Source organism: Hippopotamus amphibius, chromosome 15, assembly GCF_030028045.1.
Source record: "Hippopotamus amphibius kiboko isolate mHipAmp2 chromosome 15, mHipAmp2.hap2, whole genome shotgun sequence".
In the NCBI taxonomy this organism is placed as follows: domain Eukaryota; kingdom Metazoa; phylum Chordata; class Mammalia; order Artiodactyla; family Hippopotamidae; genus Hippopotamus; species Hippopotamus amphibius.
Genome location: NC_080200.1, coordinates 17,623,898 through 17,695,986, shown reverse-complemented (window position 1 = coordinate 17,695,986; position 72,089 = coordinate 17,623,898). Strand labels below are relative to the sequence as shown.

The 72,089-nt window shown below is 40.8% G+C and overlaps 3 protein-coding genes across 3 annotated transcripts; 2 read left to right on the top strand and 1 right to left on the bottom strand.

The window, feature by feature from the left end:
- Window positions 1-3,783: 3,783 nt before the first annotated feature.
- On the top strand, window positions 3,784-4,728 carry LOC130837042 (olfactory receptor 10H4-like). Its single transcript, XM_057709800.1, has one exon. It carries the CDS (start codon window positions 3,880-3,882, stop codon window positions 4,726-4,728), a length of 849 nt encoding a protein of 282 aa, XP_057565783.1. The 5' UTR covers window positions 3,784-3,879.
- A 14,773-nt stretch (window positions 4,729-19,501) lies between these two features.
- On the bottom strand, window positions 19,502-20,443 carry LOC130837075 (olfactory receptor 10H1). The gene has a single exon (XM_057709853.1). It carries the CDS (start codon window positions 20,372-20,374, stop codon window positions 19,502-19,504), a length of 873 nt encoding a protein of 290 aa, XP_057565836.1. The 5' UTR covers window positions 20,375-20,443.
- A 19,392-nt stretch (window positions 20,444-39,835) lies between these two features.
- LOC130837061 (olfactory receptor 10H4-like) lies at window positions 39,836-40,780 on the top strand. Its single transcript, XM_057709833.1, has one exon. It carries the CDS (start codon window positions 39,932-39,934, stop codon window positions 40,778-40,780), a length of 849 nt encoding a protein of 282 aa, XP_057565816.1. The 5' UTR covers window positions 39,836-39,931.
- The last annotated feature ends 31,309 nt before the right edge of the window (window positions 40,781-72,089 follow it).

The window sequence follows — 72,089 nt, the reverse complement described above, 5'->3', positions numbered from 1 at the left end:
CCTTATGCATCTTCTTTCTTTTTTTGCCTTGTAGCACCACTCATGACTTTCAGTTCCATGGTAAAGATCAGCAGAGACAGTGAGTACCCTTGACTTGTTCCTGATCCTGAAATAATGCATCTAGTTTCCGCATTAGTATACTACTTGCTGGTTTTGTGGTATATATTCTTTATCTAGCTAAGAAAGTCGTCTTCCCCACATGTTGCAAAGAGGCTTTTTTAAAAATCAGGAGTAAAATTTGACTATTAGAAAATTATTCCTGCCTTGATTGAAATAAATATATGATTCTTCTTTTTTAGTTTATTCATGTGATGAGTCACGTTAGGCTTTCTGATGCTGAACCATCCTTATCATAAATGGGATAAAGCAAAACTATGTGATCATAATATATTATTTTTAACAGCCATGGGATTTTACTAAGTTATACCTTACTATGAATTTTAAAATCTGCATGGGTAAAGAAAATGAGCTCATAACTATCTTGTTTTACAAATATTCTTACCTGGTTTTAGAATCAAGATTGCATTAACCTGATGAAATGAGCTGGGCAATTTCATATCTTTTTCTGTTTGTGGAAGAACATGTATATGATATGCACCCACTCTTCCTTAGAAGTTTAGGAGAGCTCACTTGCAAACCCACTGAAGCCAATGATTTTAGGAAGGGAAGGTCTTTAACTAAAACTTTCAATTTTTAAAAAACATATTTATGTATCTAGATTCCTATTTTTTCTTTTTTAAATTAATTAATTTAAATTAATTTGGGTGTTGGGTCTTCATTGCTGTGTTGGATCTTCATTGCTGTGCACAGGCTTTTATTTTTTTTTTACTTCCAAATTTTAATTTCATGTTTTGTTACTGGTATCTTCTCCTTCCCTATCTTATTAACTTATTCCAATAACCTAATTTTGACTTTATTTAAGCACAACTTTTTCCGGATAAATTCTTGATAAATATATTTAAACTTGTATATTTCAGTCCAATATTATTTTAGCCTAAAATTCTGACATTCAATGTTTAAATTATTTAAATGGAAATAGTTCTTAATTTATTTTATGATTTACTTTTGAAAGAAAATATTATTTACTAAATTTTTTGCTTCCAAATATATGGAGTTTGAAAAGTTATTCCTTCTTTACTGAATTATAATTTTAGAGTGTTATGATCTATCTAATATTTATACTTTGGAATTGATATATTTTAAAATTTAGAAATTTTTAAAAGGTAGAAATTTTTATAACCCCTATGGAAAACAGTGTGGAAGTAACTCAAAAAATTAAAAATAGAACTGTTTGATGGTCCAGCAATTCAACTTCTGGGTATATATTCAAAGGAAACTAAATCACTTTGTGGAAGAAGTATCTGCACCCCCTTGCTGTTGTAGCATTTTAGACAATAGCCAGGATATTGAAACAACCTCAATGCCTATTGACAGAAGAAAGGAAAAAGAATATGTAACATACATATTTGAATATATGTAATGGAATATATATAATAGAATACTCCTTGGTCGTAAATAAGAAGGAAATCTTGCATTTGCAATAACTTGGATTGGCCGTGATGGCATTATGATAAATGAAATTATTCAGGCAAATACTGTATGATCTCACATATATGTAGGATGTAAAAAAAAAATAAAATAAAATAAAACCTAATTCATAGGAAAAGAGATCCGATTTGTGATTACCAGAGGTGGAGGGAAGGTTTGGAGGTTGGTAGGGGGACAGGATGAAGGTGGTGGAAAGGTACAAACTTCCAGTTATAAGATAAATAGGTATTGGACATGTAATGTACACCATAATGATCATAGTTAACACTGCTTGGTGCTTTGTGATGAACTAGGGGGGTAAGATGCAGAGGTTGGGAGGGGGCTCAAGAGGGCAAGAATATGGGGATATATGTATAAATCCAGCTGATTCACTTTGTTGTACAACAGAAACTAACACAACATTGTAAAGCAATTATACTCCAATAAAGGTGTATTTTTTAAAAAGTGAACTAATCATAGACTTTAGGGGCCCATATATTCAAGTCGTTAAGGGGTTTTCAGTGAAAACTTATCCAGCCTCATCTGCTCCCAGTTTCATTGTAGCAAAATAAATTCCAATAGTTAGGGAAAAAATTAAAAATAAAATAAAATCTATGTCTCTATTATTGATTAACTATTTTTACTTTACATCTCTTTCCCTAGATTGTGCTGATTACTTATTACTTGGTATTTCAGAGTATATTGTTACATCAATTAGTAGTATTTATGCTTGAAACTATCATGTTCTTCTAACCTTTATAAAATCAACTTCTTTGTCCCTTGGTATGTGTACATGTGTAATGTGTACCTTCTAGTATGCATTTAAACTCAGAATATTTTCTGTCACAACCAAAATACAAGATCACATATAAAATTAATAACAAAATTAATAAGAACCCTTGAATATGATTCATACCTCATCATTCATTCATACCATAATCAAAGTTTTCTCTGTTGCCTTAAAAATACTTTACAGCTGGTTTATCTAAACCAAGATAAAATCTAGTACCCTGCATCTGGTGGTTATGTCCCTTGAATTTTTGGTCATTCTTTTCATGATGCTGGCTTATTGATGAGACTAAACCAGTTGTTCTGTGGAATGTTCCACCTTTGGATTTGTCTGATTTCTTCCTCATGGTGGCATTTAGTTCCCTCCTCCATCTTCAGTACAATGGTCACTCATTTTGATGATCAGCTTAAGCCAATGGGCACATTTTCAATCTGGTTCCTGCATCCTTTTAACATTAACCCACTACAGTGAAAGTTTCTTTTCATGCTGGCACAAGATGTAGGAGGCTTTCTCCTTGCCCAGACCATTTCTCCAGGAACACTGGTTCCTTTAGTGGAACATCATAATAGAGACATTATTATTGTTTCCTTAAATCCCCCCCCCTTTTTTTTAGAACTTTTATTGAGATACAGTTAACATACAATAAACTGCATACATTTAGAGCATACAATTTGGTATCCCAATCTCCCAGTTCATTCCCCCCCAACCCTCCCTGCTTTCCCCACTTGGTGTCCATATGTTTGTTCTCTACATCTGTGTCTCTATTTCCAGCTTGCAAGCCGGTTGATTTGTACCATTTTTCTATAGTCCGCATATAGGTGTTAATATACAGTATTTGTTTTTCTCTTTCTGACTCACTTCACTCCCCCCCCCCACCTTTTTTTTTTTTTCTGTTTTGAAGATTGCTGCCTCAGCTCTCCTTTGGTACATATTTGCCTAGTATATATTTATTGATCCTTTTACTTTCAAACTTTCTGTTCAATTCCTTCACAATAGTAAATGCAAATATGGCACAAATGACTACCAATAAAATACACATCAATGGGCTCAATGATCACTTAAAAGACAGGACACTCAGAGAATTGTTTTATCCCCAAGATCCAAATACATGTTTTCTAGGACAGGAACACTATTCAATGAAATATGACCTGGTGGCGGATGACTGCCTTTAATGGTTACAAAAATGGTAGCATTTCTATATTTTAGTCACTGTTAATAAGAATCCAGTGGCCAAACTGTCTTAAGCACATAATATACTGATCTAACTTTATCACAGTGATGAATGGTAAGAAGTATTATGATTTACTCCATCTTACTCATGAAGATGGTGAGACCCAGACAAATTAAGGAATTTTTTTTTAATACTTAGAGCTCTTAAATTTCCACTTAGTCTATGTTAGAGCCTATGCTTTAACCACTGTACCTTCATCCTGCTTCTGACCTCACCAGATGCAGCATCCTTGTCGTGTCAGAACTACAGCACAGTGTCTGAACTCATCCTCATCGGCTTCTCCAACTTCCCTCAGCATCTCCTGCCCACCTTCTTCCTGCTGTACCTGCTGATGTACCTGTTCACGCTGCTGGGGAACCTGCTCATCATGACCACCATCTGGAGGGAGCACAGCCTCCACACCCCCATGTACCTCTTCCTGTGTGCCCTCTCCACCTCTGAGATTCTGTTCACTGTTGCCGTCACCCCTCGCATGCTGGTGGACATGCTCTCCACCCACCACTCCATCACCTTTGTGGCCTGTGCCAGCCAGATGTTCTTCTCCTTCACCTTTGGCTTCACCCACTCCTTCCTGCTCATGATCATGGGCTATGACCGCTACGTGGCCATCTGCCACCCCCTGCGCTACAACGTGCTCATGAGCACACGTGACTGTGCCCGTCTTGTGTCCTGGTGCTGGGCTGGTGGCTCAGTCATGGGGATGATGGTGACACTGATAGTTTTCCACCTCACCTTCTGTGGGTCTAATGAGATCCACCATTTTGGCTGCCACGTGTTCGCCCTCTTGAAGTTGGCCTGTGGGAAGGAGACAGCCTCTGTCACCATGGGTGTGATCCTGGTTTGCATCACAGCCCTTATGGGATGCTTATTCCTCATCGTCCTCTCCTATGTCTTCATCGTGGCCGCCATCTTGAGGATCCCCTCCGCTGAGGGCCGGCACAAGACCTTCTCCACCTGTGTATCCCACCTCACCATAGTGGTCGTGCACTACGGTTTTGCCTCCATCATCTACCTCAAGCCCAAGGGCCCCCATTCTATGGACAGTAACACTCTGATGGCCACCACCTATACAGTCTTCACCCCTTTTCTTAGCCCGATCATTTTCAGCCTCAGGAATAAGGAACTGAAGAACGCCATAAAGAGAAGCTTCCGCAGAACATTCTCTCCCCTAAGCCCCTGATGGCCAGTTTGGTGATGAAGGAATATGAGAGAAGGGCTGGGATAATAATGTCTGTTTCCTTAGAACTGCCATAAGGATTTAGGTGTGGAAATGTACCCATACTCCAGAGGAGTTCAATACATACTAGCCCACAGTATTTGTTTTTCCTCAATTTTTTGTCTCCTTCTTGCATAGGCTTGAGCCATCATGATCTCATACTTATACCTGGTGTGATGAACTCCATCTCATTATCTATGCCTTGGAATTGTTACCTGTCTATAGGCAGGTCGAGAGCATCAGATGGGTGTATCTGGGCACTGATGCAGGTGCTTCTTCATGAATGGACAAGCAAGAGAAGATTTTATTTCCCTCCTCCCCACATAAGAATAAAAAGAATAATGTAAAGATGATAAAAAAAAAAATACCACCCAAGCACTGAGCAGTTTTACGTATGATGCGCTGTGTCCAGTGTCTTTTAATTATTATCATCTTAGTTATAATCAATGTAAAATAAGAAAACTATTTGTTTCCAAGATAATGGTTTATTATTTACATTTCCTTACTGCCTCTGGAAGGGATAGACCCAAAGGGAGGTTTTCTGTGTTGAGCTGAGCTGAGTGAAGGATGTCAGAATGTGAGTGGAGAGTGAGTGAGCTGGTAGATAGGAATCCTTTAAATTCATCTGTAAAATAAATTGGATAAAATAGGAAATGGGGCCAAATCTGGGAAAGAGCAGCAGAAGCAGACTGTTGGTAACAGGTCTATTTGCATATGAGGAAGAGGAAAGAGAGGAAATGTAAGAGAGTTAGAAAGGGAGCTGGAGAGGGAGTGGAAGTGAAGTAGAGGGAGAGGAACAGAGGGAGTGAGAGGAGGGAGGGATAGTGAGAAAGAGAGAGAGGAGAGAGAGAGAAAATAACAGAAGGATCACTGCTTAAATAAGAACATAAAGAGTGTTAAAAGGATGTTTCTAGCTGACACCTTGTGGAAATCCATTTTCCCCTTTCCTACACATAACATCACATCAATTTCTCATGACTGTGTTTAAGTCGTGTCTCTTTGGGGTGTATATTAAAAAGCAAAGTACTATCTCAAGATGGCACAGAGGTCAGAGGCTAATGTTGAATACTCCCATTACACAGATGAGAAATGTTGGTGAAGGTCACGCAACTGGTAAATAAGGGACTCACGGGAACTTTAGGTCTGATTGAATCCCGTGTTGATGTTTGGGAACATATATGACTGAGGGTCCGGGAAGGGAGCCCTCTGTGGGATGTAAATTTTTAACTCAAAGGTGAGACCACATATTTGAGTTGCAAGCAGAAGAGATTTTAAAATAATAATCCTAAGAATATCTATCACATATGAGTGCCTGCATTTCATCACACATTGTGGTAAGGATTTCATATGCATTAGCTCCTCTAACTCTCAAAATAAATCCTTATTTATCCACATTTATATGTTACCCACATCTATTACTGCCCATTTTTTTTCACATTTTAAAGCTCTTTTTTGGAATATAATTGCTTTACACTGTTGTGCCAGTTTTTGCTGTACAACAAAGTGAATCACCTGTACTTATACATATATCCCCATAGCCCCTCCCTCCCATGACTCCCTCCCACCTTCCCTATCTCATTCCTCTACACCATCGCCCATCGTCAAGTTGATCTCCCCGTTTTATGCAGCAGTTTCCCACTAGCTATCTGTTTTATATTTATTGCCCATATTTTTGAGTGGAGGAAAATGAGAATGTGATAGATTGAGGTATTTGTCCAAGCCACACAGCTCTGAAGTGGATCTCAGGTGCTTGAAGAGAGAAGTTTGGTCTTACCCACAAGGAGAAGGCTGTAATTAGCGAGAACTGACACATTTTAGGAATAGAGGGCAGCCTTATGTACTCCCTGCTTTCATGTAGCCAGAAAGAAACAGTGATTCCGGAAAAGTAAGTGAAACACTTTGTAAGTCTGGCAAAACTGGTTGCAGTGATTTTGGGGTTCACTACGCTTATTTTACTCATTAATTGTGTAGGCTACATACCCCACTACCACCACCACCAATGATGTTAGAACTTGTAAATATCTTTCCTTACTTGGCAGAAGGACTCTACAGATAAGATCCAGTTAAGGATATTGAGATGGGAGACTTACACTAGATTATTTAGGTAAGCCCAATGCAAGGGTCCTTAAAAAAGGGACGCAGCAGGTGTCAAAGACAGAGAGAAGCAGGAGATGTAACAATGGAAAGAAGAAAGTAGAGAAATTCAAGGGAGGGACCATGAGCCAAAAAATGCAAGCTGGGGCTTCCCTGGTGGTGCAGTGGTTAAGAATCCGCCTGCCAATGCAGGGGACACGGGTTCAAGCCCTGGTCCAGGAAGATCCCACATGCCGCAGAGTAACTAAGCCCATGTGCCACAACTACTGAGCCTGCACTCTAGAGCCCATGAGCCACAACTACTGAGCCCTTGCACCACAACTACTGAAGCCCACGCACCTAGAGCCTGTGCTCCACAAGAGAAGCCACCGCAATAGGAAGCCTGTGCACCACAACAGAGTAGCCCCCGCTCACTTCAACTAGAGAAAGCCCACACGCAGCAATGAAGACCCAATGCAGCCACAAATAAAAAATAAATAAATTTATTTAAAAAAAGGAAAAGAACACAGGCTGCCTCTAGAAGCTGAAAAATGCAGGAAAGTGTTTCTTTCCTAGATCCTCCAGAAGGAAGCAGCCCTGCTGGCACCTTGACTTGAACCTAGTCAGACTGATTTCAGACTTGTGGCCTTCAGAAATAAAATAAACTTATGTTGTTTTAAGCCGCTAAGCTAATATTTTTTGTTATAGCAGCCCTCAGAAACTAATACATCAATCAACATGTGAAATGGATACTGCTGTTAATTATTATGTTGGCTCTATTAACAGAATTAGTTTCAAGCCAGATTCTTTAGGCCATTCCTTTTATTGAGAAGACTTAAGGAAGTTGAGATTTCATGGGGAATGCTGAGTATCCTTTTAACTCCATCAACAAAGCCTTTGGAGTGCCAATAGCATGGCTGCTATATGTGTTCATTGGTAGCAGTTCTTTATGGATTTGTTGTGAGGGTAAATACGATTTATAGCTCTTGTGGTGCTTATGCGAGTGCCTGGGATTTTGTCAGCACTCAACAAACAGTAGTGGAATAGGAATTGGAGGATACCCAAGAAGACTCTTCTTGCTTGGTGTGGAGTGTGCAAGCTCAAAAGAGATGCTAAATGACATAGATGAACTTATTTGCAAAGCAGAAATAGAGACAGAGATGTAGAGAACAGATGTATCTATACCAGGGGGGCGGGGGGGAAGGGGAAGTGGGATGAATTGGGAGATTGGGATTGACAATTATACACTACTATGCACAAACTAGATAACTAATGAGAACCTGCTGTATAGCACAGGGAACTCTACTCGATGATCTGTGGTGACCTAAATGGGAAGGAAATCCAAAAAAGAGGGGATACATGTATATGTACAGCTGATTCACTTTGCTGTACAGCAGAAACTAACACAACATTGCAAAGAAACTATATTCCAATAAAAATTAATTTTTAAAAAAAGTGGTTGGCTACAGTATATAAAATAGATAACCAGCAAGGACCTACTGTATAGCACAGGGAACTCTACTCAGTATTCTGTATTAACCTATATGGGAAAAGAATCTGAAAAAGAATGAATATATGTATGTGTATAACTGAATCACTTTGCTGTACACCTGAAACTAACAGAGCGTTCTAAATCAACTACACTCCAATAAAATTTTTTTAAAGGCAAAAAAAAAAGATCCTAAAATTCCTGTCTGATAGTGACCTCTTTGTTATAACAAAGATAAAAAAATTACATTATTACATATATAGTATAATATGTATTGCATCATATATGTAATATTTAGTATAATATATAATACAATCATAGTCTGTAATGATGACATACAATCATTAAAGATTTCTTTGTTCCTTGTCTAAACTGAGTTTCAGCCTTTTGGTTTTGTTTAAATACCACGTCAAGTGCAAGCTTAAATTCTCCCCATTTAGCTTTGTTTATTAAACTGAAGTTCTCTTAAAAACTTCTTGTCAAAAGGTACTCATGTGCATTCAAATATGTATTTTGAAATGGGTATAACTTGCTTTACCTAATAGATGTGTAAATAGAACTTTTGTAAGTCAAAAAAATCTTACTTTAATATCTTACTTTAATAAGTAAGATTGTATTAAAGATATTATAAATATATATTAATGTAGTTATATAATTATTATAGTAAAATAGTTTATAGCAATATACTATTATACATCATAACATATAATGTAATATAATAAAACATAACACATTGCAATGTAAATTTACATTTATAATACACATAGATATAAAGATATTTATTATAGGGAATTCAGTCAGATGCTTATGAGGGCTGATGAGACCTAAGATCTGTAGTCAGCAAGCTGCAGACCTACGAGAGCTAAGACTAAGTTCCAGTCTGAAAGACAACAAGTTCGAGACCCAAGAAGGGCTAATACTTCAGTCTGAGTCTGAAGGTAGGGGTAAAAAGGATGTCCCAGCTAGAAGGCTGTGATAAGAAAATAGCTATTTTGAGTTGTCACATAGGCCTTTTACAGTATGACAGCTCTGCTGGTACCCAGAGTCTGGACATTTAGATCAGGACTCAAGCTTAGGATTCCTGCCACAAGTTCGCACTTTGCTTTTCCTAGCGCACCTTTAAAAATAAGTAGAGTAGAGCCTGCAAAAAGTGAGTGACCTCTGTCTAACCACCTTATAAGCAATGGGTGCTTCCTAGTCTGCTCTCTATCACCTGGTTGGCTCATGACCAGGCATCCAATATGCCCTTCTCCAGATTCATTGCACCCCTCCTGCTTCTGGTATCTATAAGTAATAAATGTTGCGACTTTGCCCTCTTTGTGTGAGTATACTGAAACTGCACCTTCAGTCAAAACAACTCTGGGGTTTTCACCTCCCCAGAGTGAGAGTTTGGATGCTGATGGAGCTACCTGCTGACCCAGTGCAGGTGGTTTGTGTTTCCTAATTCAGCAAGTCATAATTTGCATATTCTTAATTTAATCCACCATCCAGAACCCCCTCACCCCCCAACCCTCCCCCCACACACACAAAGCAAGCCAGGCAGGACAAATTTCCTCTTACTCAATAGAGGGTTAGCTTTTTTGTTCTCTTCTTTGTTTTTTGATTATTTAAGGGAGGTCCACTCACACTAGGAAGGGAAATCTGCTTTACTCAGTCTATTCACCTAAATGTTCAAATCATCCAAAAGTACACTCACGGAAACACCCAGAATAATGTCTGGCCAAATATCTGTGACACTCGTGGGCCTGCAGAATTAACCATCACAAGATTCAACCATATTGTAGTCTGTATTTATTCCATGAAAAGTGGAATATACCGCAGTTTGATTATCCTTTCCTCTACTGGTGGACATGTGGACGAAGCCACATATTTGAGTTGGACACAGAAGTAATTTTTCTGTCTCACCCTTTCTCTCTCTCTCCCCTCCCTCCCTCTTTCCTTCCTTTCTTTTTAATAGTTATGAGGATTAACAGCTTCCCATTTTTGAGCATTTATCATCAGCTACTGTGGTCTTTTTAAAAACTAGTTTCATTGAAATATCCTTCATATACCACATAACACATCCACATAAAGATATGTGTAATCATCACCACAGTCAATTTAGAGCACTTTCATCACCTCCAAAGAAACCTGTACCCTTTAGCTATCACATCTCTTTCCTCCCTTCCTTGCAGTCCTAAGCAACCCCTAATCTAACATCTCTATAGATTTACCTTATCTAAGTATTTCATAGACATGGAATCATATGATGTTTACCCCTTTGTTTCTGGTTTCTTTCGTGTTAACCTGCTTTCGGGGTTTATCCATGTTGTAGTATGTATTACTAATTTCATTCCTTTTACAGATGAATAATGTTACATTGTTTGGATATACTACATTTTGTTTATCCATTCATCTATTGATACATTTTCTGGTTGTTTCCACATTTTAGCTATCGTGAATATTTTGCTATAAACATTTTGCATGGACCTATAGTTTCATTTTAGGAGGTATATCCCTGGCAGTGGAATGGATGGGTCATACAGTAACTCTATGTTTAACCATTTGAGGAACGGTTAGACTTTTCCAAAGAGGCTACACCATTTTACATCCCAACCAGCAGGGTGTATGAAGGTTCCAAATTCTCCACATCCTCCATCTCCACATCCTCACCAACCCTTGTTGTTATCTAACTTTTTGATTGTAGTCATCCTAGGGGTATCTTATTGTGGTTTTGACTTGCATTTCCCTTATGGATAAAGATAGGGATAGTCTTAAATGCTTAACGCACATCAGTTCTTTTACTTCACAGGGAGATCCAATTATTAGTTCCATTTTGAAGATGAGGAAACTGAGATATAAAAAGATTATGTCTGTTAGCTAAAGGTCTTGCTTCTGAAGTGGAAAAACTAGAATCCGTTAAGTTGGAGCCGGGACTTAGAAGCATATATTTCTCAGGGGTTATAAGGAGGGGAGGCCAGTCTGTTCCAGGAAGGGATGAAAACCTGGATTGGAAAGAAGAGACCAATTTTAGCTGGCATGAATGAAATGAGCCCAGAACTTGAAAAATATGCTGCTCTCAGGGGATTAGGAAGAAACAACCCAATGTGAGAGGACTGGGGAGACATGTCTTAAGTTTGAGAAAATAGGCTATATGCTGTGTCTTGTTTCATTAGCAAATGTATTAATATAAAAAGTGTCATGTTTAAATATGAGGTTGCTTGAGCTAAAAATAATTCTGACTCCTTTTAAAAGCCAGGTTCCTGGGTTTTGTTGAAAGATACAAGTTAGTTAATTAGTAATATTGGAGACATCCTTTGTCTCTACTATAAATTGTGAAGTCCCAGATGGTAAGAACTGACCCCCCACCTCCTTGGAAATGTCATGTACAATGAATGATTAAGTGGCCAGCCCAAGTCTTGGGGGATAGCCAGTGCTCTTAACTGATCACAGTTCTGGAGACATCTCAGAATATACTGGTTGTCCAGGGAAACAGGTAAGAATCAGACTACATAAATATGAAGAAGCTGACAGCATAGGTGTCTTCTGAATTATATCCAGGAAGTGCCAGTGTGGTTCCCAGCGGTCACTGGAGAAAAACATCAACTCATTCTAGTTTGATTGATTAATGTCAATGCATTCTGAAGTTTAATAAACTGTATTTTTACTCCTTTACCTTATTTAGTATTATTTTGTTTTGTAAATTTAAAATGACCAAAGAAGTTGAACTTAGTGAATATATATAGAATTGAGTCATATTCTAGACTGCAGGGCTGGGTCAGAGGGAGAAGAGTGAGGCAGGGTCATGAAAGTGCAGAGTTGTATCCAATCTTTATGTAAAATGTTGATATGCTATTCATTGTGAATATTTTTTGCATGAATTTTGATGTTTAAAAATATTGCATGAAGAGAGGCGAAGCGAGAGAGTAACACAGACATATATATACTACCAACTGTAAAATAGTCAGTGGGAAGTTGTTGTATAACAAAGGGAGTCCAACTCGAGGATGGAAGATGCCTTTGAGGACTGGGGCGGGGAGGGTGGGGGGGGCTTGGGGGGGGGAGTCAAGGAAGGGAGGGAAGATGGGGATATGTGTATAAAAAAAAAAAATAAAAAAATAAAAAAAATAAAAATATTGCATGAAATATGACTTATCTTGATCACTGAATTCTGTGGTGGCCCCTTAAATTTAGTTGTCAAGGTGACTGCCTCATTTGCCTGACCCTAGTCCTGACCCTGCTAGGGTTCCCCTCCACCACCCACCCACCCCCTGAAAAAAATATACCTTGCATTTCTTTTCCCTGTGAAAGACCAAAAAACAGAAGCCATCATTAATTTATGTAATGATAGAAATTAGGAATAAATGCCAAAAGGTCAGTGTAAACTCAGCCAGAGTCTTGGGGTGATGACCCTCCATATCACGGGGGTGGAGACAGCCCACCCCTTTGCCTACTAGTTTTCCAGGACTCCCCGACTCTCAGGGCCCTGTTCTCCCCTCCCCTCCATTATTCACCTTCCACTCTCTCATGTTCCCCCACCCCCTGCATTCTTAGCTGTTTGCCATGCCTTGCTGATGGTCCCTGCTGTGCCACATGCTTTGATATCCCCAAGGTGGGGCCAGAGCCCAGAGAGGTGATTAAAGGGCCTGGAGCACAGAGAAAGGCTGTTAATGGAGTGATCTCCAGACTTAAGGGGGCCCCCCGCCTCCGCGTCCTGTGCCAATTGGAGCCACCAAGGATGGTTAACTGCTCAAGACAACGGCCAGCCTGAGTGATTCAACTTACCTTCTCTTCTCTTGTTCTGCTCTTCCCCAGTGTCCACTCTGACAGCCTTGCTCATGGAAGCAAGTCCAGTCCCCTCCTCAAGGATGGTTTTCTTCTCCTCCACCCTCAACTTTCCAAGTTGTCTCTGTCCATCAGCCAGAGGGATCTTTCTAAAAGGAAAACATGAAAAATCATCTGTCTGCTTATACCTTTGGGATACAGTACAAACTCTCCTGTGGTCAGGTCCATGCTTCATCTTCAACATTTCGTCTCAGCCCTCCCTAGCGCTCCAGCCTCTCTAACATCCCGGCTATTCCTGCAGTAAACCAAGCATGCTCAGACCACAGGGGCTTTGCACATGCTGCTGCTTCTACCTATACCTATACCTTTCCCCAGGCATATCTTACACATCTTTGGTTCTCACCTTAAATGTCCCCTACTTAGGAAAATGTCCCCTGCCTCTGATTTTTCCCATACTGAATCCCACTCCCACTATAAGCCCTTGTAGTGACTTCTTTCTTTTCCTCATAGATTTCACCAGATTTATCATACATATTAATTCATGTGACTATCTGTTTAATAGCCCCATCTGCCCCCCACAGCTAGAAACACTGAGATCAGGAGTCACATCTAATCAGTTCAAAATTATATCCCCAGTGGCATCTCAAAAAGTGCCTGCCAAACAGTAGGTGCTCAATAAATGTTTGTTAAGTGAATACAGCAGGGTTTGTCATCCTTGGTACTGTTGACATTCGAGGCTGGCTCATTTTTTGCAGTGGGTGTGTTCTATGCATTGTATGCTGCTGAGCAACAGCCCTGGCCTTGACTCACTAGATATTATAGCACATCTACCCCTCCTCCAGTTGTAGCAACCAAAAATGTCTCCAGAAACTTCCAAGTTCCCTTGAAGTGGGGGCACTGGTGAGAGCCACTGAAGTACAGGGAAGACCTGGCTGACACTCCCAAGGTGCAGAATCACACCCCTTTTGGTGGCCCTTAGCATCTGGCCCATATCTTGGTGAGAGCCCTGACATTTCTCTGTGTATCTTTCTACCAAATGCCATGGAAACTCTTCAAAGAGAAGGAATAGCAACAGACCCATCTCTGTACTCCCAAAACTAGCACAGGATTTGACACACGGAAGACCATAGATAATTATTAAATGAGTCTTTAAAAGTTGGCATTTACTAGGTCCTTACTGTATGCCAATCACTGTCCATTGCCCTACATAGATGATATTATATAACTCTCAGAACCATCCTAAGAGGTAGATACGTTATTACTAAACTCATTTTAACAATGAAAACTGAGGCTAAGAGGTGGGGTGTGATTTAACCAGGCCACTTTGCTTCATCACCTAACCACAACACAGACCTATCTGCAATTCAAACATTTCTCTTTACCTCTTGAGAGTGCAATGTGTCACCTAACTCCACTCCCATCATCTGTTGCCATAGAGATAAGTCACAGGGACCATTTCTGGAGGCTAGGAGCCATAGAAAGGAAGCTGTTTCTGGAAAGGGGGATTCTGGGAGAAGAGGAGCAGGTCAGGAATCTCAGTTGAAGTAGAATTTCTCCCAATGGCACCCCCTTCAGGACTGAAACACTCTCTACTGAGATCCTACTCCTTTGGCCACGTTGATTACCCAGATGGATACGTCAAAATTGGTGGCTCCAACTGACCATTTCCCCGACTAATACCTCTCCCTCTGATCCCAAGCTCATCAAGCAAAACTTGAAATTGTGATACCATTCTAACTACTGTTTATTGAGGATGTGCCTGTGTGTCTTTCACAGGCATTATCTTCCTCCTGTCTCATGACTGTCTTAGAAGGTAGATGCTTTTACATCCTTACAGGATAGGCTCAGAAAGGTGAAGTGACCTGCTTAAGGACACATAGCAACACATGACAGCCAATCTCCCCAGACCCACTCAACAGTGTTAATAAACTTGAAAAATTTTGCTCAGCCAATTGGATGGGCAAAAATTGTACCACACAACCTTCATTTACCCTCATCTTCTAAATTAATGTGTGCAGAAATTATTTGAGAGCCTGCCACGTGCTGTTTAGGCATATAACAGTGGGTCCCTGACTGCCTCAAAGCAACATTTTAGTAGGCAGAGACAGACAATATCCAATAATCAGATGTATGCCAGGTGGTTATAAGCATGTGGGAGACAGACAAAACAGATGAAGAGAGATAGGACTTGGCCAGGGGTGTCGTACTTTGTGCAGTATGATTAGGGAAGGGCTCTGTGATAGTTGAGCAGAAATGTATGTAAGGAATTGAAATTGAGTTGCTGACAAGAAAGACTGTGGGAGAATGAGGGGTGTGTGTGTGAGAGAGAGAGAGGTAGAGGTGAGAGGAGAAGAGAAAGGGAGGGAGAGAGAGGAGAAGGAGAGGAAGAATGAGGGTGAGAGAGGGAGTGGGAGAGGGAAAGAGAGAAAGGGAGACTAAGAGAAAGAGACAGAAAGGGAAGTAAGGAATGAGAGAGAGAGAGAGAGAGAGAAAGTGAAAGGATGATAATGTAAACTAGAATATCCCTAGAATATCCAGGATTTGGGTCATGTTAAATTTGAGATATGTATTAGATATCCCCTTGAGATAGTGAGTAAGCAATTTGATAGGGATAAAGATAAGAATTTTAGGATCATCTCTGTGCACAAGGTACATAAAGCCATGATACTAGATGAGATCCCAGGGAGAGAGGGACACTGATGAAGTCCAAGGACTGAATGCTTTAATGGCTGCCTTGTGTTCCATCTATGAATGAATCAAGATTTGTTCAACTGTTCATTATTAATGGATATACCTAATGTTTTCCAATCTTAAATGTCACCGGTCTGAACATTCTATTATTTACAGAAATATGGAATATATCTATAAGATATCCATCTAATTAGGTGGGAAAATGTGAGGCAAGTTTTAAACCCAGGTCATTCTGACCTCAAACACACCTTCTCAAACACTGTTTCCCTCTGATTTTAGACAGCAATGAGGTTTCTAACAATAAATGTTATAAGCCAACATTCTGGTCTCTTCAGTATCGTGGGGATAACATTTGTGCAGCCAAGAAATATTTGCTAATCAATTATATCTTGCAAGTACCATGCTGGTGCTGGGTGTGAAGTGAAGCAAGATGGACAGACTTCCCGACCTCAGGAAGCTAGTGCCCTAAGGAATCATAATAAGTTACCACAAGACATTGGGTGCCTAATTCATTGTGGACTCCCAATCACATTCCAGGTTCTCTTTCCACTTGGATACCGGTAGGATCAGAGGCCACGTTGGCCTTTAATGAAGAAAATGAAAGAGCCCAGCTTGTGTTCTTGTCCGGATTGCTTTTGCCGCTGGAGGATGGGAAAAAGCTCAGGAATTCCTGCAAGACCAAAACTTATTTTAAAATCACAAAGTAGTCCTGCATCTACAGAAATATTCCGTCATTGTCCCAAGGATACATTCTCCAGTGCATGGTGGGCTGCAATTGCCCACTTGTGGTTTTAAAGGCTCTTAGGATCCTGGAGTGTTTGATTTGAAACTGAGCTAGTCCTCCTTGGATGGGGGACTCACAAAACCCATTGTAGGAAAACGGTGTTTGAAGCCTGGGAATCAGAAAAAAAGCCTACGTTGGAAACCTGACCCGACTAAGTTGTGTGATCTTGGATGAGTCATGCAACCATTCCGAACCTCAGTTTCCCCTCTGTCAAATGGAGTGTGTGTGAGTTTATCTTCCCTGATCCCCCATTGTGAGTCTGTAGTGAGGGAATTTATGTGAGGGATAGCAGGAAGCCTACAGTATAGTCTGCAAAGAAGGATCCTCTGGGTTCCTCAGTTTTTACTGGACTTGTTTCCACATTCTCACACTTCATGTTAACATGAGGTGTTTTTGGAAGCAACCTAAATGTCCGCCTACAGATGAATAGATAAAGAAGATGTGGCACATATATACAACGGAATATTACTCAGCCACAAAAAGGAATGAAATTAAGTTATTTGTAGTGAGATTGATGGACCTAGAGTCTGTTATACAGAGTGAAATAAGTCAGAAAGAGAAAAAAAATACCATATGCTAATGCACATATATGGAATCTAGACAAAATGGTACTGATGAACCTAGTGACGGGGCAGGAATAAAGACACAGAATAAAGAGAATGGACTTGAGGACACAGCGGGGGAAGGGGAGACTGGGACATAGTGAGAGAGTAGCATTGACATATATACACTACCAACTGTAAAAAGAGATAGCTAGTGGGGAGCTGCTGCAGAGCACAGGGAGATCAGCTCTGTGTTTTGTGATGACCTGGCGGGGTGAGATAGGGAGGGTGGAAGGAAGACTCAGAGGGAGGGGCTATGGGGATATATGTACACATACAGCTGATTCACTTTGTTGTACAGCAGAAACTAACACAACATTGCAAAGCAGTTATACTCTAATAAAGATATATTAAAAAAATAAAAGACGAGAGAAAAAAGATATTTTTACTGCTCAACTTACAGAGAAGGACTGGATTCAACTTTAGGACAAATGAGGTATAGTTTACTATTCAAATTAAACATGAATACACTCAGTTTCCTTTTTTTGGCTACTTTGTCTAATTTATTGCTTGTGCATTTTAATTTGTTACCGTGTACAACAGTATCACCATAAACTAGTGTCCATTAAGTATTATAAAGGGTTATTTTAAAATAAAATGAAACAATTTACATTTTTTAAATTGAGATATACTTGACATATAACATTGTGTAAGTTTAATGTGTACAACGTGCTGATTGCTCCATTTATATATTGCAATATGATTACCACTGTAGTGTTAGCCAACACCTCTATCATACCACATAATTATCTCCTTTTTGGTAGTGGGAACAATTAAGATCTAGTGTCTTAGCAATTTTGAAATTTATAATAGTATTACTGTCTATAATCCCTATGCTGCGTTTTAGACCTCCAGATCTTATCTATCTACTGGTTGTATTACTGATCCAGATTCTTGGACTCTTTGATCAATAGAAATTAATAAGAGGCCAGACAAAAAAAATTTAGGTAGGCTTTATTGGGACTCCTGCTGCAGCAGGAGGGAGTGAGAACAAATAATGGATGCCCTTGCTTGCTCCCCGCTCCCTGAGGTGGGAGGCAAGCTGGTTTCTTAAATGGGGTGAGGGCAGGGGCAGATCACTGGGTTGAGTTGAAGGGGTGGCTTCGGCGGTCTGCCCACCCCCCTAGGTGTTGCTGGGTGCAGGGACCATACGCAGTCCCCTGCTTTTGCTCCTGGAATCTCTGAAGTTGCTGTTGGGTTTTGGCCTTTTTGTATCTTGTTGTCCACAGTTTGCCCCCAGCTACCCATGCTTGAAGTTATTTTTAGTCCCTTAGAGTTTTGTATTTTGTTGCTCGAGGAGATAATTGTCCAGGTGCAAGCACTGCAGTAAAGGGTCCCAGGTCCCAGCCTGTCTCAGTTGCAAATTTGTGCCCTTACAACACCTCCCCAATTCCTTCACCCCTCCGCCCTGATAATCATCATTCTATTCTCTGTTTTTATGAGTTTACCCTTTTTAGAGTCCACCTATAAGTGATAACATACAGTATGTCTCATTCTCTTGAATACACTTGTTATCAACAAATTATAAGTACCAGGCAGTATGGTCAACCTTAAATCCCCATTAGTGCCAATGGGGAATGGGGATCTTTAAACTGGTGTGACCATGGGATACACCTTCATCTTGGGCTCTGCACTCATTGTTGTGATTCAAGAAAGAGTTCCCCACTGGTGCTTGTGCTACCTCACTCTGTAACAGGGCAGGCAATTTCTCACAGTGGGACTGTTTCCCTTGAACTAACAGTAGAGACTTGGTCTCTCTGCTGCTGCTCAAGATTCACACTCAAAAAGTGGAAGTTTCCTCAACTTGCTCAGGGTCTGCATTATTACTGTTGCTAACTGCAAGTACACAAATCTGAGCAATGCTAAAATTTATACTGCTTTGCTCTCCTCTGCTGTAATCTGGCTTAGTCTTTTGTAGCCTCACAATATTTGTGTTGTAGATACCTGTTACTGCCTAGAGGAGTGTGGAGACCTGACATCTTCCATTTCTCTTTGCCATGTGGGTTTCTGGGATAGAAGTAATTAGACCACCCTGATTTCTCGCAGGAGCAGAACAGATTCCACGTTTAAGGCTACCTGACAAAGCATCCTGCAACAGATAGGAATCCAAGAATCTGACTTTCTGTGTGTTATCATCTCACACATCTTTCCACCCTGATTACATGCATAATGTTGTTTAATCATTTTGCAAACATTTGGATGTTGCATGCAAGGTTCTCATAAACCATAAAGTATCAGACAAATACAGGTTATTACATGCTTACTGGGGGCCATCTCTAATAAGAGCATCTGGTAACACAATTTAGCTATGTCCAAGGAATTCTTCCCAGATAATCACATTTTTTCTGGGTAGAGCTTGCTGAGGAAGGTCTTCTTCATGGCGTTCTTCAGCTCCTTGTTCCTGAGGCTGAAGATGATGGGGCTGAGGAAGGGAGTGAGGACTGTGTAGGTGATGCCCATCAGGGTGTCTCCTTCCAGAGACTGGGGACCCTTGGGCTTGAGGTAGATGACAGAGGCAAAGCCATAGTGCACGACCACCACGGTGAGGTGGGATGCACAGGTGGAGAAGGCTTTGTGCCGGCCCTCGGCTGAGGGGATTTTCAAGATGGCGGCCACGATGAAGGCATAAGAGAGGAGGATGAGGAGACAGCAGCCTAGCAGGGCTGAGATACACACCAGGCCCACACTCATTGCCACAATGGAGACATTGTCCCCACAAGCCAACTTCAGGAGAGGTGGCACATGGCAGCCAAAATGATGGATCACATTAGACCCACAGAAGGTAAGATGGAAAATGGCAGATGTCACCACCAACCCCATGACTGAGCCTCCAGCCCAGCACCAGGTCACCAGGCAGACACAGCCACGGGGACTCATGAGCACGTTGTAGCGCAGGGGGTGGCAGATGGCCACGTAGCGGTCATAGCCCATGACGGTGAGCAGGAAGGAGTGGGTGAAGCCAAACGTGAAGGAGGAGAACATCTGGCTGGCACAGGCTGTCAAAGTAATGGAGTGGTGGGTGGAGAGCAGGTCGGCCAGCATGCGTGGGATGACGGCAAAGGTGTAGAGGACCTCGGAGATGGAGAGGGCGCACAGGAAGAGGTACATGGGCGTGTGGAGGCTGCGCTCCCTCCAGATGGTGGTCATGATGAGCAGGTTCCCCAGCAGCGTGAACAGGTACATCAGCAGGAAGAGCAGGAAGAACATGAGCTGAAGGTGGGGGAAGGTGGAGAAGCCGAGGAGGATGAATTCAGTCACTGCTGAGAGGTTGGCTCCCTGCACGGAGGCTGTGCCTGAAGTGAGGTGTGACATGGGGAGGTCAGCTACTGGATGGAGGGAGGTCATCCGCTTCCATCCTTCCTGGTCCTGCCCAAGGGGCTGCTCCTAATCAGTGACAGGTAGATTTGGTTGAGTTCCTATTCTGTGCTTCCTATGATTTAAGCGTCTCATCAATGCAGTGGGGGAGGTGCTGTTTTTGTCATTCTGTTTTGAGTATCTCAAGAATACTCATTGAGAATATTGAAGTGAATCTAAGCAACTCGTTTAAGGTGAAGCTGTGAAAGGCAGAGCCAACACCGCAGAACCCACTGCTGGCTCTCCCCAAAGAGTCTACCTTGCTATCCCTCTAGGTTGCTTCCAACAGTGAAAATGTTCCTTCACCAGAACTTCCAGCTGCTGTGCTCTCCTGCTCCCTCTGATAAATCCCGTTCTTCCCAGAACTTCAGATACCACAAGACCCCTACCCCAAGGCTGCAACACTTTCGAGCAGTGTGCGTCTATAACTTAACATGAATCAATCAGATTTTCCCTCTGGAGTTATCCAGGCAAGGTATCCGAGGCAGGACCCTGTGTAGCAGTCGTGTTCTGGTTGTTTTGCAGATCCCGTGAGGCCCACCTCTACGTTCTGAAGCAGTGCGACACAGCCATCTGACAGAGGGAAGAGGGAGTCAGCTGACTGAGTTCAAATCCCTGCTCCGCCCACTGTGTACACTGGAGCACGTTTCTTCACCTCTCTGTACCTCCATGTCTCTCTACCTGCCTCAGAGAATGGTTGTGAGAACTAAAATAGTTATTTTTGGACCGTGGTCTGGAAAACAGTAGATGCTGCCTCCTATAATTAAATCAGTACATTAAGTGAGCAAATGTACATGGTCTGTGCTCAGGAAATAACTTCAATTTAATAAGATTTCAATGTCTCTTTATAAATAACGTACCTTTTTTTATGTGATTTTTTTTTTTAATTAGGCAATGTCAAGTTTAAAAGGCAGTAAACCACTAATCTACTTTTCATGCCTGTGGATGTGTCTGCTCTGCAGAAATCATCTAAATGGAATCTACACTATGTGGCCTGTGGGGTCTGGCTTCTTTCCCTCAGAACAATGCTTTTGAGGTTCATCAACATTGTAGCATGTATGAGAACGTCCTTCCTTCTCATGGCCAAACAATATCCCTTTATGGACAGACACATTTTGTTTATCCATGGACCCATTGATGGACATTTAGGTTGTTTCCATTTTTTCACTCATGTGAATAGTGCTGCTATGAACATTCATGTAGGAGTTTAAAGCACATCGGTGGTTACCAGGGGCTGGGGGAAGGGGAGAAAGGAGAGTGGCTGCTAATGGGTATGGGGTTTCCTTTGTGTATGCTGAGAAGGTTCTGGAACTAGATAGACCTGCTGGTTGCACAACATCATGAATGTATTTAATGCCACTGAATTGTAAGTTATAAAATGGAGGAAATGGTAGATTTTATGTTATGTGTATTTTGCCACAATAAAAAAATAAGAAAATGTAATGAATGCCCTATTAAGTGGGCTCGAGTCCTAAATCAAGCCCCTACAGGTTGAGAACAAAACAAATTGTGGGAACCAGAAACTTTGGTCCCTGGAGGCTGCATTCCCCAAACATCACTGTTTTCCAGAGTTTCTTGGCCTTCCTCCCTTGGAGTCACTTGCTTCTTTCCCTCACTTCTAAGTCAGCACCTGCTGTAGGTCCCCAGGAAGGTAGCCTCAACAGCCCCACTCAGTCCTGACACTCTGAGATCCTAGAGGGGGTGAGTCAATGTCAATGACTTGGAAACAAGAGCCTCCAAGAAGATGATGGATGAGATTGGAATCATGTGGGCTGTGCTCTCAGCTTCCTGTTGCTCTCCAACATCTAGTGCAAGGTTTCTCAATATTTGGTGCTGTATCATCCTTTGTTATGGGGGATTGTCATGTGCAATGTAAGGTGCTTAACAGCATCTCTGGCCTCGACCAGCTGAATGCCAGTAGCCCCTGCTCAGTAGTGACAACCAGAAGTGTCTCCAGACATTGCCCGTATCCCCATGGGGGACAAAGTCACCCCCCAGTTGAGAACCAATGATCTACGGAGTAGAGTTGCAATTCATTAGCTACTCCTTTTACCTGAATCTTGGTTCCTCCCCTTTTCCAACTGCCAAATACCTGTTCATCTTTAAGACTCAGCTTAAATGTCACCTGCTCTGTGCAGCCTTCCTGAACATCTCATCCCCAAACAGATTTATTCATTCATTCCTGTGTGCTTCCAAAACAACTCCTGAGTGAGTCTAAAAGTCCTTGCTTCTAACTTTTTCAGAACCATCATTATAATGTGTCATGTTGGAGATGCAACTGTCTCTGGCACTGGATATTTTTTTCTAGGTTTATGTAGTTTATGTATTCTTTTTAAAAAAAAGTATTTAAGCAAAGGAGTGTGGGCAATTCCTTTGGAGAGGAAGGGAATAAGGTCACTTTTATGCAAATTTCTTCTCACTCCACAGGCAAAGTAGGTGTTGAAGGGGCTCTAGAGAGGCCAGGTAAGAGTTGGAATCCTGGGAACACTTAACATGGGAAAAGGTGTTCAAAGAACCTAGACTAGGAAAGAAATATCCCTGAGACTAAACAAGGGAGCCTTAAAGTTTCCCCAGCTGTCATCCTCCACAGTGATTGTTAGGGGGCTTCAATTTTATCATGAAATCAATGATAATTTATGAGTTTCCTAGGTGGTGCAGTGGTTAAGAATCCATCTGCCAATGCAGGGGACACAGGTTCGATCCCGGCTCTAGGAAGATCCCGTATGCCGCGGAGCAACTAAGCCCATGCACCACAACTATTGAGCCTATGTGCTGCAGCTACTGAGGCCCACATGCCTAGAGCTCGTGCTGCACAACAAGAGAAGCCACAGCAATGAGGAGCCCGCACACCACAATGAAGAGTAGCCCCCACTCACCACAACTAAAAGGAAAGCCTGCGCACAGCAAAAAAGACCCAACACAGCCAATTAAATAAATAAATAAATAAATAAATAAATAAATAAATATAAATAAATAAATAAATTTATTTTAAAAAATGATAATTTACAGTTTCATTCAGGACTCCTCCATATTTGTTGTTCTTCCCTTCTGACACTTCAGAAACCAAAATCTGTTTTGTAACTCCTCAAAATCTTTATAATACATTAGTTTTCTGTGTACAATACATTCGTTTGCTGTATATAATACATTAGTTTTCCTCTGTAGACTGGGTTTCCAAGGTGGAACTATTTGGCAATCATCTTATTTCTGTCTGGTACTGGATTTTGAGTTCTTGATGAGAATATTTACCCTTTATTGGTCATTGGCACCTGTGCTCATGCACTTCTTGTTAAATCTTTACCTCAATATTATGAGGCACCTGCTACAGTCCCTGTTTTACAGAAGTGGTGGCTACATCCCACAGAGGACACATCACTTGCCCAAGAGACCAAGTCTCCTGAGTAAGGGAGCCAGGATCTGAACCTACATCTGAATGACCCCAAAGCCTATCTTTTCCTAACCTCTCTGTTATACTCACCATTTACTGCTGGCTGCTAATGAGTGTCAGAGCCACGCCCAGGACCAGAGAGTTGTTAGCTTCACCATATCAGACCATCCACACTCTCCCTCCCTGTATTAATTAAGATCACAAAAATCCAGAGCCAGGAAGAAACAGAGAGAGAGGAACTATTGATATAAGAAGACAGGAGCTCACCATGTCCTGGGAGGTGGCCCAGGGCTGCATATACACCTTCTGGGATGATGGGGATACAGAACCCAGCTAAGATTGGTGCCTCTTCATTCTGGGAAAAGGCAGAACTATGGGGACAGTAAAAAGATTGGTGGTTGTCAGGGACTGAGGGGGAGAGAGGAAGGGATGAGTAGGTTGAACTCCGGGTTTTTTTAAGTTGGTGAAACAATTCTGCAGGATGCTATAATGGTGGATGCATGACATTGTGGCTTTGTCAAAACTCATAGGATATACAGCACCAAAAGTGAATCCTAATGTAAATTGTGGGCTTTAGTTAATAATACTATGTCAATATTGATTCAGCAACTATAACACAGTTACTTCACTAATGCAGGATGTTTGTAATAGGAGAAGCTGTGTGCAGGGAGTGAGGGTATATGGAAATCCTCTGCACTATCTGCTCAGTTTTCTGTAAACCTAAAACTGCTCCAAGAAGTAAAGTATCTTAATTTTTTAAAGTAGAATAAAGCCTGAGAACTATGATGGGTGTGGGTCCTGGATGGCAGAGAATTAGACTAAATTCTCCTGGGATTGATCCACCAGAGAACACCTACTGCATTCCTCTGTAAGTAAACTGAACAGCCTCAGAGAGAGAGTGCAACCTGGGTATCTGGCACTTAGAGGAACCCACAGAGGGGCCAGCTCCCCACCCAGGAATTCAGGGCTCAAGTCTGTCCATGGAAATATTCTGTCTACATATGGCCCTGGGGCAGGGCTTTTCCAACTTTAGCATTATGGACATTTAGGGGCTGATAATTTTTTATGGTTGGGGCTGTCCTGTGCATTATAAGATGCTGAGTAGTGTCTCTGTCACCTGCTAGATGCCAGTAGCATCTCCCAATTGTGACAATCAGAAGTATACTCACACATTGTCAAGTGTCCCCTGGTTGAGAGCTACAGGCCAGGTCTGTGTTGTATCCACCTTGCCTTACCTGTCTGCTCCCATCCTGGTCTCTCTTCTCAGTGAAACTGTTTATTGTTCCCTCTCTGCATCCTGCCTCCCATCTCACCATCTCCTGCCTCCCATCTCACCACCTCCTGCCTCCCTTTTCTCTCCCTGTTTTCATCCTTGATTCTTTACCATCACCACACCTGTCCACCCTGGTGCCTCCCTAATACTCTACATTTTCTGAGGGTGACTGGAGCCTCTCAATCCTGTATCCTCTTGTCTTTTTTCTCTGCCTCCCCCCAATCATTTCTCCCCATTGGGTTTCGGCCAGAATAGAGAGGGGTGAGCTGTTAAAAGTCAGACATGTGTTTTGGGTAATTTAGAGCGGGAGCTCTTCTCTCTGCAGTTCAGTTTCCTCACTTGTCCTGCAAAACAGTCATCACATTACTTTGAAGCCAAGAAGTGGAGCCCTGCCTTCTGTTCCCACCTCATAGATTCAATTTACACAAGGAGTTTTATAAACAGGGAGGCTTCTCCAAGTCTGTGGCAGCTGCTCCTTCCCCAGGTCTCTCCTGGTCAAGTGGAAGGGAGGGAAGATGACTCACCTGTGGCTCCGGGCTCTGCACCTGTTTCTGCCTCACTCCAACTGAAGCCCTGCTTTGATGTTTCGCTGTAGGTGAGGGCTGCAAGGCAAGGATCCTGCCCCCCTGAGCATGCCAGCTGTGTGGGGGGCTTGCCTGAGACTCACCACCATTACTTATGCTGCCTCTGCTCCCTGCCTGCTGCCTTCTCTCTCTGTGGTCCCACTCTCTCTGCATCTGCCCTCTGGTACAGGGACACAGAACCCCTGGGGACGCTAGGAGGCATCGGGCAACCTCAGGGAGATTGTCCTCACTTTCCCTCCCTCCCTGCCTGTCAGGGGTGAGTTAATTATCTGAGTTTCTCAGGGGCTTGAGCAGAGTCTAACACTCTGTGAATTTGAGATTTAGGACTCTGGCTGCTGCTATTGGCAGGAAGGCAGCCCTTTGACTGCCCGCTGGGACTCAGGAGGCTGCCTGATGTTCCTCTCCACCTGCTTTCTTCCCCATTCAGATCATTTTCCCAATTAAATGTCCTCTAAAATGTTTTTTTTAAATCAATAAGCAAATATGTTTCTTCTTATTAAATGTTTGAGATGCTACAAATAAGGCTAAAAGTCATACAAAGGCTGGAAAAGCAGTTCCTATGATGAATGTGAGGGCATCCTCACAGACCTTTGTATGCACGAGGCGTGTGGACAAACACCAACCCATAAAATAAGAGTACTGTTGTGGGGTTTTGTTGAGCTTTTTCTGGTTTTGTTCTATTTTTGAGGTGAAATTCACATAACTTAAAAATAACCACTTTGAAGTGAACAATTCAGTGGCAGTTAGCACATTCACAATGTTGTTTAACCACTGTCTGTATCTAGTTCTAGAACATTTGCATCACACCCAAAAATGGGAGATCCCATCCCATTAGCACTCCTCCTCCCCCCAGACCCTGGCAACCACTCATCTGCTTTTTGTCCCTATGATTGTGCCTGATCTGGACGTCTCATATATATGGTATCATACAATATGCAGGCTACAGGGTCCGGCTTTTTCACTCAGCATAATATTTTTGAGATTCATCTGTCACATAGCATGCATCAGTACTTCATACCTTTTAATAACTGGATAATATTCCACTGTACAGCTGGACCATATTTTGTCTACTCATTCACCAATTGATGGGCATTTGGGTTGTTTTCACCATTTGGCTATGTGAGGAATGTTGCTATGGATATTTGTGTACAAGGATGTGTTTGAATTCTTTTAGTTTCTTTGGGGTATAGTCCTAGGAGTGAAAATGCTAGGTCATATAGTAATTCTATATTTAATTTTTTTAATTTTTATTTTATATTGGAGGATAGTGGATTAACAATGTTGTGTTAGTTTCAGGCGTACAGCAAAGTGATTCAGTTATACATATACATATAAATGTGTCCTTTTTCAAATTCTTTTCCCACTTAGTTTATTACAGAGTATTGAGCACAGCTCACTGTGCTATATAGTAGGTCTTTGTTGGTTATCTATCTTATTTTATTTTTTCCTTTGATTTTTCTCTTTTTTTAATTAATATCTATTGGAGTATGATTGCTTTACAATGTTGTGTTAGCCTCCACTGCACAACAAAATGAATCAGCCGTACACATAGAGATACCCCTTCCCTTTTGGACTTCCCTCCCATTTAAGTTACCACAGTGTATTAGCTAAAGTTGCCTGTGCTATACAGTATGTTCCCATCAGTTGTCTAGTTTATACATAGTATCAGTAATGTATATGTGTCAGTCCCAGTCTCCCAATTCCTCCCACTGCACCCCTTTCCCCCTTGGGGTTATCTATTTTAAATACAGCAGTGTGTGCATGTTGATCCCAAACTATATTTAATTTTTTGATGAATGACTAAGCTGTTTTTCATACTATGTGTTTTAACACAGGTTTGATTATCCCATAGGTACCTTTCTGCAACTTGGCTTTTTTACTCATCATTTTGGAGTGATACTTATGTTAGTTTATATAGTCCAAGTTTTCTCAACCTTGGCAGTGTTGACAAACCCACAGCAAACATCATTCTCAATGGTGAAAAACTGAAAACATTCCCTCCAAGATCAGGAACAAGACAAGGACATCCATTCTAGCCACTACTATTCAACATAGTTTTGGAAGTCCTTGCCACAGCAATTAGAGAAGAAAAAGAAATAAAAGGAATCCAAATTGGAAAAGAAGTAAAACTGTCACTGTTCACAGATGACATGATACTATACATAGAAAATCCTAAAGATGCCACCAGAAAACTACTTGAGCTAATCAGTGGATTTGGTAAATTTGCAGGATACAAAATTAACACACAGAAATCTCTTGCATTTCTATACACTAACAATGAAGATCAGAAAGAAAAATTAAGGAAACAATCCCATTCACCATTGCAACAAAAAGAATAAAATACCTAGGAATGACCTAACTAAGGAGGTAAAAGACCTGTACACAGAAAACTATAAGACACTAATGAAAGAAATCAAAGATGATACAAACAGATGGAGAGATATACCATGTTCTTGGATTGGAAGAATCAACATTGTGAAAATGACTATACTACCCAGAGCAATTTACAGATTCAATGCAATCCCTATCAAATTACCAATGGCATTTTTTACAGAACTAGAACAAAATATCCTAAAATTTGTATGGAGACACAAAAGACCCTGAATAGCCAAAACAATCTTGAGGGGAAAAAATGGAGCTGGAGGAATCAGACTCCCTGACTACAGACTATAGTACAAAGCTACAGTAATCAAGACAATATGGTACCAGCACACACACAAAAAAAAACAGAAATATAGATCAATGGAACAGGATAGAAAGCCCAGAGATAAACTATGGTCAACTAATCTATGACAAAGGAGGCAAGGATATACAATAGAGAAAAGGCAGCCTCTTCAACCAGCAGTGCTGGGAAAATTGGACAGCTACATGGAAAAGAATGAAATTAGAACACTCCCTAACACCATACCCAAAAATAAACTCAAAATGGATTAAAGACCTAAATATAGGACCAGACACTATAAAAATCCTAGAGGGAAACATAGGAAGAACACTCTCCAACATAAATCACAGCAAGATCTTTTTTGATCCACCTCCTAGAGTAATGGAAATAAAAACCAAAATTAATAAGTGGGACCTAATGAAACTTCAAAGCTTCTGCACAGCAAAGGAAACTATAAGCAAGATGAAAAGACAATCCTCAGAATGGGAGAAAATATTTGCAAACAAATCAACAGACAAAAGATTAATCTCCAAAATATTTAAACAGTTCATCCAGCTCAATAACAAAAAAAACAACCCAATCAAAAAATAGGCAGAAGACCTAAATAGGCATTTCTCCAAAGAAGACATATGGATGGCCAAGACGCACATGAAAAGCTTCTCAACATCACTAATTATTAGAGAAATGCAAATCAAAACTACCATGAGGTATCACCTCATACCAGTTAGAATGGGCATCATCAGAAAATCTACAAACAGTAAATGCTGGCGAGGGTGTGGAAAAAAGAGAACTCTCTTGCACAGTTGGTGGGAGTGTAAATTGATACAGCCACTATGGAGAACAGTATGGAGGTTCCTTGCAAAACTAAAAATAGAGTTGCCATATGACCCAGCAATCCCACTGCTGGGCGTATACCCAGAGAACAACATAATTCAAAAAGACACATGCAGTCCAATGTTCATTGCAACACTATTTACAATAGCCAGGACATGGAAGCAACCTAAATGTCCATCAACAGAGGAATGGATAAAGAAGATGTGGTACATATATACAATGAAATATTACTCAGCTGTAAAAAGGAATGAAATTGGGACATTTGTAGAGACACAGATGGACCTAGAGACTGTCATACAGAGTGAAGTGAGTCAGAAAGTGAAAAACAAATATCATATATTAACACATATATGTGGAATATAGAAAAATGGTACAAATCAATTGGTTTGTAAGGCAGAAATAGAGACACAGATGTAGAGAACAAGTATATGGACACCAAGTGGGGAAAGCAAGGTGGATAGGGGGGGAATGAATTGGGAGATTGGGATTGCCATATATACATTACTAATAAGAAAAAAATATCAAATTGTACACTTTAAACATATGCAGGGGGGCTTCCTAGGTGGCACAGTGGTTAAGAATCTGCCTGACAATGCAGAGGTCACGAGTTCGATCCCAGCTCCAGGAAGATCCCACATGCCACGGAGCAACTAAGCCCGTGTGCCAAAAAAAAAAAAAAAAAAAGGAAACATATGCAGGAAAATAAAAAAACAGTTTAATAACAAAATATTTACCTTCATAAAAAAATAAATAAATATATGCAGTTTATTGTATGTCAATTATATCTCAATAAAAGTTCTTAAAGAAAAAAAAAGAAATAACACATGGTAACTGGTCTTATTTTGGTGATCATTTTACAATATATATAAATATATCAAACCACTGTGTTGCACACCCGTATTTTAAATTCACTTACAAAAAAGAATTGTACAATATTCCATGATGTGAACATATTCATAGACATTTGGGTTGTTTCCTGTTTGGATTTCCTATGAATGGCATTAATGTGAACATCTAGCACATGTCCTTTAGCAGGCAATACTTATGTGTTGTTCCATTGGGTCTGTACCTAGATGTGTAATTACTGAGTCATAGAGGAGATCTATGTCACCTTGAATAGATGCTGCCAATCAGTTTTCTAAGGTGGCTGTACCAAGGAGCTGGATTCAAGCACAAGCAGCATAGTCAGATTCTTGTTTATAGAGAGCTCTTTCTGGCTGCTGTGAGGGGAGTAGGCTGCTGAGGGCAGGGGTGGATGTGCGGAGATACAGGGAGTGATGGGGACGCATAGGGGGAGATAGGTGAGGGCATCCAGGATGAGTTGAGTGGCCAGATTTGAGGCTGATTACAAGGTTGATCAGACAGTGTTGCTGAACACTTATGACATTAAATGTGTGACTTCTTTGTACACCAAGGATCAGTTCTCCAACTCTTTGGGTACCAACGGTGTCCTACAATTCAATTCTGACCCTAACGATCTGGAGTTGGTGTCAGACTTCACAGGTGAAGGGCTCAATCCCACAAGACGGCTCCCAATTCAACTGACAGTCCTCACTGGCTAGAAAGTAAGAAGTTTCTACAATCCACCTCCCTCTTTCAGGTTCTACGCCTAGCTAAAATGATTTAAAGTATTCAGGAAAGTTCTTTAATTGCTATCACTAGTTTATTATAGAAGATACAACTCAGGAACAGACAAATGGAAAAGAAACATAGGGCAAATTCCAGGGTAATGAATGAGGAGCTTCCATCCCTCTTCAGATGCACCACTTTCCCAGGACCTTCATGTGTTCACCAGCCTAGAAACTCTCCAAATCCTGTTGTTTAGGGAGTTTCTATAAAGGTTTCATCACAGAGCCATAATTGATTAAATCATTGGCCATCAGTGATTAACTCAATCTGTAGCTCCTCTCCTCTTCCTGGAGATCTGGGGTGGGGGTGAAAGTTTCAACCCTTTACTCATGCCTTGATCTTTCTGGATACCAGCCCCCATCTTGAAGCTATCTAGGGGCCTCCAGTCTCTGGTCTTCTCATCAGCATAAAAAAGACACTTTTATCACTCCTGCGTTTCAGAAACTGTGTGTCAGGAACCAGGGACAAAGACCAAAAGATCAAATGTTTATATTTTATCACAGGGAGGCATATGGTAATGTCAGCCTTTCTGGCTTGGATCACAGGATAACAGGGAGAGGCTAGAGCTAGATGGAGAAGAGAAGTGGGGCTTTCCAGTGTGGCTGGAAGATATTACACAAGAGACACTACTCTCCAAGATCCAGCTCCAAATCAATCTTATTCTGGGAAGCCTTCCAACTGCCCTCACCAGAGGGCACAAACTTGGATTCTTACTCTGGGCTCCTCCAGCTCCTGACTTCTTCTGACCCTACCTTGACCCCAAGGGGTTGAGGGCATCTGTATCCAGCCCTGTCTCCCCCAGTACTGGGAGTTCCTCAGCCCTCAGCAGGGGCTGCCATCACACTGGGCAGAGAGAGGCAGCAGGGAGTCTTTGTTGTGTGGGGATAGTTGGAGGAAGTGGAGACTACATATCCCAGAAGGCCCCCTGAGGCTCCTCTCTGTATCTCCAGACCCTAAGTACTGCCCTTTCAGGTTGGTTTCATGAAGACACTCTCGGGAACAGCCTGCTGGAGACTGAAGCAAGGATAAAGAACACTGTATCAGGTCCAGGAGCTTCTAGGTCTGACCACACACCTGCCTGTGGGTGCTGCAGACAGCAACAAGCAGGAAAACTTCTGCCCTCCCCTGTTGGCCGTTTCTTGGAAGAGGCATCCCAGGCAGAGGGGGATCAGGACAGAGAGGGTAGGAAGAAAGAATCTACGGTTGTGGGTAGGTGCTGCTCAGCCTGGGAACGGGGTCAGGGCTGGGGAGAAGGATAGTAAGAGACGATCTTAGTCTTGGAAAGCTGTTAGGGGTCTTCTCACTTTGCCCACTCTGGGTCCCTTCTTCTCACTTAGCCTAGGTGTCCTTTGTGGCTTCTAGGTCAGCAGTCGTCTACCCAGGATGCTTCTGCCCCATGGTGGACATTTGGACATATCTGAAATGTTTTTGGTTGTCACAACTTATGGTGGGGAAGGGAAGCTACTGGCATCTTGTGAGTTGAGGCCAGGGATGCCGCTAAACGTTGTGCAATGAAAAGGACAGCCAATGCATGCTCTGGCCCCAAATATCACCAATGCTGAAGCTGAGAAATGCTGTTCTAGGTTATCTTGTCTTTGTTGCTCTGTCCTGGTCTGGCACAAACCAGACCTGCTAACCTGGAGGGGAGTCTCTGGAGGAGACAGAGGTGTGAGCTGGGTGCACTCCTGTCGTGTGTGTGATGTTTACTCAGCATCTGTGTGTGAGCCATCCTCTGTGAGACCTGAGGAGACAGAATTTTGTCCACTTGTCATAGGAGTTGCGAGAGCCCAGCCTCAAGAATCACAGCCGTTCCACCAAGCAGGAGGTAGGAAGGCACATTATAGCGATGAGGTAGGGACTGGAGAAGAGAGTGGAGGTTGGATTAGTCTCCCGGGGGGAACTGTGGTATATGATTACCAGAGGTACTAAGTGCTCCACTGGGGTCAGAGACCATGAGTTTAGAATGGGACCAGTTGGTGCCATCAGGTACAGAAAGATGACAACAAACCAGATCAGAAGAAGGAACCCAGTCTTAGAGTCAGTGATAACTACACTTATTAGGTAAACTCGAAGCCCTTTGCATGAATACTCATTGACCACTGAAGGCAGTTCTCTATGTACTCCCATTTTCAGTTGCGGTGAGGTGGCTCAGGGCTGGAAAGTTCTTTGGATTTTAATCCTTGGTGCATATTTCAGAAAATTCTCTCTAGAAGCCAGAGTGGAGTGGGAGCAGAGGAGGGGAGATAGAGGAGCCTGGGGCAGTGGTCCAGGAAAGAGGGGACAGAGCCATATGGGTGTAGAGGAGTGGGAGAAACTGAAAACTATTTAGTTGGGAAGGAGAATACTAAGAGAAGGGTGGGATGAAGCCCAGAAGGAAGTTGATGCCAGCGTCTTGGTTTCTGGGCAGGGAGCTTAGCTGGTCAGAAGATGTGTTTTTTAGGTCACAAATGCAGTCTTCTTCACTCCAAAGACAATCCTCACTCCAGCCAAGTTCCTCACTCTCCTGGTGATTCTGTGTCCTCCAAGTTCCAGGCTGACCCCTACTGTAGGGGATTCTTAGAGATAATACCCTAGTGAGACTGCTAGGGGGTCCAGTTATGTCAGGGAGGGAGGGGCTCTCCCAGAGCCAAGGAGTTCAGGAGCTCTGGCCAGCAACGTGGCTCAAATTATTCATAAAAAAAAATTTTTTTAATTCTATGGTGGACTTTAGGTGCAGAAGTTTGAGCAAGGATATTTCCAGTTTGTGTCTTTTGATCATCATTGGTTTGTGAAAGGTCCTTCTTATATTTCATAAACGTATCCCCTTTCTTTCACTCCATTTCCTTTTTGTTTTGTCAATTACTTAAAGATACTTCAAGTGTACCCTTTGATTTGTGTACATTCTTGCAAGTTTGTATATATTCTTTAATGTTTTTATTTCTTAAATTAATGGGCTTTATTTCATTATAGGAGTTTTAGGTTTGCAGAAAACTGATCGGATAGTATAGCAGGTTCCTACTCACCTCCTCTGCCAGCACACACTTTCCTCTATTTCCACATCTAGCATTATTGGCGTGATCCATTTGTTACAATTGATCAACCAATACAGGTACATTATAATTAACCAAAGTCCAAGCTCACATTAAGCTTCACTCTTTCTCTTGTACATTCGGTGGGTTCGACAACTGTGTAATGACACGCATCTACAGTTGTAGTTTCATACAGAGTAGTTTCACATGCTATATTTTTAATGTGCCCAGATGGGATTATGCTAGAGAGTTCAACCTATTTTTTGCTTCATTCACTCAATATTGTTTTTAAAATCCCTATATATTACTATGTGTATAGTTAACACCTGCTTGGGGCTCCAATGTGTGCATCCAATCCTCTTACCTCCCATCTCCCCAGTTATGGAAAAGCAGGCTTGTCCAATTCCTCCACTACAGCAATGCCACAAGGAACAACCTCTTATATGCTCCCTTATAAATAAGTTTGAGGAATCAAGATAGGCACTTAGCACCAAATTTGCTGGTGTACATAGCATGTATATGCTGAATTTTCATGATTCTACATTCTCACCAGCATTGCAAAAGGATTCCTTTCTCGCCATAATCCAATCAACATAGGGTTTTCTTTTTTTATTATTTATTTATTTATTCATTTATTGGCTGCATTGGGCATTCATTGCTGCGCGGGGGCTTTCTCTAGCTGCGGCTAGCAGGGGCTCTTCTTTGCGGTGCTCGGGTTTCTCATTATAGTGTCTTCTATTGTTGCGGAGCACGGGCTCTAGGTGCACGGGCTTCAATAGTTGTGGCTCATGGGCCCTAGAGTGCAGGCTCAGTAGTTGTGGCACACGGGCCCAGTTGCTCCTCAGCATGTGGGACCCTCCCAGATCAGGGCTTGAACCCGTGTCCCCTGCATTGGCAGGCGCACTCATAACCACTGCACCACCAGGGAAGTCCAACACAGGATTTTCTAATTTGAAGAACTGAATAAACAGTGAGACTCCATTTCTCTCTCTCTCTCTCTCTCTCTCTCTCCTCCCTCCCTCCTTTTTACTGAGCATCTTTCCATTTGCCTGTATAACTCCTTCTGAGATTTCTCCTCTCATATTCTGTGCTCATATCTGTACTGTGGTTCCTATTTTTTGTTCATTTTTCTAGATAGTATACCTCTGTCAGTTTTACACAATGCAAATTATCTTTTCCCAATGTTTCATTTGCCTGATAACTTTATCCAGGATTTCCTTTGTGGAATGAAAGCCCTTAATGTTAATGTTTTCATGTCTTTTTTTTAAAAAATCACCATAAATTTTGTGCTTTTTAAAGTCAACAAACTAATTCTCTTGCATTCTCTCCTATTAACTTTATAATTGATATTTCATAGTTATGTCTTAAATCCACCTGGAGTCCACATTTGCATTTGTCCTTAGGCAGAAATTTATATTTACTTTGTTCCTATAATGAAGTTTTTCCACCAGAAAGTAGTAAACAATCTTATCTTTTTCCTTTGACTGTGCTGCCACCTTTATCACATGTTAAGTTGTGAATAATGAAGGGGTATTTTCTGAGCTATAGAATCACTTTAATCAGTGCCTATTTAATTCAGGTTCACACTTTAAAAAATCACTGACTCTATAATGTCTCACAACCCAGGAGGACATATCTCTCTTGTTTACTCAATTTTTATAAGTTTGTCATAGTTTTTTATTGAACTGATTTTCCGAAGGAATTTTAGACAAGTCTCATCAAACTCACAATCAATTCCCTGGAACTGTAAGTGCAACTGCATTGATGACATAATTTGGGGAAGAACTGATATCTGATAATATTAGCTCAATCCATTTGAGGCATTCGAGGGTGTAGATTTATTTTCAAGTATTCAGATCACCTTCTACATTTTTATTAGTGCTTAAAACATTAATCTTTGGATGTATTGCATGTTTTATGTTAATTTCTAGGTATCGTATAACAGTGGTTTTCAAAGCAGGGTGAGGATCCCTGGGGGTCCCAGAGACACTTCCTAGGGGTCCATTAGGTGCTTACTTTACCAAATACATGCGTGGATGTGTTTTCATCATATACTTCAACTAAAATAACATATTACCACAGACTAAATGAAGAAATAGATGCAAGCATCAGGTTGTCTCCTATCAAGGCAGACATTAGACATATTTGCAAAAATGTAAAACAAGTCCACTCTTCTCACTAAATGTTTTTTGAGAAACATTACTCTCAAATTACTCTCGCATAAATATGTTACTACTATTAACATGTAATAGGATTATTATTGTTTTTTAAGGGTACTAACAACTAAATATTTTTAAGGATTCTTAGTTTTAATATCTAAAATGGTAAAAATTCATAGTTACAACCCACCCAAACAAACGCCCTTTAGGAATCTCGATAATTTTTGAGCGTAAAGGCATCCTGAGACCAAAATGCTTGAAAGCTCTTTCTGTATAGTTTGTCTCACTTGAGACTGTTGTCTTACTTTTTTACTTAAATTCTGTATGTTGATGATAACTACTGATGTGATGGTACAAGAAATACTGTGATTTTTGGACGTTGATCTTGCCCCTGCAGCATTGTACTCTCTTATTGTTCTAACATATTGTATCTGATTCTTTTACTTTCTGGACAGATGATCAGGTGTCTTCCCTTCAACCCTTATGTATCTTCATCCTTCTCTTTCCTTGTAGTATCGTTCATGACTTTCAGTTCCATATTAAAGAACAGCAGAGACAGTGAGTACCCTTGGCTTATTCCTTATAAAATAATGCATGTAAATGTCCCCACTTAATATACTATTTGCTAGTTTTGTAGGATGTATTCTATTTTTTTTTTGTTTTTTTTTTTTTTTAGCTCTTTATTGGAATATAATTGCTTTACACTCTTGTGCCAGTTTTTGAGGTACACCAAAGTGAATCAGCTGTATTTATACATATATCCCCATATCCCCTCCCTCCTGCGACTCCCTCCCGCCCTACCTATCCTGGCCCTCTAAGTCATCACCCATCATCGAGTTTATCTCCCTAGGTTATGCAGCAACTTCCTACTAGCTATCTATTTACATTTGGTAGTGTATATATGTCAATGCTACTCTCTCACTTCGTCCCAGCTTCCCCTTCGCCCCCTCCCAACCCCATGTCCTCAAGTCCATTCTCTACATCTGCAGTAGGATGTATTCTTTATCTAGCTAAGAAAGTCCCCTTCATGTTACAAAAGGGCTTTTAAAAAATCATAAATACACATACATATGTCAAATCATTATGTTGTACACCTAAAACTAATATGATGTTGTTATATGTCAATTACATGAAAATTTAAAACATTGTAAATAGAAGTTGAATTTAAGAAAATATATTCCTTTCTTGATCAAGATAATTATATTATTTTTCTTTTTAAATTTACTTATGTGATAAACCACATGATGCTGCACCATCTTGTCATTCATGGGATAAACTAACACCATTTGGTCATAATTTACTAATTTTAATAGACCATTTCATGATTAGGTGATGTCTTATAATAGATTTTGAAGTCAACATGGATAGGTCAAGTGGGCCAATAATTGTCATTTCTTATAGCATTCTTACCTGGTTTTAGAATGAAGATTGCATTAACCCAATGAAATGAGCTCAGCAGATTTCAATTTTTTTCGGGTTTTTTTTTTCTTTTATTTGAAGGACATGTAAAAGACATTAGTCAACTGTTCCTTAAAGGTTTATGAGCACTCACTTGTAAACTCACTAGGGTTGATGATTATAGGAAGGTAAAGTCTGCTAACATTTCCATTTCTTTAGAACTTTTTTGAATATCCAGGGTCTCTATTTTTTTCTTGCATCAGTTTTGGAATTTTATATGTTTTTGATAACTTATTCATCTTTTGTTTCAATTTCATAACATTTTTCATACTATTTTTATTCATTTAAAAATACCCATTATTTCTGTAGTTATCTCCCATTTTTAATTTTGTGATTTCACATTGGCATTTTCTCTTTGCTTCCATCTTATTAATCTTTTCTATAACCTGACTTTGGTTGTATTAAGCATGCTTTCCTGGGTAAAGTTTCTTGATAAATATATTTAAAACTGTGTATTCCCCTCAAGGTACTGTTTTAGCTTTTAAAAATTATTTGATGCTTAAATTATTTAATTATAAATATTTCTTCATTTGTTTTATGATTTGCTATTGAAACAAAAGATTACTTAATACTATATTTATCCTTTTAACTTATGGATTTGGAAAGCTATTTCTTCTCCAATGATTTCCAACTTTTGTACATTATAATCTATATATTATTTATACTTTGAAGTGGATGGAGGATTTCTCTATGTCCTAAAAGAAGGTAAAATTTTATTGTGCTTGGAAAAAAATGTTTAATCTTGTTTTGTGAAGAGCCTAAATATTTTCAGGAGCTGATATCTGAATATTATTAATGCATTATAATTAATAATACCCAATTGCATTTCTGAACTCTGTTAAAAATTGCAACTTCGACTTCTTATCAATCTAGCATTCATTTAGCTATTTCTATTTTATAATCATTTCACTGAAGTTGTGTTGAATATTTATTCCTAATATTTAAATGTATGTTGTTATATAGGTTAATTATATATATGCAGGTTGATACAATGTTCTTTTAACCATGAAACATTCCTCTTTGACCCTTGGTGTGTGCACATGTGTGTAGTTTTTAAATTTCCGTATGCTTTTAAACTACTAATATTTACCTTTACAGCTAAAAAACAAGACCAAACATAAAATTAATAAGTAAATTAAGAACAATCCCTTAATATTATTCATACTTCATTATTCACCCACACCATAATCAAAATCTTCTCTATTTCCTTAAAAATACTTCACAACTAGTTTATCTAAGTCAATATCTAATATAGTACCCAATATTGCCTATGATTGTTATGTCCCTTGAATTTCTCTTCATCCTTTTCTTGATCCTGGCTTATTGGTGAGACCGGACCAATTGTTCTGTGCAATGTTCCACCTTTGATTTGTCTGATTGCTTCCTTATGAGGTCATTTAGCTTGTTCCTCCATCCTTTGCACGTGATTACTCCATTTGATGCTCAGCTATGGCCAATAAGCACGTTTTCAGACTGGATCTGGCATCCTTTAACATTAACACATTGCTCAGTGAAAGTTCCATTTCACTGTTGCAGAGACGTCCTAGGCATGCTTTCATGCAACGACCATTTCTCCAGGGAACCAGGTTCATTTTGCTGGCATATGGTAACAGAGATATTATGATTATTGTTTCTTTTCATTCCATTTGTTCTGCTTTCAAGATTGCTGCCTCTGCTTTCCTTTGGTGCACGTTTGCCTAGCATATATTTGTCCATCCTTTTATTTTGATAATTCCCGTGCAGTTCCTTTAGAAGAGCAAATCCAAAATATGAGATAAGATGGCACAAATGGGTACGAATAAAACAGTATTAAAACAAAGATGAATAGCTTACTCAATTAAAGGACAAAAGTTCTCAGGGAAAAAATTTTAGAAACCCAAAATCTAAATATATGTTTTCTAGAACAGGCACATTATTCAAGAGACTATGACCCTAATCATCTGTCTTAATGATTAAAAACCTGGAATCTTTTATTTTTTTCATCACTGTTAATAAATACCCAATAGCCTTTGCAAAGCACTACAGAACTTAAAGAATTTTTCATTCAAAAAAAAAAAAACCCAATAGCCAAGTGATATCTTAAACCACTTAATAGACTGATCTCATTTCTCATTTTACCTTTAATCACATTTCAAAATGGTAAGAAGTATTATGATTTACTCCATCTTACTGATGAAGCTTGTGAGACCCAGAAAAGTTAAGCAAATAGTTATATAGTATACAGGTCTTTAATAATCATTTAATCTATGTTAGAGCCTATGCTTTTACCACTGTGCCTTCATCCTGTCTCTGATCTCATCAGATGCAGCATCCCTGTTGGGCCAGAACTACAGCACAGCGTCTGAATTCATCCTCATTGGCTTCTCCAACTTCCCTCAGCATCTCCTGCCCACCTTCTTCCTGCTGTACCTGCTGATGTACCTGTTCACGCTGCTGGGGAACCTGCTCATCATGGCCACCATCTGGAGGGAGCACAGCCTCCACACCCCCATGTACCTCTTCCTGTGTGCCCTCTCCACCTCCGAGATTCTGTTCACTGTTGCCATCACCCCTCGCATGCTGGTGGACATGCTCTCCACCCACCGCTCCATCACCTTTGTGGCCTGTGCCAGCCAGATGTTCTTCTCCTTCACCTTTGGCTTCACTCACTCCTTCCTGCTCATGATCATGGGCTATGACCGCTACGTGGCCATCTGCCACCCCCTGCGCTACAACGTGCTCATGAGCACACGTGACTGTGCCCGTATAGTGTCCTGGTCCTGGGCTGGTGGCTCAGTCATGGGGATGATGGTGACACTGATAGTTTTCCACCTCACCTTCTGTGAGTCTAATGAGATCCACCATTTTTTCTGCCACGTGCTTTCTCTCTTGAAGTTGGCCTGTGGGAAGGAGACAGCTTCTGTCTCCATGGTTGTGATCCTGGTTTGTGTCACAGCCCTGATGGGGTGCTTATTCCTCATCTTCCTCTCCTACATCTTCATTGTGGCCGCCATCTTGAGGATCCCCTCCGCTGAGGGCCGGCACAAGACCTTCTCCACCTGTGTATCCCACCTCACCATAGTGGTCGTGCACTACGGTTTTGCCTCCATCATCTACCTCAAGCCCAAGGGCCCCCGTTCTATGGACAGTAACACTCTGATGGCCACCACCTATACAGTCTTCACCCCCTTTCTTAGCCCGATCATTTTCAGCCTCAGGAATAAGGAACTGAAGAATGCCATAAAGAGAAGCTTCCGCAGAACATTCTGTCCCCTGAGTTCCTGATGGCCAGTTTGGTGATGAAGAAATATGATAGAAATGTTGGGAATAATAATGTCTGTCTTCATAGAACTCTTGTAATGATTCAGGTCTGTAAAATACCCACACTCCATAAGAGTTTGATACATACTAGCTATTTGTTTTTCTCCAATATTTCCCCCTCTTGCATAGGCTCTATCATCATAATCTCTTATTTATATCCAATGAGATGAACTCCATCCCATTATCTATGTCTAAGAATGTGTTATCTATCTATAGGCAGATGGGGAGCACCACATGAATGTGTCCGGACCTTGATGCACGTGGTTCTTCTTGAATGAATTAACAAGAGAAGATTTTATTTCCCTATCTGCCAAAATAAGAATAAACAAAATAACCAAAAGACAATAAGAAATGCCACCAGAATTGGGTTTTTCCATGTGTAAAGGACCATGTTTAGTTTTATTATTATCTTCATAATTATAAGAAATACACAAAAGAAAATAAAGCATTTGTCTTCAGAAAACTGGTTTACTATTTACAGTTCATCACTGCATTTTGGAGCTATAGACTCTAAGAGAGGTTTTTTTATATTGAGCTGAATCAAGTAAAGAAGGTTAAAACGTAAAGTAGAGAGAAAGCAAGAACTAGATCTAGTGAGAGCAAGAGGAAGAGAGAGAGCAGGCTAGGAGGAATGGAGTCCTTTCAATTGATCTCATTATTCAATTGGATACAAAAAATATGGGGCAAAATCTGGGAAATAGAGGAAGATGGAGAAGGTGTTTGGTAATAGGGCAATGTTCATATGAATAATGGAAGATGAGGGAGGTACGGAGGAAGAAAGGGAGAGAAAGAGAGAGACAGAGAGAAAGGGAGGAAAGAGAAAAGGAAGAGGGATTAGTGTTTAGGTAACAACATAGGCATGTTAAAGGGTGTCTCTTGTCATTTCCATTTGCATGAAATATCTTTTTCCATCCCCTCACTTTCAGTCTGTGTGTGTCTTTAGCCATAAAGTGAGTCTTTTGTAGACATCAGATTGAAGGGTCTTATTTTTATCCAATCAGCCACCCTATGTGTTTTGATCAGAAGATTTAGTCCATTGACATTTAAAGTAATTATTGATAGCTATTTACTTATTGCCATTTTATTACTCATTTTCCAGTTGTTTCTGTAGTTCTTTGTTCATTTCTCTTTTTTGGCTCTCTCATTGTGGTTTGCTGTTTATTTAGTAGTATACTTGTTTTCCTTTCTCTTTCGTGTTGTGTATCTCTTGCAGGTTTTTGATTTGTGGATACCATGAGGTTTATGTATGTTGACCCGTAATTATTTCTACTTGATTTAAACTGAGTCATTTAAATTCAAACACATTCTAAAAGATCTACATTTCGTTACTACTCTACCCCCACATTTTGTGTTTTTGATGTTATATTTTACATCTTCATGCTTCTCCCTTTACTGTTTACTATAGTTATAGTTGCTTTTACAATTTTTGGTCTTTTAATCCACATACTGGCTTATTCAAGTAATCTTCAATCCTTACTATATATATGCCTTTCCTATTGGGATTTTCCCTCTCCCGTAGATTCTCACTTCTTTTCCATTTAGGGAAGACCCTTCAACATTTCTTTTAGGGTAGGTTTAGTATTGCTGAATTCTTTTACTTTTTGCTTGTCTAAGACGTTCTTTATCTCTCCTTCTATTCTTGCTGTGTAGGGTAGCCCAAGTTACAAGTTTTCTCTTTTCAGCACTGTTAATACATCATGCCACTCCCTCCTGGCCTGCAAAGTTTCTGCAGAGAAACCAACTAACAGTCTCACAGGCAATCCATTGCATATGACTCGATTTTTCTCTTGTTGTCTTTAGAATTCTCTCTTTTGCCATTTTAATTAAGATATGTCTTGGCATGAGTCTGTTTGGGTTCATCTTGTTGGACCCTCTGTGCTTCCTGTACCTGAATATCTGTTTCCTTCATTCGATTTTGGAATTCAAGTGGCTGCACTGCCATCAGAAGTCCAGGCTTGTTCTTGGGTTCTGCTTGAGTAAGCACCAAAAATGGCCACTGCTTCCCCACCTGGGCTATGCCCTGGGCCCCCAAGTCACCTCTGCATGCTTATGTTGAGTCTTTTCCTGGTTCCTGTCCACTCAAATCCAAGCTGTGGTATGGAGTTAGTGGGGCTGGGAGGTGCACCAAGCTCAGACTGGGGAGCATGAGGAGGCAGCAGCTGCTAGGGCAGACCGTGCTCTGCCCTGCCTGGGGGCAAGCCGGCACCCACACACTCCTCACAAGTTGAGTCTAGGCTTCTGTAACCTTTCTGTTGATCCCAGTGGTTCTCCAAGGGGGCTTGTCTCCTACTCACAGGACCCTGAGACAGGGACACCCAGTCTGTGGCTCTGCCAGCTCACTCTCCAGGGTGAGTGATTACTTGTGCCACTGTTTGCTTGGACCCCTCCCACAATTACAGGTCCCGATCTGATGTTTTTCTTCATCTGTGAAACTAACAACTGGATAACCTAGAAGAAATTATTAATTTCTTGAAACATAAAATCTACCCAAGACCAACTCTCATTGCAGTGGCATCTCTTGTTGCGGAGCACAGGCTCCAGGCATGCAGTCTTCAGTAGTTGCAGTACATGGGACCTAGAGTACAGGCTCAGTAGTTGTGGAACACGGGCTTAGTTGCTCCATTGCATGTAGGATCTTCCTGGACCAGGGATGGAACCCATGTCCCCTGCATTGGCAGACAGATTCTTAACCACTGTGCTACCAGGGAAATCCTGCCTATATTTTCTACTAGGAATTTTATGGCTTCAGGTCTTACATTTAGATATTTAACCCATTATGAATTTTTATATGATGTTAGAGAATTTTCTAATTTCATTCTTTTACATGTAGCTGTCCCTTCTGATTCTTTGCATTTCTATGGTAACAGTTTTAATGTCTCCTTTTTCATTTCTGATTTTATTTGAGCCTTCTTTCTTTTTTTCTCCTGGGTAGTCTAGTAAAAGTTTATCTTTACTAGATAAAGGTTTGTCAACTTGTTTATCTTTTCAAAGAGTCAGCTCTTAGTTTCATTGATCTTTTCTACTGTTTTTCTAGCCTATGTTATTTATTTTTGCTTTGATCTATTTTTATTTCCTTCCTTCTCCTAACTTTGAGATTTTTCCCTTCTTCTTTTTCTAATTCCTTGAGATGTAAAATTCAGTTGTTCATTTGGGATCTTTCTTTTTTCCTTTATGTAGGTGTTTATCACAATAAGCTTCCCTCTTAGAACTACTTTTGCTGTTTTCCAAGCTTTGTTATGTTGTTATCCATTTTCATTTGCTTCAAGTTTTTTTTTTTATTTCTGTTTTGATTTCTTTATTGGCCCAATGGTTGTTTAGCAAATAAAAGTCTAGGACCAAACAGCTTCACATTTGGAATTCAACCAAATATATAAAGAAGAACTAATACCTATCCTTCTCAAAATATTGCAAAAAATTGATGAGGATGGAACACCTTCAAATTCATCCTATGAGGCCACCATTACCCTGATACCAAAAGCAGAAAAAAAAACACTACCAAAAAAAGAGAAAATTACAGGCCAATATCTCTGAGGAATATAGACAAAAATCCTCAAAAAAGTTAGCAAACCAAATTCAACACTATATAAAAAGGGTTATACACAATTATCAGGTGGGATTCATTCCAGAGATGCAAGAATGATTTGGTATCCACATGACAATCAGTGTGATACACCACATAGACAAAAGGAAGGATAAAAATCACATGATTATCTCAATAGAAGCATAAAATTATTTGACAAAATTCAACATCCATTCGTGATAAAAACTTTCATCAAAGTTGGTATAGAGGGAACATATCTCAATATAATAAAGACCATTGGGCTTCCCTGGTGGCAGAGAGGTTAAGAATCTGCCTCCCAAGTCAGGGAACATGGGTTCAATCCCTGGTCCAGGAAGATCCTACATGCCATGGAGCAACTAAGCCCGTGTGCCACAGTTACTGAGCCTGCACTCTAGGGCCTGCATGCTGAAACTACTTAGCCCACGTGCTGCAACTACTGAAGACCGCATGCCTAGAGCCTGTGCTCTGCAACAAGAGACGCCACTACAATGAGAAGCCTGAGCACTGCAATGAAGAGTAGCCCTTGCTTGCCACAACTAGAGAAAGCCCACATGCAGCAACGAAGACCCAATGCAGCCAAAAATTTCTTTTAAAAACTGGGCAGAACACACTTTGCCATAAATCACAGCAATATTTTTGTGGCTCAGTCTCCTAAGGCAAAAGAAATAAAAGCAAAAATAAACAAATGGGACCTAATTAAACTTAAAAGCTTTTGCACAGCAAAGGAAACCGTCAACAAAGTGAAAAGACAATCTACTTTGTGGGAGAAAATATTTGCAATTGGTATGACTGATAAGGGGTTAATATCCAAAATTTATAAACAGCTCATACAACTCAACATCAAAGAAAAAAAAGAGTGCAATTCAAAAATGGCAGATGATCTGAATAGACATTTTTCAAAAGAAGATACACAGATGGCAAAAAGGCACATAAAAAAATGCTTAACATCACTAATCATCAGAGAACTGCAAATCAAAACCACAATGAGATATCATCTCACACCTATAAAAGGGATATTGTCCAAACGTCTATAAATAATAAATGTTAGTGAAGATGTAGAGAAAAGGGAACGCTAGTATACTGTAAATTGGTGCAGTCACTATGCAAAACAGTATGGAGATTCCTCAAAAAACTAAAAATAGAACTACCACATGATCCATCAATCTCACTGCTGGGTATATATCCAAAGAAAATGAAAACACTGATTTAAAAAGATACTTGCACCCCAATGTTTATAGCAGCATTATTTACAATAGCCAAGATATGGGTTCAACCTAAGTACCACTCAACAGATGAATGGATATATATCATACACATATAGATATAGATATATAGATATATATACATACATATTATATATATATGATGGACTATTAAGCAGCCATAAAAAAGAATGAAATTTTGACATTTTAACAATGTAGATGGAGCAGGAGACTTGCTGACAGGAAAGAAGAGAGAGTGTGTTGTTTTCCTGGAGATAGAAGATCCTATGGTCTGGATCACAGAGTTTGAGGGAAATTTGGGCACCTCCTGAGCTCAGGGGACCAGCACAGACAAGACCATGTCTTGTAAAGCATGTCAATGATTTTCTTTCTTTTCCAGCTTTATTGAGATGTAATTGACCTGTAATGTTGTGTAAGTTTAATGTGTACAAAGTGATGACTTCATAGACTTATATCTTATGAATAGGGTCAATTAATACCTCCATCTCCCTATGTAATTACTGTTTTCATGTGTGTGGTGAGAATATTTAAAAAAAAAAAAAAAAAACAATGTAGATGGACCTAGAGAGTATAATGCTTAGTGTAATGTCAGTCATAGAGAGACAAATACTCTATGTTATCCCTTATATGTAGAATCTAAAAAATAATACAAATGAAAGTACACAACAAAACAGAAACAAACTCACAGATATAGAGAACAAGCTAGTGATTACCAGTGGGGAGAAGGAAGGGGGAATGGATGAGTAGAGGTATGGGATTACGAGACACAAACTACTATGTATAAAATAAATAAGCAAGAGGGATATATTTTATAGGACTGGGAAATATAGCCATTGTTTTATAATAACTTTAGATGGAATACAATCTATAAAAATGTTTAATCATCATGTTGTACAACTGAAACTAACATAATGTAGTAGAGCATCTATACCTCAATTTTTTAAAAAAAGAATATAGATGGAAAAAAATATCTTTAGTAAGCGGTGCTAGGAAAACTGGACAGCTACATGTAAATAGTGAAATTAGCACATTTTCTCGCACCATATACAAAAATAAATTCATAAGGGGTTAAATACCTAAATGTAAGACCTGAAATCATAAAATTCCTAGAAGAGAACATAGGCAGAACACACTTTGACATAAATCATAGCAATATTTTCTTGGAATAGTCTTCTAAAACAAAAGAAATAAAAGCAAAAATAAACAAATGAGACCTAATTGCACTTAAATGCATTGACAGAACAAAAAGACAATCTATGAAATAGGAGAAACTATTTGCAAGTGATATGATCAATAAGGAATTAATGACCAAAATATATAAGCAGCTAATACAACTCAAAATTTTTAAAAAAGAAATAACAATTTTTAAATGGATAGAAGACCTGAAAAGACCATTTTCCAAGGGAGATATTCCTATGCCCAGGAGACACATGAAAAAATGTTTAACCAGAGAAATGCAAATCAACACTACAATGAGATATTACCTCACACCTGTCAGAATTGCTATTGTCAAAAAGTCTACAAATGACAAATGTTGACAAGGATGTGGAGGAAAGGGACCCTAGTATACTGTATATTTGTGCAGCTCCTATGGAAAACAGTATGAAGGTTTCTCAAAAAAAAAAAAAAAAACAGAACTACCATATGATCCAGAAATTCCACACACGGGTATATAGCTGAAGAAAGTGAAAGCACTAATTTGAAAGGAGTGCATGCCGATGTTCATAGCAGCATTGTTTACAATATCCAAGATATGGAAGCAACCATATCTTGTTCATCAACAGATGAACAGATAAAGATGTGGTATATATGCAACGGACTATTACTCAGCCATAAAAAAGTATGTTGTTGCCTTTGCAACAACACTGATGGGCCTGGAGTGTATTATGCTTAGTGAAATAAGTCAGACAGAGAAAGACAAATACTATATGTTACCACATATATGTGGAATCTAAAAAATAAAACAAAGAAATAAATATAACAAAACAGAAACAGACTCACAGATATTGAGAACAATCTAGTGGTCCAGTGGGAAGTGGGAAGAGGGAAAGGGTGATATAGGGGTAAGGGATTAAGAAGTAAAAGCTATTATGTCTAAAATACAATTAAGTAAGCTACAAAAATATATTGTACAGCACAGGGAATATAGCCTATATTTTATATTAATTTTAAATGGAATATTATCCATAAAAATATTGAATCACTAAATTGTACACCTGAAACTAATATAATATTGTAAATCATCTATACTTCAATTTTAAAAACTCATTTCCTCAATTAAATTTATCCTAATCTTGTCTTACTCAGTCTTGATTATATCTTTTTATCAGCATTCCTTTCCCATAAACCTTTTATAATTTCCTTTTTATCTTCAGATTTTGTCCTATGCTTTGTGTATTTCCTTTCTCTCTATCTAATAACCTCCCTTTCTGACAAAATTACTTTCTTTTCCCTTAAGGAAATGCATTTCCATTCCTTACACCTTCTTTTTTTCACACAGTTTTTTTTAATTAACAATAGTAGTTTTAATTATGTGTATTAGTTAGAATTCTCAACCTTTAAAGCCTAAAATGAAAACTAAGAAGTAAGCAATTATAAACTTTTACATTAGCATGCTGTAAATTAGGAAACATAAATACTGTTTATAATTTTTTAAAACATGGGCTTTTTCACTATTTACAATAGCCAGGACATGGAAGCAACCTAAATGTCCATCAACAGATGAATGAGACGAAGCGAGAGAGTAGCACAGACATATATATACTACCAACTGTAAAAAAGTCAGTGGGAAGTTGTTGTATAACAAAGCGAGTCCAACTCGAGGATGGAAGATGCCTTAGAGGACTGGGGCGGGGAGGGTGGGGGGGACTCGAGGGGGGGGAGTCAAGGAAGGGAGGGAATACGGGGATATGTGTATAAAAACAGATGATTGAACCTGGTGTACCCCCAAAAAAATAATTTTAAAAATGTGGTACATATATACAATGGAATATTACTCAGCTGTAAAAAGGAATGAAACTGGGACATTTGTAGAGACATGGATGGACCTAGAGACTGTCATACAGAGTGAAGTGAGTCAGAAAGAGAAAAACAAATATCATATATTAACACATATATGCAGAATATAGAAAAATGGTACCAATCAACCAGTTTACAAGGCAGAAATAGAGACACAGATGTAGAGAACAAACATATGGACACCAAGTGGGGAAAGTGGGGGGGTTGGGGGTGAATGAATTGGGAGATTGGGATACCAAATTGTGCACTCTAAATATATGCAGTTTATTGTATGTTAACTGTATGTATCTCAATAAAAGTTCTAAAAATAATAATAATAATAAAACATGGGCTTTTTTATAGAAAACTTCTCAGTGTGGAACCAAACATATTTATTAATAACCATAAATACCTTTAGTTTCTTTTTTAAAAGAAAGCTTATGTTCAGTAATTAATGTTTCATTATCTTATTTTATCTGGGAATGATCTAGGTATTCAATAAACTTCCACCATTTAACTTATCAAAACTGTAGTTTCAAGTTACAAAAAATCTGGAGAAACTATTTTTAAGTAGACATACCATTAAACGTATTGAGTCTTAAACAGTTCACCTACAAGCTCTTTTCCCATTTACATCTATTTAATTCACTTGACCCCAACAATTATGTTTAGGTTACCCATGAAAATGCCGTGAGACATTAGATCAAGTCAACCGTCATCCCAAGCTTTTTTTTTAATTGACAAATTTTGTAAAAGGGATAATACGATCTTATGTGAATTTTAGTAAACCTTGGTAAATATAAGTATTATACTTAAAGTTGATATCTTATATATGCAATGGAATATTACTCAGCTGTAAAAAGGAACGAAATTGGGACATTTGTAGAGACATGGATGGACCTAGAGACTGTCACACAGAGTGAAGTGAGTCAGAAAGAGAAAAACAAATATCATATATTCACACATATATGCGGAATATAGAAAAATGGTACCAATCAACGGGTTTACAAGGCAGAAATAGAGACACAGATGTAGAGAACAAACATATGGACACCAAGTGGGGACAGCCGAGGGGGGTGGGGAATGACCTGGGAGATTGGGATTGCCATATACACACTACTAATAAGAAAAAAACATCAAATTGTACACTTTAAATATATGCAGTTTATTGTATGTCAATTGTATCTCAGCAAAAGTTCTTAAAGAAAATAAAGTTGATGTTTCTAAAGACATGTCTGTATTAGTTAAACCAACAATCTTAAACTAACTTTAATACTGAATATTTATTTAATACAAATATTTCCCAGAGCACATGAACCTGGAATTCATTTGGGTCAGTGTTTATTATATTTCTGAGAATTTACATAAGTGCCTAATTTCTTTTAAGCCAGTTAGATAAAGCTCATTTAGTGCGGGGAGCTGCCCTGAACAGGGGTCCTGGTTTCCGTAGTTGCCCCCAACAAGGGCCCTGGTCTCCAGGACATAGCCCTGGGAGCTGCCTTACTGTAAGGGCTTGCCTAGGCAAGCATAGCTCTCTGTCCCGCCACCCCTGACCTTTGACTATGTGCTATGGAAAAAAGCACGTGATCCCCTGGGCTGCACTATGCGCGCACACAGGTCTGTGATCTCGCTAGTACATCTAGAAACAATCAACAGGAGGTCTTGTGCTCGCTACGGTAGATGGTTATGGGAAAAACACATTGTTCTCTAAAGAAAGAATCATTTTTCTTTTAGCCTTGCTGTCAATGACTCCTCTTCTTTAATCTGTATAAAAAGCCACTGTAAAATAAAGAAGTTTGTCAGTTGCCCTAGAATGCACCTACATTCTGGGCTTCTGATCCTCTCGACCCCATCTTTTGTGTGTCTGTCTTTCTTTCTTTCTTAGCCGCGTCGTGTTTGCCTAAGGACCTGATCGATTTTGCTGGCAGGCTCCGGCAATTTAGAAAATAATTTTGGCAATACCATCCTGAGGTAGAAACATATCATATGTACAATGTACATACACAGACATGCATACATCCAAATAGACACAGAGACCCCATAGTTTTCATTTTTTAACTTAGCCATGAATCAGATACTACAACATAAAACTCACTAGTATATAAGCAATCGTTGGAATAAACTAAGTATACTCACTTCAGTTTAAAAAGACCTTTTTTCCCTTTCTTCCTCCTTCCAGAATTGGAAATGGTCTAGATAACCATTTCCTAAGAGCCCTGGCAGAACGTTTACATCTCAAAGGCACAGGGAGAGAAATGCAAGCTCCTGCTAGAGGGACTTTTGCTCTGGTAGAGTCAGAATTTTGAAAGATGTTTTATCAAGCCAGCTTTCTCTGTGTATGCATAAAAGCCAATCTTGGAATGTCAAAGGAACCCCACCTTGGCCATTTCAGGGTGAGATCTTTGATCTTCACTTGAGTAAGTATTTGGAAGTATAAGTTTTATATGTACATAAACCCAGTTGGGGTGTTAGTCAGAAGTTGGCTGTCTGATGCCCTTTTTTCTTCTGTTTGGGAGACTTTATTTCCCACTTTAAAGTTGGTTTGTTGAAATAAAGTTACTGCTGAAAACTGTGTGGTGGGCCAGTGTGCTGTTTGTGAGCTTATCTCCTCTAGGTGTCACCCTAGGGTCATTTCAGCTCTTTTGTGTGTCTCAGTTTCTCCCTGCAGCAGTCTAAACCTATGACGGTGCTTAAAGCACAGTTTGGCCTATTCTTGTCTGTGCATCCTTGGACAAGTAATATTTTAAACTAATGAGTGGGTTACCCTATGAAACCACTGCACAAAAAAGGACTTGCCTCCAACACACCCATAAATTTCTCAGTTGCTTGAGAAAGCCAAAACCAGCCGGGAGGAGTTGTGTCCCTTTTCTTTGGATCTGAAGGCCCTCATATGGTATTTTCACTTTTTTTCTGACAAATTGTTGTAGCCAATTTAAGGAAAGTTGCCAGGTCAGTCCCTTAACTAATCACCCAGTCTGAACTTTCTCAGTATCTTTCAATGGAGCAAACTTCCCAGTGTCTTTCAACTGGGGAAGCCAGGTACCTCTTCTTGAACTTAAGTCCAAGGAAACCTATTCCTTGCAGTGAGAACTTTATAACCACCAAATAAATCTCAGGATAATCAACCAAGACAGGAGATCCAAGACCCAGAAGAAACTCACTCAGTTGTCTGGATTTGCCAAGGAAATGGACAGGAACAAGGGGTCCTTGCTGGTGCTAAGGCTGTGGATATTCATAGGGTTCAGGCAAAGGAGAGAAATCTGCTCTGGGTCCCCTATGGTCTCCAAAACTGTCTACAGAAAGAAAAGCACACAACATGAGAGTTGTGAGTTTAGTTTTATTCAGGGTCTTACTGAAGACTATAGCCCAGGAGACAGCCTCTCAGTAGCTCTGAGGGGACTGCTCTGAAGATACAGGGGAAGAAGCCAGTATATACGTGAGTTTTGCCAGGGAATATGTACAGCCAAGCATACACCTTGGTAAAAGTTTACTGATAGTCACAAGGGAAAGATATCTCAGTTAATGGTTTTAGTGTATATTCTATTTATGGGAAGATGCAAGAATCTGGGTTCATTAAAATTCCTTTTAGGGTGTACTATTGAAACCACACTCCTTCTTGGGTGGGGCTCGAACCCAGCCAAAACTCAAATTGAGACTAGAATGCATGGGCTGGGACTTGAACCCAGTCACACCTCTGATTGGGACTCGAACCCACAGACTGGGACTTAGGAGGGGATTCAAACCCACTGTCTTTTAATTGAAACTGCTAACCTGGTGTCAGGACTTACTGAAGCTCATGTTCTTTTGTTTCATCTCTTAAAGAATTCAGCATGATTTTTGATTTTTTTTTTATAATCAAAGAAAATATGGGGAATGGAGAAGACCACCTTCTTCTTCATTTCAGGGTAGATGTCAAGGGTTACGTCATTAGTTTCTCTATATAGTCTAACCAGGACTGTCATGGCACTATTTAAGTCATATGTATATTAGCAGGAGGGTGGTAACATATGCTAAAATATGGTAATTTATCTCGTTTCAGTATAATGTCCTCTTTCACCTAGTTTCTTTCCCCCTTCCACCTATATTCATGTCTTGGCTATGTGCAAAAATGCTACTCTTCAAGGGCCGTTAACTCCCTAACTTCATGTAACAAGATATAGACCCCATATCTATTGTCTTGTGCTTTAAATACATATGAAAACTGCTCCTTGGTTACTGGACTCTTTCCTTGAGTGGTCATTAGCTTACAACAGTCTCCAAACTCCCTTAAAATTCCCTCTCTGTCTTTAATCCCCTAGTGGGATTTTTTAACTAACTATTTCCTTATCTTACTCTATCCCCATCACTATCAGTCAGCAACTGCAGTGGCTACAAGTGACTTAAACTTTGTAGAAATGGGTGGAGATCAACATTCTTGGTGTTATAGCCTTTTCTACTGACCTAGCGCCACTATCTTTAAGTTTTTTTTAAGGGCCTTATGCCTCTGAAATCCTCTAACCTCACCATGTACTCCATCACCTGAATGCAATTGGCCTCAGAGAACAGTGGAATTTACATGAAAAATTCAACTATGACTTCTTTTTCTAGCTATGATGGGTGAGCCTGAGACCTGGATCATACTTCTCACCAAGAACAGCTAAAAATAATAAGAAAACATAAGAACCATGTTCTTAGAAATATTGATGAGTTTGGAAGGAAGTGTTCTCCAGCTAGAACCTGGACGGAGGAAGGATCCCAGAGAGATAAGCAGAGAACGTACATCCAGTTTTTACATTTAGGGCATGTGCTGATGCAAATGAAACTAAGTTTTGGTTTTCCAAGGTTTTTAGGGTACAGGGAACAGGAAAAAAAAAACCCAGAGCCTACCAGATTTGGAAAATATAAGGAAATCCATCTCCCCATAAAGTGTAAAATCCGCATTGGAAATAAGCACACCCCACTACAAGAGGAATTCAAGGAAAAGTGGCTCTAATACTTTTTCACTAAATAGAGAAGAAAAAATTACCTGGGAGAATTTGAAAGTACAAATGTGAGTTTCTAGACTGAAATGAACACTTTCTTGGTAGTCCACAAACGTTCAGCCAAGTATTTAGGCTATTCCAAACTAATATTGTACTCTGAGAGCCTGGCTGAAGCAAACTCTCTCTGAAGAAACTCATTTTAAAATCAGACCTCAAAGAAGTTCCACAAATCAAATCTCAATCAAAATATGTAACCCAGAGAATTTCCTGGTGGTCCAGTGGTTAGGAGCTGGCACTTTCACTGCTAGGGCCTGGGTTCAATCCCTGGTCGGGAAACTAAAACTAAGATCTGGCAAGCCATACAGTGCAGCCAAAACCAAAAACAAGCAAACAAACAACAACTAAAGCTCTAAAAAAAAATGTAACTCAGAGAGAAAAAAAGACAAAACACAAAGGTAACACACCATGATCAAGAACCAACAGAAAAACAGACTTCCAACAATTTCAAGTCTTGGAATTTATTTTTTCCTTTAAAGAAATAAGATAATATAATGATTGACCACAAAGACTAAGTCAACTATATGTAACTTTGAACATGTTCTCTGTAACACTGTTGATCTCCTACACCAAAGGAGTTATCTGCTGGGAAAATACCCAAAAAAATACACAAATGCAGCCTAGATATGAGGTACTTGGAGCTGGGTGGTATCTTAGGCTGGGGTCAGCAGAATTGGGACCTTGGGTGAGGGGGCATATGGGAAAATTGTAGATCAGCGAGGGGAAATATTAAGCAAAACTCCACAGAAATTAACTTTGGCCTGAGCCAGGGGGTTCTGGAGATGCTATAGGTCACACCTCAGGGTTATCTCAATCAGGGTCAAGAGAGCTGGTGTGTTTACACACCTGAGTCCATTAGTCATTAGCTAAGGTCTCCTGCCAAGGGGAATGCAAACTCCGAGGCACTCCTGGCCCTCTGAGGCCAAGCAAAGTGGATTCTAGGAGCCCACAATGTGCCACCTATATGGTACCCTCCCCTCTTAATTTCTAAGGGTCAGCAAGAACTCACCAGACACCTTGGAATGAAGACACTTTCCACATCCCCTCTCTCCCAAGTAAACCCATCCCAGGGTGCCCTGCCCTTCACAAAGCAGAAGTGTCCCGAGGTCAGGGATGGGCTGCACAACCACATTGACATCTCCCTTCCTGGGTCTCTATGCTCCTGATTCCTGGCTCTGAACTCCTGGAAGTTAGCTGAGAGAAAAAGACACTTCAGTACCTTTGGAAGCAACCAACTAATCAGGTTCAACTGCTATTCACATGGAACTTTTCATTACTTTGACCTTCAAAGTTATCATTGGAAAATTTGCTACTACCACCAAGATCTGCCCCAGCCACAGAGTGACACCACTCAGGGCACACTGAAGACATGCTGCCTCCTTTAGGGTGTAGGTTGAACTGTGCGAAGAATGGACAAAATCCCTAATCAAGATTTGGCCATCACTTCTAAGGGAGGGAGTGGGGGCTGTAACACTCAGGAACTGGTTGGGGGCAGAGGCAGCAATGGAAACGTACCAGTGGCAGCCAGGTATGATAGGTGGGTGTGTGGTCTTGGCTCTGCCCCAACCTCCCATCTGTCACAGGGGGAGGAAGTGGAGGGACAATGGTAGGAACTGAGATCAGGAAGGATCTGGGGACTGGGCTGACCCCACAGGGTTGAATCCTGCCAGCACACTGCACAGATCCCATCCATTTATTTCTTAACCTTTCATGCCCTCTTGAACTCTTCAAAGTCTTTTTTTTTTTCTTTATTATTTTTTTGGGGGTACGCCAAGTTCAATCATCTGTTTTTATACACATATTCCCATATTCCCTCCCTTCCTTGACTCCCCCCGCCTCGAGTCCCCCCCACCCTCCCCACCCCAGTCCTCTAAGGCATCTTCAAACTTTCCCTTAGGGCACTTGTTGGCTCTTGGTCTGGTGGTTGAATCTCATCAAGAAAAACTAAGGCTTTATAAAATCAGAACTCCCTTTATGTGCATCAATAGGATCTTCCAGTCTAATCTGTTAACATCTGGTGTGCAGAATTGCAAAATTAAGATACCAAATTTGTTTTTCCTTCATGCAAATTTTTTGTTTAATTCAGTTTTGAAAGCCTGCAGTTACATTGTTTTTCTCTTCAATTTTCCTTCTTAACCCTGTCAGCTGTTTTTTTTACAATTCATTGTTCTGTTGCAGGAATTGATCCCACAAGAAACCAAGTAGCATACTCGGAGGGTTGGAGAACTCAGGTTTATTGAGCCAGCCGGCCCAGATGAGCTAACACTACAAAATTCTGGGCCCCGTTCCAGGTGAATTCTCTCCTTATATAGGCTAAGACACATAGCTACAGTTGGCATTAATTGATTGGTTACAGTTGGCATTAATTGATTGGCTACTCAGTTTCCATAGATTTCAGATGATTACAGAGCCTGGGAGTTGCTAGGGGTTACATGCAAAGGGTTTTCAAACAAAGGCGAGCAGGGGCAGGAACAGAACATTCTTTTAGGTTCCAGTTGATTGTTAGAGTATTTTGTCCTCACTCTAGTGCAGCAAGCAGGTTTTACAGAAGCAGAGCAGGCATAAAGCTATGAACTCCAAATTTTCCTCACCAGTTTCACTTCTTGTTTCAGAGTCTTTTATTTTTTTTTAATTTCCTGAATCACTTGTCTAAAATTTTCTTCCCTTTTCTGGAATGAGTCTTTTCCAAAAATTTGCTTTTTATCTATGTTTTGAAACCTTTGTTCTCCTTTCATGTATTTCCCTCTAATTACCCAACTTTCATTGGTAAATTTTCTATGTGGTTTGGCTATTTGCCAAATATCAGGAGCATGCTATCTCTTTGACACCTCACCCTCTTTATTTCTATTATGTTTGAATCTTCCACTACAATTGAACTGGAGACAGCCAGCTACTGCTCTGCTAATTTATGAAGTTTCCTGAGTAAAGTTGGGAGGAATTAGAGGTGTCAGGGAGGAAGAAATTTTCCTCACCCTTCTAGGTTCTTCTCGCTGATCTAAGAATTAAATTGATATGAGCCAGATTAACAAGAAAAAAATCAAACAAAATTTTAACAACATATATACACGGGAGAGACCCAGGCAAACAGTAACTTCCTAAAATGGCTGAAGCCCTCATCTTAAATACCATCTTCAGTTACAGATAAAGAGGATGATGGGGGCAGTGGCTTGGGAATTCAACATGAAGAAAGAAATTCACATGAAGAGGGAAAAGCAAATGTTTGGTAAACAAATATTTGCTGGGCCATGTGGAGACAACAGGACCTAGAGTGAACTCTGATATCTAGGTTCTTTTGAGTTTCCCCCACCATGTCCATCCCATATTCTTTGCAGATACTTCTGTTGATAGCTCTATTCCAAGAACAAGCCCTTTATATTAATTCTTTAGGTATCTAAGGGAGAGATAGAAAGAAAGATTACCTGGTCCTCTATTGCTTAAAAATAAAGAGCCTACATCAATGAATTCAGTAAAGTTGCTGGATACAAAAATAGTATACAGAAATCTGTTGTATTTCTATATACTAACAATGAAATATCACATAGAGGAATTAAGGAAACAATCCCACTTACCAGCGCATCGAAAAGAATAAAATACCTAGGAATAAGCCTACCTAAGGAGGCAAAATACCTGTCCTCTGAAAACTATAAGATGCTGATGAAAGAAATTGAAGATGACACAAGAGATGGAAAAATATACTGTGTTCTTGGCTGGAAGAACCAATATTGTTAAAATGACCGCACCACACAAGGCAATCTACAGATTCAATGCAATCCCTATCAAATTACCAATGGCATTTTTCACAGAACTAGAACAAAAAATTTAAATTCATATGGAAACACAAAAGACCCTGAATGGCCAAAGCAAATTTGAGAAAGAAGGAGCTAGAGGAATCACACTCTCTGACTTCAGACTATACTAGGAAGCTACAGTCATCAAAACAGTATGGTACTGACACAAAAACAGACATACAGATCAATGAAACAGGATAGAAAGCCCAGAAATAAACTCACACACCTATGATCAGTTAATCTACAGCCAAGGAGGCAAGACTATACAATGGAGAAAAGACAGTCTCTTCAATATGTGGTGCTGAGAAAACTGGACAGCTACATGTAAAATAATGAAATTAGAACATTCTCTAACATCATATACAAAAACAAACTCAAAATGGATTAAAGACCTAAATGTAAGACTGGATACTATAAAACTCCTAGAGATAGGTAGAAGATGCTTTAACATAAACACAGCAATAGTCTTTTTGATCCATTTACTAGAATAATGGAAATAAAAAACAAAAATAAATGGAGCCTAAATAAACTTAAAATCTTTTACACAGAAAAGGAAACCATAAACAAAACAAAAAGACATTCTACGAACTGGGAGAAAATATTTGCAAATGATGCTACTGACAAGGGATTAATTTTCAAAATATACAAACAGCTCATAAGCATAGTATCAAAGAAGCAAATAAACAAACAACCCAACCAAAAAATGGCAGAAGACCTAAATAGACAGTTCTCCAAAGAAGACATACAGGTGGCCAATAGGCACATGAAAAGATCAATGTTGCTAATAGAGAAATGCAAATTAAAACTACAATGAGGTATCACCTCACACCAGTCAGAATGGCCATCATTAAAAAGCCTACAAATAGTAAAAGCTGGAGAGGGTGTGGAGAAAGAGGAATCCTTCTACACTGTTGGTGGGAATGTAAATTGTTGCAGACGCTATGGAGAACAGTATGGAGTTTCCTTAAAAAACTAAAAATATACTTATCATTTGATCCTGCATTGCTACTTCTGGGCATATATGCAGAGAAAACTTTAATTTGAAAACATACACGCACCCCAATGTTCATAGCAGCACTGTTTACAATAGCCAAACATGGCAACAACCTAAATGTCCATTGACACATGAATGGATAAAGAAGATGTCACGTGTGTTTTTATATATATATAATAAATAAATATATACAATGGAATATGTATATGTGTACAATGGAATATCACTCATCCATAAAAAAGCATGAAATAATGCCATTTGCAGCTACATCAATGGACCTAGAGATTATCACATTAAATGAAGTAAGTCAGACAGAAAGACAAATATCATATAATATCATATATGTGGAATCTTTAAAAAATGATACACGTGAACTTATTTACAAAACAGACATAGACTCACAGGCATAGAAAACAAACTTATGGTTACCAAAGGCAATAGCAGGGTGGGGGTGGTTGAGATAAATTAGGAGTTAGGGATTAGCATATACACACAACTATATATAAAATAGATAAGAAGGACCTACTGTATAGCACAGGGAACTATATTCAATATCTTGTAATAACCTATAATGGAAAAGAATCTGAAAAAGAATATATATATATCTCTCTCACATATATGTATGAATCAGTTTGCTGTATACCTGAAACTAACACATTGTAAATTAACTGTACTTCAGTTTTTAAAATAGTTAAAAAAAAATAATGAGCCTAAATTAATTTTCATATCAAAGAAACATATTTTGGGGTGGCAAGCTTTGTTCCCTTACAGAGGTATTGGGAGCTTCACATTGTAAATACCATAAACATATTATCATTCTTCCTTGGTTTCATTACCTGCACCAAAGAGCTGGGTGATTTGAGGGAATTTCACTTGCCACATGGACAATTCCCCCCTTTATTTGTTTTCTTCACTCCAATTCAGGGTGAGCTGATATGAGGAGGAATAGACTCCAAGTGGGAAGACTGTTTCCTTCTGTGCCCACTTTGAAGTAAGATCCAACATCAATGCAGTCCCCAAATAAATTCAGCTCAGCAAGGTAATGACAATGATATATTACTGAAGGTTTCGTAGGGAGATAGGGAAGAACTACAACTAATGTGTGGAAACATTTTTAAAAACTACTTTTAACACCTGTGTTTTTTACATTGACTTCTTCGCCAGGCTCTGAGACATCTCTTTTCTCTCTTCCCCTAAAGATAGCATCACTACCTGTAATAGAATCTTCATCTCTCCCATTCTTCATTTTCCCACCAAGCAAGCCTGCAAGCCTATTAGGTGCAGCAACCACTTCCACTTTACCCTTTCTCTTTCCTGGGTGTCTCTCTCTATTCCACTGCTTATGTAGAGAAATCTCGCTCTCGCGCTCGCTCTCTCTCTCTCTTTCTCTTCCTCTCCATTCTAATGCCCAGTACTCACCTCAGGATTATTATTCCTAGGATTTCAAAGGCAGTGGGAAATTGTACAAAACAAGCCATTCATTGCTGGCGCAAATTGACTTTTCTTCTTTCACAAGTTTTTAGAAATGAAAAGATACTCTATTAAAAGTACTGAATATAGTATACAGCTCAACAGATAGCATATACTCATATACTGACATTAACTTTTTACTACATCAGCATCAGTGCAGCAGCCTATAGCCAGAAATAATGTTAGTGCTTGCTAATCGACTTGAATAATACACATGCCCACACGTATGTGTGTGATGATTCCTGTCCCTCACAAAATTATATAATCACGAGCATGGGTAAAGATGGACATTCACAGAATGGCCATTTTCAAGGAGACTGCAATCACACTGAACCGCTCCAAAGTACGATTCAGCCCCTATTCATGCTATAGTAAAAGATTAACTCCAAATGGATTTAAAGGCCTAAATGTAAGATTTAAACTATAAAGTTCTTAGAAGATAACACAAGTGTGAATCTCCATGACCTTGGATTAAGCAATAGTTTCTTACATATGATACCAAAAGATTAAGCAACAAAAGAAAAAACTACAAAAATTGGATGTCATCAGAATTAAAATATTTTGTACTGCTAAGACTATCAACAATGGAGTGAGAAGAAAACTCACAGAATGTGAGAAAATATTTGAAAATCACATAGCTGATAAGGAACTTATAACTAGAAAATACAAAAAGTTATTGGAAGTCAACAACAAAAAAAAAAGAACCCAACTTTTGAATGGGTAAAGTATATCAATAGCATTTTTCCAAGAACACATATAGCACACATACTGGCACATTGCAAGAACCTAATTAAAAAAAATACTGAAAACAATTATTATGGCTACTATTATTACTGCTATTAACCCCATGCAGGACCACCCCGACCACACTTTTCCGTCTTTGAGCATGCTGGTCACTCTGTGCTTCTCCCCATCTCCTGAATTTTAAGGTCAAGCTACTCCCTAATTACTACCTTCAGCTAGAAGTCAACTCTCCCTTACAACATGGGCTTAGGCTCTGTTTATTTCTCAGCATCCCTCCTTACCAGCTCACCTAGAAAAGGAGTAATATTCCTTCTTCCACAGGGCTACTGTGGTGCTTAAATGAGGCGATGCACCTTAAAACTCTTAGCTACTAATGTTGCTGTATGCCCTAATTTGCATGAGTCCCTCATAAAGATGTGGCACTGACTGGCATCACCATACAGTCCTATTCTCTGACCCCAGGGACCCTCTATCTCTGGTCCCTTCTGAATGCTATTCTCTGAAGCTCCTCACCTCTGTTCCACCTCTACACCACTCTCCTATCAACAACCTTCCTCTTCAGGGAGAAGACAAGATGCTCAGTCGTGGGTTCTGTCATCTCCTTCCCTGAGTGGCAACAAAGTCACATCAGCCCCAGCTCCCTGTGAGGGCAGCTCTCCTTCCAGGAATCTGCTCCGTCAGTGGTCCTTCTCTCTCCCTCTGGTTCTCTCTCTTTCCGCTCTCTCTCTCTCTCTCTCTCTCTGCCACAAAGAAGCTTGATGTCAAGTAAAATATTTTTTAAAAATGGAAAGTGAGACTTCCTAGGTGGCGCAGTGGTTAAGAATCTGCCTGCCAATGCAGGGGACACGGGTTCAAGCCCTGCCCTAAGTAGACACCACATGTCTTGGAGCAACTAACCCTGTGCTCTAGAGCCCGCAGGCCACAACTACTGAGCCCGTGTGCTGCAACTACTGAAGCCCATACGCCTAGAGCCTGTGCTCCACAACAAGAGAAGCTACCACAATGAGAAGCCCACACACCGCAAGGAAGAGTAGCTCCCACTCACTGCAACTAGAGAAAGCCCGTGTGCAGCAACGAAGAGCCAATGCAGCCAATAAATAAATAAATACATACATACATAATGGAAAGTGGATTAATGACTGAATGGATGAACAAAATGTGCTGTATCACTGCAATGGAATACCATTTAGCCATACAAAGGAATAAAGAAATAATCCATGCTACAACATGGATGAACTTTAAAGAATTTATGCTCAGTGAATGAAGCCTGCCTCAAAAGACCCCATATTGCATGATTCCATTCATTTGAAATATCCAGAATAGTTAAACACATCAAGATAGGACACAGATTAGTGGTTGTCAGGGAATGGGAATAGGTTAGTATGGGGAATGACTGTTAATGGGCTCAAGATTTCCTTTGGGGTGACAAAATGTCTTAGAACTAAACGGAGGTGGTAGTTCCACAATTTCGTGAATGTCTTAAATGCCACTGAATTGTGCCATTTAAAATGGTGAGGATGTGGAGAAGTTGGAACCTTCGTGAACTGTTGGTGGGGTTGTAAAATGGTACAACAACTGTGGAAAACAGTATGGATATTCCTCAAAAATTAAAAATAGAGGGCCTCCTAGGTGGTGCAGTGGTTAAGAATCCTCCTGCTAATGCAGGGGACACGGGTTCGAGCCCCTCTCTGGGGAGATCCCACATGCCGCGGAGCAACTAAGCCCATGTGCCACAACTATTGAGCCTGTGCTTTAGAGCCCGTGAGCCACAACTATTGAGCCCATGTGCCGCAACTACTGAAGCCCACGCGCCTAGAGCCCGTGCTCTGCAACAAGAGAAGCCACAGCAATGTGGAGCCCGCACACCACAACAAAGAGTAGCCCCCACTCGCTGCAACTAGAGAAGGCCCATGTGCAGCAACGAAGACCCAACACAGCCAATAAATAAATAAATGAAATTTACATAAAAAAGAAATCAAAAATAGAACTGCCATATGACCCAGTAATCCCACTTCTGGATATGTATGCGAAAGCATTGAAAGCAGGATCTCAGAAAGATATTTGCACAACCTCTCCCCGCCCCGTTCATAGCAGCACTAGTCACGATAGCCATGAGGCTGAAGCAACCCAAGTGCCCATCATCAGATGAATGGTAAACAAAATGTGGTCTGTCCGTGCAATGAAATACCATTCAGCTGTAAAAGGGAGGAAATCCTGCGACATGCTACAGCATGAATGAACCTCAGAAATATTACGCTAAGTGGAATCAGCCATTTCCCCCTAATAGACATCCTGTATGATTCCCCTTATATGAGGTCTCTAAAGTAGTCAGATTCACCGAAATAGAGAATAGAATGGCAGTTGCTAAGGACTGGGGGGAGAGGAAATGGGGAGTTTTTGTTTAACAGGTTTAGAGTTTCTATTCTGCAAGATGAAAAGACATCTGGAAATCTGTTATGCAATAATGTGAACAGACACAACACTAACAAACAGCATCCTTAAAGGTGGTTAAGATGGTAAATTTTATGTTGTGTTTTTACAGCAAAAAAAAAAAAAAAATAGTAGTGCGGACACTGCTACAACACGGATTAACCTTGCAAATATTATGCTACGTGAAAAAAGCCAGGTGCAAACGTTGTCTGATTCGATTAATATGAAATACCTAAAACAGCAAACCTGTAGGTACAAAAAGCAAATTAATGGTTGCCAGGGACTGGGGGCAGGGAGGATGGGGCATGACTACTAATGAGAAGAGAACAGGTTTCCTTTGGGGTGATGACAATGTTTTACAACTGGATAGAGGTAACAGTTGCACATTGTGAACTTACTAAATGTCACTGAAATGTACACTTTAAAATGGTTAATTCTATATTATGTGAGTTTTACCTCCTTTTTTTTTCTTTTTTTTTTTTCATCTTTATTGGAGTATAATTGCTTTACTGTATTGTGTTAGTTTCTGCTGTACAACAAACTGAAAAAGCTATATGTATATATATATCCCCATATCTCCTCCCTCTTGAGCCTCTCTGTCTCACCCCGTTATGTCTTCACAAAGCATCAAGCTGATCTCCCTGTGCTCTGTAGCAGCTTCCCACTAGCCATCTATTTTACATTTAGTAGTGTGTATATGTCAATGCTACTCTCTCACTACCTCCCAGCTTCCCCTTCAACGCTCCCCCCACCCCTCATGTCCTCAAGTCTGTTCTCTACGTCTGCATCTCTATTCCTGCCCTGCCACCGTCTGTGATTCAGCCTCCCTGCTCCTGCTGTGGGCAGCCTCTGAGCCTCCACCCAGGTGTATGTGAGAGCAGAAGGGGATGCACTTCAGGACGGCTCTCCTTAGGGGTGGGCAACCTCCTATTCCTACAGACGGGGACCCAGGGGCCCCTCGTGTCTCACATACACCTACACGTGGGTGTCCCCACACCTCCACATCTCCGCATTCCACCTCTGGTGTCTCCCCTCACTCACAGTGCCTTAGGCTCTTATTTCCAGCAGGTATGCACACAGCAGTCCTGCACTTAGATCTGTGTACTTACACAGATGCAGAGACCCCGCCTGCGAGGATTGACGCATGCCTGCAGAGGGTCCCAGCGTCCAGCAAACCTAGAAGTGCATACGGACCTACACTCTCACAACATGAGGCCACAGAAACACTAAGATGACTAATGCTGTGTTTTCAGTAGGCAACTTTCACTCTGAGGTCTGCGCAACAACCACAGTACACACAAATGTGCATGGGTGTGAGCGCCCAGCAGAGCCTGTGCACAATTCAAGAGTAAGGAGACTTTGCTCAGGCACTGCTTGCCCCGAACTTTGTTCCATGGGTTCCTGATTCTACATTCCACACCCAACACTCCTAGTACCCACAGCCCTTACCCCTGTCCTATGCTTGCATCACCTTCTCCAGGAAGCCATCCAGGGGCACTCACTCACCTCTATTGGCAGCCACCAGGAGCACTCTAAGGGGGTAGTAGAGGAGGCCCTGGGCCCCCTCGCTGGTACAGGGAGTTCAGAAAGGGGTGAGCAGGGCTGGAGGCTGCTCCCTCACTTTATCCCTTTCTTCTCCAGAAGCACATTCCAAAGGCATCCCAGGGGAGCCTGGTGCAGGATGCAGGAGGGGCTCCCTCAAGGCCCAGAGTCAGGTGGGGGCCTTGGGGAGACTTCTGGGTGTATCAGGCTTCCCTGGGATCTACCCACATTGGTACATGCAGCCTGTAAATCTTCCCTGACAGCCATCTGTGCTCCATGGGGAGCTGGGCTATTCTGTGCCACCAAAAGAGATGATTAGGTTGGGAAATGGAGGTGGCAAGACTGCCCCAACTGGACCAGGGAAGGAATGCAAAGGAGGCCTGTACCCCTCCCCTACTCTCTCAACTGTGGGGGCCCCCTCCCCTTCTGGGAGAGTCCAGTGTGGACATTGCAGCTTGAAAGGCCAAGACCATCCACACCCTATAAAAGGCTCCCCTGGGCCATACCAGAGAGGACACGACAAGGTTCGCAGACCAGGCCTGAACCCACTTTGGTTGGGAAACCCTGGCTCCCAGATACAGGGTGTGTTCTAGCAGAGGAGCTGATGTCGGGCCCCTGTGGGAAGCAGAGGGGCTGGGTCAGGGATGGAATCTCTAAAGCATGGCCCTGCTCTGGACAGCCGGTGCAGCCTGAAGGACTGGAGAAGGAAGGAGAAGACAGTGCCAGGCTGTTACAGCCATGAACAACCAGGCTTCCAGGCTCTTGGGCCGAAATGCAGCTCAGTGTCTGCTCTCCTCCCATTTTCCATATTCTCATCTCCAAGACCCCAGCCTGGTTGGTGCAAGCACATTTAACCTGCAGGACAGCAACAGCCCTTATATTAATTTCCTGGGGCTGATAAAACAAATTACCACAAACTGGGTGGCGTAAAGCAGAAATTTATTCTCTCCCAATTCCAGAGGCCAGAAGTTTAAAATCAGTGTACGGGCAGAGTTGGTTCTTTTTCGAAGATCTGAGGGGGAATCTGTTCTATGCCTCTTTCCTGGTGGCCTCCAGCAACTCTTGACTACATTGCTGCAATATCTGCCTCCATCTTCACATAGACTTCTCCTTGTCTCTGTGTGTCTTCTTCTCTTATAAGGACAGAAGTCATTAGGGTCCACCCAAAACCCAGGATGATTTCACTCTGAGATCCTTAACTAATTACATCTTCAAAGGCCTTATTTCCAAGTGAGGTCACATTCCGAGGTTCCAAGTGGATGTGAATTTCTGAGGGACACTCTTTTAACCCACTACAGCATCCTTCCTGATACATTTCTCTGCTTCAGGTCTCACCTCTACATCTACTTCCTACACAGCACCTGAGGAATCCTGCTAAACTAACTGGATAACATCCTGTCCCTGCTTAGAACCAGCCATGGCTTCCTAGCACCCAGAGGCTTCCCAGCATCCTACAGGGCTCTGTGCAGTCTGGTCTTTGTTAGCTTCTCCAATTTCCAATCTCAACATCCTCCCCCTTTCCAACACAGCACTCCCACTTTGTATCTCTACTTTAAAATGAAAACGGAGCATTTTTAGTTTCTTGAATTTGCCAGATTCTCTCTCACCCCAAGGCCCTATGCGTACCTCACTCTTCACTCCTATCTGCCTCAGTCAGTGGATCTCAGATTAAATGTCACCTCCTCCAGGAAGCCTTCCATGATATCCCCTAACCTGGCCAGATCAGGTGGCTTTCTGTCTCCTATTTTTCCCTGGAATCCCTTATTATAAGATGTTGTCATTGCCTGGTTATGGGTCAGAGTCTCCTGAGAGACTGTGAATTCCTGAGGTCAGGTCACAGATTTCATGCTGTGTTCCCAGCACCGAGAAGGTTCCTGTACACAGCAAATATTCAATAAATATTTATTTAAGCAAATAATGAATGAAGGACAGCATTGTGCCCTTGGGACTTTATAAGGCAGGCAGGGGAATGGGGAAGTGCTATCTGAACTGAACTTTGAAGGATGAACAAGACTCCTTGGGCACATGGTGTCAGGGAAGGAATCCCAGACACAGGAACCAGCATGAGCAAAAGCATGGAGAGAGGCACAGAATTGGGTTAGGGTAGGCGGGGCAGTTGGGCTGGAGCCAAATTATGAAGGGGCTTGACAGCAACTTAGAACCATCCTTCCAGCCCCCAGGGAGAGAGAAATCAGGCTGGAAGGAGAAATCAGGAAGGGACTGGGGCAGCCAGATGGCAAGGGCAGATGCCAGCATGGACTAAGGGTCCAGCCAATACTTTCCACGAAGCCATATCCCCTGGGACAGCAAGAAGACCCAGAATTTGAGGAAATTTCCTCGACCCAGCCTATATCACTTAAAGACATCAGAGGGACAGACGTTCAGCCAAGAAATGGAGCCAGTACATGGAAAAAAGATCTTTTATTGCTGCTTCTGTGTGGCCAGAGGCCAGGAAATGGGACTGGAGTCACACAGTGGGGTCAGTACTAAGCCTGTAGATGGAATGCAGGAAATCAAGGTCACAGTTAAGCTGCAACTTGCAGTCTTGCCTGGAGGGGGCGCTGTGACTAGGACATGTGGCTTGACTTCTTTGGGCCTCTTTTCCTCTTTTGTAAAATGGGGCTGAATTACACAGATAAGAGACACAAGGCATGTAAGGAGACAGGCACAGAGTAGGTGCTTGCTCGGAGTGAACTCCCCTCTGTCTACCCTCATATCAAACTTTTTCTTTAACTCTGGGTGCTGTCCTCTCATCTGTCTCATAAATATTTGTTGAACACCTTCTATGTGCCCAGCAGCATGGGGCCACTGGAGAAGCAATGACAAGTAACCAAAGACCCTTTGACCCACAGCCTTGTAGCTTTGCTCAGCTTTTCTCCCAGTCAGGACCCCTACATCTCTGGGTCTCCCCACTGGGTTTGACCTAGGGGATGACCAATAAATATTAGGTCAAGTTGTTTCATTCTCCAAACATTCCTCAGCCCCTGCTGTGTGCCAGAACCTGTGCTCAAGGCTACCCGTGAGGATTTGGGTAAGACCCATCCCTCGAGGATACCCTTCTCCACCAACTTTCCTCCACTGCACCAAGCCCTAGAGTTAAGGGCTGTGCTGGCTGTTTCCCATGTGTATTCAACCTGATCCCTAATATATGAATCTGGCAGACACCCTTTAGTGTCTATAGCAATCTAATTATCAATGGGTTTCCTTTAGGGGAAGCTTTTTATCTTGAGTTTGTCACATCTTCATTGCATTCATCTTGCAGGATCTGAATGTCTTATGCACTTGCCTGTCTCCCTCCCTCATCCAGAACCTCTTAGAAATGAAATCCAAGTCCCAGTGACCTTTTACCTCTAGCACATACTAGGTATATCATAAATATTTATAGGATAAAAGTCGCACCAAGGATTGGACAGTTAAGTGGAGTAGACGGACTCTTCAATTCCTTGGTCAGTATCTTGCTCAGGAAGTGCCCTCCATTCTGAGGCTGTGCAATGGTGAACAGAAAAAGGAAACCTCACACTTGATCCACTATTTAATAGCTAGGAAAAGTCAGAACTGGCCACACTCGCTGGTTAGTTTGATAAGCGTGACCAGCCTCAGTACCTAAAGACTGTGCTTGAGATAACTCTTATCTTCAGCTTAGAGGAAGTCCAGCTCCAGCAACCATGTGTTCAACAGATGTGTGTGGAACATCTGAGCCCATCTCTCAGGAGAACACAGTGACCAAGACAGACATACCTGCTCTCGTGGACATTACAGGGGAGGAGAGAAACAGATGATGAGTAACTGCATTAAGATAAGAGTGAGAAGTGGGAGGAAGGGAAGGCAGAGGGCTTTGAAAGCCCAATAACCAAACCCATAGAGTGTGGGGCAGATTAGGGGAAGGCTTCACGGAGAAGGTGGCATTCAGTAAGACTTTCTGCTCTAGAGGGAGAGGAGAGAGTACACCAAGCAAAAGGACCAGCATGTGCAAAGGACCTGAGGTGGGAAGATGATTGCCCATTTGAGGAACAGAGGAAGGCCAGTGTGACAGGGCACTTGGGCAGCAAGAAGGGCGAGTGGCTCATGATGGCCTAAAGAGCCTGGCAGGGATCTGAATGATAAGACCTTACTCCATAACCCCAACAGCCACAAAATGATACTTGCACACTACTGGCTATGATACACACACAAGGGCAGGTGTGTTCCTGTGATGCCACTCGCACCTGAAAATGAATTTCATAGAAAGCAGGAAATAGCCATTCACATTTCAGAAGGGTTTTGCAGCTCACAGAACTTCCTTGGGTTGTAATGAGAGAGTTATTTGCTTGGTTTTTTAGCAAGTATTGTTGAGCACCTACTCTTCGCCAGGCTGTAGATACATGATGATGATCAAGTTCAGAGTGATCCTACCCTTTTGGGACTGCCAGTGTAGTGGGGGAAGAGGGGAGGTGTTGAACAGGAATTTATATCAAAAAATGCAGTAAGCATTATTATTGAGGAAGTAGAAGCTGTAACTCCCAGAGGTATACAACACTAGCGGCTTTGTGTGCCTTGGGTTCGGCAGCCCAGGGCACCACGGTGCATGCTGTAGCATTTGTCTGCTCGGAGCCATGGAAATTCTGTGCCTTGAGGGGAGACAAGGCCACCTCCAATTACCACTTGTATCTCTTGCTGCCGATCAAATTTTGGGCTTAAAAATAAGCGGGAAACTATCTGGGGACCATTGCTCCAGAGTGGGGTGGACCTGTGGCTCTGTCTGTACCTTGGTCCTGAGCTATGCATCTGACCTCATCTGTGTCACCTCTGTGCCTGAAACTTAGGGACGTTTTAAAAATTTCCACAAATGAAGTGAGGATGGTAATTGTATGTCAACTTTTAATGAGCCAGCCCCCTGGTGTCACAGAACATCCCTTGGCTTATTGACGAATGAAACTTGGAATTGGCTCCCAGGGAATGTTATGTTAGTGGAGTTTGGCAGGCTGTGCAGGGCAGGTGTTTTCATCTCTCTGTGTCCCCCAGGAAGGATGCTCAGGGGCCTTGTTGATGAAAGCACTGGGGTGGGGCTCGATGTGCCAGGTTCAGTTGAGATCTACTAATTGCCTTCTATGGGGGAGCGGTTACATCATTTCAACTCAATTTCTAGGGCTTTTTTTTTTTTTTTTTGGTTTGTTTTCTCAGAGACAAGCTGACTGCTGGTGAGAACTGTTCATTTCTCTCCACAATCTTAAACAGATTAATAGCCAACACCTGGATAACTTTGTGCTTCAGGGCAGTGACTCACATCAGAGAGACGCAGGTTCAAATCCTGGCCTATCCAATTTCTTGCTGTGTGATATTTGTGAAGTGAATTAACTACTCTGAGCCTCTATCTGTAAATGGGGAGGCTAATATTAATAGTAGCTCACCTTAAATACCATCTTCAGCTCAAGATAAAGAGAACGTTGGGGTAGTGTTTTGGAACTTCAAAGGGAAGGAATGCAATTCACATGAAGTTGGAAAAGCAAATGTTGGGTAAAAAAAATATTTGCTGAGCCAAGCAGAGACAATAGGACCCAAGGTTTCCTTGACAAATCTGAATTGTTTCACATGTATTTATTTTAAAATAGCAGTTTATAATACTTAATGGACATTAGCTTATGGTGATACTGTTGTATACAACGACATATGTAATTAAAATGCACAAGCAATAAATTAGTCAAATTAGCCAACGTTTAAAAAAAAGAAAATATGTGTATTCATGTTTGAGTAGTAACTATACATCATTTGTCCTAAAGCTGAATCCAGCCTTTCTCTATAAATTGAGCAGTGAAACATCTCAAGTTAACGTGAAGTGTGAGCATGTGGAAACAATTTCAGTCAAAACTGGGTAACCCAGAGCAATCCCCTTTGCAGAATATACTGCATGTTTCCTGTTACCCCTCGCATACATTCTCTCAATACAGCCTACAATGGGGGATCAGGGCAAAAAAATTCACATCTACTCCATTTGACAGAGGGGAAACTGAAGCTCAAAATAGTTGCATGACTCATCCAAGATCACACAATTTAGAAGAGCCAGGCTTCCAATGGAGGTCTTTGCTGATTTCCAGGTCTCTCCACGCAAAGCTTCACACACCATTTTCCTACAGTGGGTTTTGTAGGTCCATCAACCAGGGAGAACTAGCCCAGTTTCAAATCCACACTCCAGCACCCTGAGAGCCTTTTAAACCACAGGTGGGCAATTGAAACCCACCATGTACAGAGCATTCATCCCTGGGACATTGATGGAATATTTCTACAGATTAAGGACTACTTCATGATTTCATAATAAGTTTTGGTCTTGTCGGAATTCCAGAGTAACTCATTCACACTGAGCCAAGAAACTCCCCACCTTTGGCAGCAAAACCAATCTGGACAAGAATACAAGCTAGGACTTCCTAGGTAGCGCAGTGGGTAAGAATCTGCCTGCCAATGCAGGGCACATGGGTTTGATCCCTGCCCTAGGAAGATACCACATGCCGCAGAGCAACTAAGCCCGTGAGCCACAACTATTGAGCCCGTGTGCCACAACTACTGAAGCCCACATGCCTAGAGCCCGTGCTCTATAGCAAGAGAGGCCACCGCAATGAGGGGCCCGCGCATCACAACGAAGAGTAGCCCCTGCTTGCTGCAACTAGAGAAAGCCCGTGTGCAGCAACGAAGACCCAACACAGCCAATAAAATAAATGAATAAATAAATAAATAAATAAATAAATTTTTTTAAAAAAGAATACAAGGTAGGTTCTTTCATTTTGGGCATTAAAAGCCAACTTGGCCTCTGATCCAACTGGTATCCAGATGGAAAGAGAACCTGGAAAGTAATTTGGTAGCAACAATAAGTTGGGTACCCAGTGTCTTCTGCAAACTTACTATGATTCCTTAGGCCATCAGCTTCCTGAGATCAGGAAGTCTGTCCACCTTACTTACAGTCACACTCAGCATCAACATGGTACTTGGAAGATACGGTTTATTAACAAATATTTCTTGGGTGGACCAATGTAATCCCCACAATACTGAAGAAGCCAGAATGTTGGCTATAAAGTTCACCGTGAGAAGCCTCATTGCCCTCCAAAGCAGAGGGAAATAGTTTGTGAAAAGCTGTGTTTGAAGTCAGAATGACCTGGGTTTAAGTCTTACCTCCCATTTTCCCACCTAATTAGATAGATATCTTATAGAGATATCCCATATCTGTGTAAATAATAGGATGTTCGGAGCTGTGATGCTTAAGATTGGAAACCGTTAGATGTATCCATTAATAAAGAACTATTAAACAAATCTTGGTTCATTTATGCATGGAACACAAGACAGCTATTTAAGCCATTCAGTCCTTGAACTTCATCAGCATCCTCTCCCCTGGGGATCCCATCTAGTATCATGGCTTTATGTACCTTGTACACACAGGTGATCCTCAAATTCTTATCTTGATCCCTATCCAATTGCTTACTCAATATCTCCAAGTGGATATCGAGGAAGCATCTCAAAATTAATGTATCCAAACCTCCTTG

Bases quoted from the DNA above. Each gene is read 5' to 3' on its own strand.
- LOC130837075 (XM_057709853.1), bottom strand. From the start codon at position 20,374: ATGTTCTTCCTGCTCTTCCTGCTGATGTACCTGTTCACGCTGCTGGGG.
- LOC130837061 (XM_057709833.1), top strand. From the start codon at position 39,932: ATGTACCTGTTCACGCTGCTGGGGAACCTGCTCATCATGGCCACCATC.
- LOC130837042 (XM_057709800.1), top strand. From the start codon at position 3,880: ATGTACCTGTTCACGCTGCTGGGGAACCTGCTCATCATGACCACCATC.